The sequence below is a fragment of the Diadema antillarum genome, unplaced genomic scaffold, assembly GCF_040938485.1.
Source record: "Diadema antillarum isolate AM-2024a unplaced genomic scaffold, OU_Dant_1.0 seq00000368_RagTag, whole genome shotgun sequence".
Lineage (NCBI taxonomy): Eukaryota > Metazoa > Echinodermata > Echinoidea > Diadematoida > Diadematidae > Diadema > Diadema antillarum.
The window spans coordinates 3544626-3605573 of record NW_027271369.1 but is presented as its reverse complement, the minus strand read 5'-3'; the positions used below and the strand labels follow the sequence as shown (position 1 = coordinate 3605573).

The 60948-nt window shown below is 37.2% G+C and overlaps 2 protein-coding genes across 3 annotated transcripts; both read left to right on the top strand.

The window, feature by feature from the left end:
• The first annotated feature begins 407 nt into the window (after positions 1-407).
• Positions 408-13611, top strand: LOC139731306 (uncharacterized). Of its 2 annotated transcripts, none has more exons than XM_071642195.1 (3): positions 408-430; positions 11506-11803; positions 12908-13611. In XM_071642195.1, the coding sequence occupies exons 2-3, from the start codon at positions 11530-11532 to the stop codon at positions 13609-13611; spliced, it is 978 nt and encodes a 325-aa protein (XP_071498296.1). In that variant the 5' UTR covers positions 408-430; positions 11506-11529. The 2 variants fall into 2 exon arrangements, with proteins under 2 accessions (XP_071498296.1, XP_071498295.1); XM_071642194.1 differs by lacking the exon at positions 408-430 and adding an exon at positions 909-1027.
• Positions 13612-21219: 7608 nt separating this feature from the next.
• On the top strand, positions 21220-34229 carry LOC139731335 (core histone macro-H2A.1-like). The gene is made up of 7 exons (XM_071642228.1): positions 21220-21470; positions 22745-23127; positions 23791-23844; positions 25596-25686; positions 27038-27124; positions 30718-30892; positions 32001-34229. Exons 1-7 carry the CDS (start codon positions 21269-21271, stop codon positions 32167-32169), a joined length of 1161 nt encoding a protein of 386 aa, XP_071498329.1. The 5' UTR covers positions 21220-21268; the 3' UTR covers positions 32170-34229.
• The last annotated feature ends 26719 nt before the right edge of the window (positions 34230-60948 follow it).

Sequence of the window (60948 nt, the reverse complement as noted above, 5' to 3'; positions counted from 1 at the left end):
CTCTAAAATACTATTTGTAGTTTAGATACTGCAAAACTTGTCAAATTTTATCAAAATAAACTGAAAACTTGGTGAACATATTTTGTTGTTGGTGTTTTTTTTTTTTTTTTTTTTTTTTTTTTGGGGGGGGGGGGGGGGGGTTTACCCAGTGCCGTATATTAATATACGGCACTGGGTTTACCACTAGGGTCCTACTACCACTCTGGCGCATTGCGAATGGATCACGAAGTTTCGATCCAACCGCACTCCAGCTCCTTCGATAGCGTGGCTGGCAGCCACGTTGTTGGCAGGCAAGAGGCAAGGCCCGACGTGACGGACGGGGGCGGCGGGTCGCGTCGGTGTCTCTAGCTATTCTACTGCTAGCTAGCTCTGCGTGAAAGTGGCAACCACCCAGCGGCGGCGAAAGCTAAGCAACAGTTGGTTCTTGCTGGTAAGACGCAGTGTTGTTGTTTTTTTTTTCTAGTTACATAGGCCTAGCCCTCGTGCAGGACTTGTTACCCTTCGTCGCGTCGAAAAGTGTAAAGGTTTTCGAAATTTTTCGTCAATAGTAATACGCTGTTCAGACACTTGAGCTTGTGTCTCTTTGCAAGTTCCATTATAGACATTACGTGATTACTTACACCACTTTGCACGAGTGGGACTTAACTCGGATGTAGTAAGCCCCGAGTCTTCTTCTTCTTCCAGGTAGAGTTTAGCTTCAAGTTTTGAAGATTATCGCACTGTGAAATGTGTGTGAGTGTGTGGACCCTCACACACATCTAAGACAGGATATTGTAGCTTTTGTGCAAGTGCGTAACGTGTAAGTAAAAATTTGTGTCCTCTGGAGACAAAACTATTTCTTCTTCCCACTCAAGACAAGCCGGAAGGCGTCGAGAGAAGAAGAAGAAGCTGGGTCCTCTGGAGGCTGTTCCAGTCCTCAATACAGGTCCTTGGGAAGAAGGAAGAAGCAAGCATATGCCTGATTGCTACATTGGATCGTCTGCAGTCGAGAGCCGTGTCCTCTAGTGGCTGATGTCCGTTCGCTGAGGTAGGACTGCCAAGTGATGTCAACAAGGTTAAAGCGGATGTGATACATCATAGCCAGGCGGCTGTGAAGGCTTCCGTCCCGTAAGGAATGCCACTGCAGATTGAACGGGCCTTGAAAATCCCTTTCAGCAGCTCCTCGGAACTATCACCATGCCACGTACATCTCACTGACGCACGACACTTCAACTACTGTGTAGTAAAACTAGTCTATCTATCGATGGCAGTTGAAGTGTCAGTGAGATGTGGCATGGTATTATTGTGTTCAATAAAAGGAATCTACTAGGGGTAGTATGGTTGGGTGTTCATCACACTGACCACCTAACGTTTTTCTATCAATAGAAACGTGAAAAATCTAACAATTTGCCTGAAATTTTACTCATGTGTGGAGAAAATACTCCGGATTCACAAGCGCGCACTGAAAATGCGATCTGAGGTACGCGCTCTAGATGGCGGCTTCGAACGCGTGGGGTGTCATTTTTTCCGCACTCAGTTGCCCTGTACATTTCAACCGACCACCCTGACAATACTATATTATACATATTGTCAGGGTGGTGGACGGTTGAAATATTCAAATATTGGAGAAAAATGGCGTCTATAAAAAAATTTAAGTGCGCTAAGCGCACTTAAATGCTTTTTTTTGACAAGCTGCTGTTTTTTTATAGCTGTCATTTTTCTCCAATAATATTTGAATATATTTTTAATCCTTCGATATTACTTTTGAAGGACTGTTTGATGAATTTGAACTGATTTTCATTAGGAATCTTTTCATCGTTGCACATTGAAATAAATTAGATGAGTCGGTTTGTTTTTTCACATTCATTTCTCGTTTCTGCTTCAACTCGTACGGTCGTAGCGGACGACAAAATAAATATATGTCATGTACATGTGTACATGTGTAACGTGTGCATGATCGTACAAGCGGCAGAGTTTGAGAGAGCGGCATAATGACAATTTTGCGGTCAAAATCGTCAAATTTATTATGGAAGGATACTCTACATCTAACAACGAGTCAGCAAAGGTATAGGCCTAGTTATATGTAGAACTTTACAAGATAAATCTTATTCGATTTTGCTAAATTTCGGTAATTTAGAGGGGGGTCAATCCATGTCAAATCATCCAGTGCTTGTCACCCGACCCCCTCCGATTTTCTTTAAAAGATTTTCTTTAAAATCGCACCAAATATTCCCCAAAGTGTCTGACGGAAAAGCCCAAAATATTTTGCCCCAAGGTCAATTGGTTGCTAAGATACAGCCTCACATAGCAACCAATGCGCATTCCAAAATATTAGTTAAAAGAAAATTATGCATTTTTGATCAATTGCAGTAGCATGGATATTTATGCAAAAGTGTTCATTATCTGGAAATTGAGAGAACCTTATAGTCTTTGCAAGAAAAAGTGACTGTGACGCAAAATTGACTTTTCGTTAACGTGCACGAGGTCACCGAAAATGGTGTTAAATGTTAATTTTGAAAATTTTAATGCATATTTAGAGGCTAATATCTTCCACATTTCATTCATTCATTCATTCATTCAATAGAACATTTATTTCCAGATCAATTCGTGTATAAACAGCAGTAACAATTCAGTAATGACAAACTGGAGGTGACAACTCAGTAAGCACAGCTTGAAGTGAGTGCACCTTTAACATTTGAAAATGTAGTTGAATCTGATTGAAACATAGCTAAAAAGACATTTTTGTTTAAAATACACATATTTACAAGACGAAGTACAGATACACAAGAGACTAAAGCTAGGGATGCAGGAGGGAAAACAGATAGGAAGAAGGAAAAAAAGAAAGAAAAGAAAAGAGAAGAAAGAAAAAAATACATTAAGGAGAGGTAAAGAGAACCTAAAACACACACTTGTAATACTATAACAAACAAGGCAACATTGTACATACATGTACATGTATTTCATTTTAGTATAATCAAGAGAAATTTAGCAGCCCTCACTATAGACTACCTTATATGGATGAATACAACTTTCTCTTGAGTCTTATCTTAAAACAATTTTGAGATACCTCCGGTTCTAAAATATTATGCTGTTGGAGGCTTTGACTTGCTAAGTAATTTTGGAAAAAATCAGCGGATTCGTGCCCACCGTTTTTACGGAGAGCGCCCTCAAAGTTTACAAAAATGAAAAATGTGTCAAATTCAAGGTCACAGATCACCCTTCGTCCCACCTAGGAATGGCATCAATTTTTGTGTATTGATAGACATTAACCTATATTATCTTGGGTTACCAAAGAAATTTTGCTACCGAAATGTTAAATGGTAAATTTACCCCACTGAAAATGGTCGTAAACGGCCAAATTTCCATGTAGTATCGCATATTGGGTTTAGAGGACATTCCAAATGTCCATGCTTTCAAGATGAAAAGCCCTAGCCCTGTGATATTTGCTGTAGGGGTAGTCTGTAAAACATATTTTAGTAATATATACCACAAAACACTTTTATTACATAATGATGACCTTGAAATTTAATCCAAAATTTGATAAAAACAATAAGTCGCTCTAGTTTCCTCATTGAACTGCATGTACTATGTGTTTTGAAAGACTTTTCACGGAGCAATATTTCAAGAATTATGAAAGCTGACAGCCTACCATATTAAAGTTCTAAACTATTTGTGCTATTCTTTCAGATTTAGCATCAATTTGATCATGAATGTTATACCCTTGACCTTGAAGTGCTTCTAAAAATAGCTGTAAATATGTTAACTACAAATTACACACACGACAGGTGTTCTATGGCATGATATCCTTGTGATTCTTTCACAAACACAAAAGCTTTTTATAGTGTAAATGTTATATACTGGAATTAATCTATACGTGCTTGCAAGATATGTTACAATTAATTACTTTGTTCTGACAATGACCCTCAATTTCAATCACAAAAGGGGACAGTAATATTTAGTGATTTCATGTGCATTTCCTATGGAAAAGAGTGCTTTGTAGTAAAAACTCATAAAAACTTGACCATTTTTACTATCTATCACTTTGATTGATTAATTCTATTCAAATTATGGTAGAAAAAGTGGGCTGTGACAATATCCAATAAAAAAAAAAACCAAATGCTGTAGAAAATAAAAAACAAAGAAATACATGACAAATTTACCAAAAACAAGAAAATATATAGGAATGGAAATGATTTTGGAATTGTCATAAGTTACAGAACAAATCCCCCCAAAAAGAAGACTCGGTGCTTTTGATTTGCTTTTCACAGGCTAGAATAAGAATCCTATGTGTTGGGTGCAATGTCCATAATATCAACTATTATTATGTACAAGTTTAATACAGGTCTTTATGGGCATGAATAGACATTTCTCCTGATTTTGAAGGTCATAAATTTAGGGTCATTGTCAGAACAAAGTAATTAATCGTAACATATCTTGCAAGAACCTATAGATTTATTCCAGTATATAACATTTACACCATAAAAACTTCTGTGTTTGTGAAAGAATCACTAGTATGTTATGCCATAATACCTGTTGTGTGTGTATTAACAAATTTACAGCTATTTTTAGAAGCACTTCAAGGTCAAGGGTATAACATTCATGAGCAAAGTGACACTAAATCTGAAAGAAGAGCACAAATAGTTTAGAACTTTAATATGGTAGGCTGTCAGCTTTCATAATTCTTGAAATATTGCTCTGCGAAAAGTCTTTCAAAACACATTACATGCAGTTCAATGAGGAAACTAGAGCGACTTATTGTTTTTATCAAATTTTGGATTAAATTTCAAGGTCATCATTATGTAATAAAAGTGTTTTGTGGTATATATTACTAAAATATGTATTACAGACTACCCCTACAGCATATATCACAGGGCTAGGGCTTTTCATCTTGAAAGCCTGGACATTTGAAATGTCCTCTAAACCAAATATACGATATTACATGGAAATTTGGCCGTTTACAACCATTTTCAGTGGGGTACCAGGTAAATTTACCATTTGACATTTCGGTAGCAAAATTTCTTTGGTAACCCAAGATAATATAGGTAAATGTCTATCAATACACAAAAATTGATGCCATTCCGAGGTGGGACGAAGGGTGATCCGTGACCTTGAATTTGGCACATTTTTCATTTTTGTCAACTTTGAGGGTGCTCTCCGTAAAAACGGTGGGCATGAATCCGCTGATTTTTTTCAAAATTACTTAGCAAGTCAAAGCCTTCAACAGCATAATATTTTAGAACCTAAGGTGATGAAATATGGAAGATATTAGCCTCTAAATATGCATTAAATTTTCAAAATTAACATTTAACACCATTTTTGGTGACCTCGTGCACGTCAACGTAAAGTCAATTTCGCGTCACAGTCAGTTTTTCTTGCAAAGACTATAAGGTTCTCTCAATTTCCAGATAATGAACACTTTTGAATAAATATCTATGCTACCACAATCGATCAAAAATGCATAATTTTCTTTTCACTAATATTTTGGAATGCGCATTGGTTGCTATGTGAGGCTGTATCTTAGCAACCAATTGACCTTGGGGCAAAATATTTTGGGATTTTCCGTCAGACACTTTGGGGAACATTTGGTGCGATTTTAAAGAAAATCGGAGGGGGTCGGGTGACAACTTTTCTGAAAATTGGATGATTTGACGTGGATTGACCCAGGGAATACTTATTTGTTTTCGCCTCATTTTACTCGGTAGCGTAGCCCAGTGAAGAATCGAACACCGTTGCGCGTAGTCCCATGCGTACATTTTCTTTCTGTCCGCGCAATGCCATTATACAGCGCGGTCAGTTGATATGGACCCGGTCGGTGTGTTGAACACCTACCATACTATGTGTTTCTTTGTTTGCTTTGCTCACCTCTCACCGTAGTTCCCTGTTTCTAATTAACGTTAGAAATCTAGCAGAATTGTGTGATACTGAATTCGGTGATACTATAGACTGGCAGTGTAGGTTCGCCTCTACTACTCTAAAGTAAACGTTAGCTCTCTGAATGTTGTTGATGGGTGCGGCTTGGTAATCTCGACTACAGGTCCTGGCAAAAAGGAAAATTTGTACACTATGTAGTGATGTGTGCAGTTGGGTAACCCCTAATCAGTTAGGGCCCTAGCCTGACCAGACCGCTGTGGCCTGTGCGAAGCACATTCGCGACAGCGTCTGCGTGTAGTTAGGTATCCCCAGGGTGCTCCTTGTAGATTTCTACACGCGTAGCGTTGGGGCTGGTCGCAGTTAGCAATTTGGATAACATACTTGAGCTTATAATGCTTATTGAAATGGTCATGCCTTCCCTTGGCCTTCCTATGTGTAGGTAGCTGGGAAGTGTAGTGGTAACATTCTACAAATTACATGTAGTTGTAGACAAACTCTATGAGGCAGGATGCTCGACAGTCAAGCCGTACTGAAGTGAAAGCGAGTAGTAGAGTACTGACTAGTGTAGTTTACTTCTTCTGGTTCAGAGCCTGCCTCCTTGAGTTCAATCTTGAAGATTCTTTGTGTGTTTGTGTGTGTATGTGTGTATGTGTGTGTCTTCATGATTTCAGTACAGTCCACCGTTGGGTGTAGATCTATAGAACTTTAATAGTGGGCAATTCCATAAATACGGACGTACATTTCACAGCCTTTAATGACATTTGACAAAAAACAAATATTATTAAGACAAGTTTTTTCCTACCAAAAGATGTACCTCTATGAAAAGAAAACATTCACATAAAATTTTGGGGCAACACCCTTCCTGTGACCTTCAAAAAGTGGAAAAACACCCTCTGGTTGGACGTACAAAAATGGACGCTGTTTTCCAATCTCTTGATTTCAAATAAAAATTTCTGTGATTTATTCAGATTTTTTCTTCAAACTCTGGTATGACTGTAAGAAGGAGATGTCAAATGATAGTAAGGTACCAAAATCTAGCTTTGTTTATTCATTCATATGGAGATATTCTACGTTTTATTATCGTGACGGACGTACACGGTTGGACGTACAATTTGTCCGTGATGGACGTACATGTACTATACATATGGAAATTGAGCATTTTTATCATATTTGTAACCACAATTAAATATCACTCTCTTTAATATGAGCTGGCATTTATCAAAAAGAAATATACAAGCCAAGTTTATTTTTTCTTTGTATTGCCTTGTTTTTTCATCTTATCATACATTTTTTTGTATTGCTATAGATTTTGGGAGCCATCGCTCAATATGTCCTTAACATACCAAAGTAAACTAAGCCAGAGTAAAAGTTTTAACAATACTCCTCATATAGTAACTCATTTAAGGCAATATCTATATTAAAATGGGGGGGGGGGGGGGGGGGGGGTTAAGACAAACAAGTTATCATGATATATGGATATATACATTTGTATATTTTCGGCCACATCATGTACGTACTACATGAGAGTTGACATGACATCAAACACTGAACAAGTGGTTGCAAAAGAAAATGAAAAAGAATAGGTAAATGTACATTTATACAATAGTTTTAATTCTAAACAAAGAGCAAACTAAGTCATGATGTGTACATGTATGTAATCATACACATGAAAAACTATATTAGGATTGATGTATACAGTAAGTAAGCACAATATACGAGGTAACACGAGTATAATATCAGGCTTAAACCTGGAAACTACAGAAAGTTGAAATACTACTAAAAAGTCTTAAACTACAGTTAGAACTAGTATATAAGTATCCAGTGGCGGGTTATTATACAAAAGTAAAGTTCATGCACATTATCACATGTATAACAAACAAAAAGAGCATTTCATATGACAACAATTAAAACAATGTTTCAGAAAAAAAAACACAGTTTATTAAAGCAAAACATGTACCTTGTTTCTTAAATTTTGGAATTACAGCCATGCATGATTGTAGTACTCTCCTTAAGAGCAGTTTTCTTTTACATGAATGGAACTGTATATTGACTTTGTATGATTAATAATTAATGGATAATCACGACTGAATGAATGCATAAAACAGTCTGTTGATTTACCAACAATTGAAATGTCTGTGAAGAACTTTGCAAAGTCTGGGGAGGAAACACCAAACCATAAGAAGTTGAATGGATTCATACATGGTCCAATGTTGGAACATTTGAGGAGTTGAGATAATTTGCCTTTTACTTACATGTATATAAATGTTATTTTCCCCTTGCAAAATCAAAATAAATAATGTGGTTGAATTAGCCATCATCAAGCAAAGTGTTACAGTATATATTTGACTTCCTCCTGTAATTGGAAACAATATGCCTAGAATGTGAAACTGAATTGACCCCTATTTCAAGCAACTACAGGTGCTGCTATTTTTTGGACATCTTTTTTGAGGTAGAATATCTGATCTGGTGGCTCTAGCCATCTCCAGAATCCCCCTGCTGGGTGCATGACATTGACCTTTACATCAGCATTGTTTGCCCCAAATTCCATGACTTCTCAAGAGAAGGATTCGCCTTGGTAATCTACCAACACCCAGTCTCCAGTGTTTATTTATTACCGGAAAAAAAAAAACTCTTCCTTTTTTCACTAAAGCCCAAACTTTTATGAATGAAGAAAGTTTAGACAGCTAAATTCCAGTTCCATTGTAATTAGTGACTAATGAACTAATTAATCTGCCCTGTAGCAATTTTGACCATCTCTCCAGTCATTGTCAACAAAGGAGAACAATTATACAAGGTGCTTAGGCAAATTGAAATGGGGAAATGAGAGCTATATGACACCGTGATGGACGTACAAATTAGGTGCGGTTGGACGTACAAAAAAAGTGTACGTCCAACCGCTCATTAATTACTTAATTAGCAGGAGTGAAAACAAAATTTTGTGACAAGTATGTAGATACCCTAAAGCTTATTTAGGATTGACATTATAACATCAGTTGAATACTTTGTTTTTCTGAAATCTTAAAAAAACTAGTTTTTTTGTGACGGACGTACACGACCATACGTGTAATGCAATTAAGTGGCAATTAGTCATTAAAAGAAAAATTAAATCAAAAATAAAATATTGCATTTATAAGAGCTGGATATAAACTACTTTTACCATAAAGAAAGAAACAATTCCATGAAGTCAGTTCTGGAAATACAGACAAAATGTCAGGTATACCTTGTGTTTAAAAAAATACAATTATCTGAAATATCTCAATAAACTGAGGCATGATGACCTTGACCATTCATTGTCTCAGCTTTCAAGTGAGATGCAATTTAGGTTTAGCCTATGAGTTTTGAAATTTCACCCCGAGGTTGTCACATTTACGGAATTGCCCTAGTCGTTAAAATATTTGGCAGGTCTGACATGTCTGATGTGACGGTGAACTGCATGCCACTGCCCTGGTGTATAATACAGACTACAGTGACTTTTTAACATCGTAGATCTACATAATCATGTGCAGCTACTGTATTAAAAAACAATGCTCCTTTATTAACGAAGCAGAATGCTGCACCTCCTGTTTGAAGAGGTTTGCAGAGGTGGCGGTGACTGGTTCTTCTGACAGGGTGTTCCATAACCAAATGATAGAGCTGCAGTGCGCGTGCAGCGACCCCAGCATGTTCTAGGTGTTCCTAACCGCAGCAGCGACCCCAACACGTGGTTACAGCTACAGCGCCCTGCGCCGGGGTTAAGGTGTTCCATAATCGATAGCATGTGTGTGTATGTGTGTGTGTGTGTGTGAACCACTGTGGTTGAAGTGCATGGTGCAAACTACAGTGGACTCCCGTTATAACACAGTTCTTGGGACCGGCGGTTTTCTTACGTTATATCAAAATCTCGATATTACCAAACAAATAAACAATGGAAAAACAGAGCGGATAATGTCGCAGCCGAAATTTTTACTTCATTGTAACAGGAATTTCGTTTGAAACAGCGTTTGTTATAAGTGTGAGTGCACTGAATAAATTTACACATTGCTAGTAAAAGCAGTCCAAGTGGCTAGTGGGGTGTTTTGCAAAGGCCCAAATTCACAAAGGTGATTTAACCATGATTTACATGTAAATTTCTTCTGATTAAATACAATTCAGAGAACGTGTATGCCAACGAGACGTCCAGTATGATATCGTGTAGGCCCTACATATATTATAAATTTCTAGTACATTTTTTTTCTTTTCATCAATGGTATTTCACTCTTATTTACTATAGTTGTTCTGTATATTTCTAAAGTTATTTGCAATTCTGTTTGTATTATTGAATTATCAATGTGAAATATGTTTTTCGATTGGACTCAATACCCAGAATATGGGTTGTTAAGTAAAAAATATGAACTTTCAAACTTTTAAACATTGTGAGAAACCACGCAAAAGAAACATGTTTTGATATGCACATGTCAAAGGTACTCCTTCACACTTATTTAAACCTTGGTCTAAATTTGTACCACGATAGTCTCAGTTTAAACCACCTTTTTAAATTTGGTTCAAAGAATTCAAAAGTTGACCTTAACCCGTTCCATACTGAATTATGAAATGCCCATAGACATAATGCATAGGCCACCAGGTTCCCGTATGGAAGGGGTTGAATTTTAAGATCAACTTAAAATTACGGTTCATTGTGTGTGACTTCAATGATATTTTAACTTTCATGTAAGAATAAACATTTCAGAGATTTTTTGCATATACAGGCATTCATTAACAAAATCAAATATGGGATAAAAGATTTTTCCTGTAAATTTTAATAACAATTGTTAAAACTGAAAAGAGATAATTTTAAGTGGATCTTAACTTTTTTTCAGTTTTGACTGAAATCCTTTGTGAAACACCCCCAGGGACTCTAACATTTAAACACATGTAGATCTGTAATATAGACCTAGAGATAATTTGGTACGGTATCGGGTGTGAGGCCTAACATAAAAAGCCTTATTTAGAAGTTAGAAAGGTGAAATGAGTCTTTATGTTCTACCCACAACATACACTTATGACAGTTCATATATATGTACACACCTCTACCCAAACTTTTGATGTGTTCACTAAGCACTTACTGTACCGTACTTAGTGTAAGCACCTTGAGACTTGACTAACCTGTTACATTTCAGTGTTGACACATGACCGGGTTCACAATCGTCATTCATACTTTGTTTTGAGTTGGTTTTAGTGCCATGTATGATGATGGACATGGGTTTCTAAAATGTTTAACTTGATTATACGTGCATTGAAGGAGTGGCAATCTTGGTCTACAGATGCGTTTAATCATATGATATTCATGCCATCTTATGGTAGAAATGTTGTGTGCAATGGAAGCACACCAGGATAGAGATCTACAAATTATATGTTCATGTATAACTCATTATTTTCCCAACTTGATAGAAGCAGGAAAGATTTACCTATGCCTCTCTACTATAATTTTTGCATTTCCTACTTAATCGCAGGAGGGTCGCTGATATAATTTCAGTTTTCAACATCAGCATAATGTGCATCACCTGGCCAGATGTACGCGGTATATACATGGACTTGTAGTAGGCCTACTAATGGTAGATCTACAAGCAGTGATACAGTTCATCTGCAACTGACTTCTACATTCCCTTATCTGTACCTGCATCTTTTGCATTATGATAGATGTAACCATGGCAACAGCCAGCTATGTCACTTCAGTGTACACAGATTGATCTTGGCGGTGGCTCCCAGCCTCCACCACGAACAAATCATGCCTCCTGCTGGACTGATGGAAAGTTCTACGTGTACGGAGGAAATGGGCTGAGCAAGAACCAGAACTGCCTCGACGATGCATGGATGTTGGATACCCAGTCTATGACCTGGACTGAGGTCAAAGGTGGTGGGTCATTGCCTGGTCCTCGCTGCCACCACACCATGGAGGCAATTGGCACAAAGATTTGGACATTTGGAGGATGGACAGGTAATTGTGTCGATCATCCTGCATGCACTTGTAATTTGATGTTGAGGTTTTTTTATATGAAATTCCTTCAGTAAAAGAAACAAATGCGATAGATCATTGAGATAATAAAGAAGCTTCACAATGTAAGTGAGCATTGTCCTAGTGACCTACTGGTACCCATGCATGTTTTAACAATAAATAAAAAAAAAATGCATCTTAAACAGGAAACACCTAGTTACAAGAGTGGGAGATTAAGAGAAATGGTCTCAAAGGGAAAGATCTGCTACTAAAAGTGAGAGAATTGGAGTCTCTGCAAGAATTGAGGGTACTGTAAAATGAGGAATGTTTGCGTGCATTTTAATTTTGCGAATTTCACAAGAGCCAAGATTCTTGAAATTAAAATGCATGCGAAGGCTCTTGTCTACACTATATGCATTGGATGCCAGAGGCACTTTGCAAAAATTTCATGCTGCTAAAATATCATGTTTTACAGTATCTCCAACGTACTCATTAATTTGATTACTTGATGGCAAGACATTTGTGAAACATTAAAAATCACATTGTATTTATTGTGTAAAGATGGAAATGGTTTGAGCACCAGTGGCAATGTTGACCAGTATATATACTGTAGTATGGCAAGAGACCCTGTTACAAATGTAAACTCTTTTTAGGGGTTACTTTGTTTATATCAGATGAGCCCAGCCTATTACAAAGAAATTGTATTCAGCTCAGTCACACAATGAATGCAGATATGTTGGTAGGAAACATATCAACACAGGTTACACTGAATCAATGTGTCATTTGTTTGGTTTCCAACAAACATGATTCTTGAATAGTTGTTCTTCCCTTGTACTGAATGACACATTTTATTTGATAATGTTGGGAAAGAATGATAAAAGAAGAGAGATGAGCAGACCATCCGATTCATTATATTTTGTTTTTCTTTTACTTCTGATTGTCAAAACAGGACAAAGAAATCCCAAGCTACTCTACAAAATTTGAATAGACTGTGCTAATCCAACCCCTCTCATTAAAAAAAAAAGTAATTAGTGTGTGTGGGCAGAAGTTTTTGAAAAATATATTGCCAGTTCAGTGTGTTTTGCATTGTTTTTGTTTGTCAAACAGGAAAGAGGCGTTGCAACTTTCTTCACTGCCTTGACCTTGAAACGAATATGTGGACAGATCTCACCTCCATGATGACGCACATAGACACACACTCCAGTCACGCATCAGCAGTTCTTGATGATCACACCATGCTAGTCTTAGGAAGAGGGGAAACAGGAACGCATGCCAAGTATGGCTGCAACATAGACTTCCTTGACACAAGAACTCTGAAATGGAATTCTTTTCCAGGAAGTACCATCTCCCGGGCCGGACACACCCTCAATTTCATGCCAACTGTGTCAACCCGCTATGCTGTGGCATTTGGAGGCAGGCAGCGCCATCCAGTAGAACATATTATTTGCAAAGTGAAAACACCAATTAAAACTGAGTTTCATTCCAGCCTTCCTGGTAATGTGCTTGAATCGGCAAAGAGAGTGGAAGTGCCTCCGGGGCGAAGCTACCACAGCGCTACTTGTGTTGGTGAATCCCTGCTCGTCTACGGGGGCTTCATTCAAGGAAAGTCAGTGAGGGGCCTTGTCGACGGAGTCTCTGAGATGTTCATCTTTGATTCTAAAAAGTCTGCTTGGTTGTCTCCCAACCTTAAGGGGGATTGGCCGAAGAGAGCAGGACACACTGCTGCACGCATCGCTGAAGATAAAATGTTGCTATTTGGGGGTGAACACTCAAGAAAGCAGTACAATGATTGCCATGTTGTGTCCTGGTAACCAAATAGCCTATTGAAGACATTTACCTATTTATCTTTCAGTTTACTGAATGGACAGAGACATTTCCCTGCCAATTTTCTGATGCTTGTTTGAAATACAGCTATACAACACAATGCTTGCCTGCCTTACTTCTGCAGTCTTGTTGGTGTCTTGATGGGTAGATCAGACATCTTCCATGACTTTGAATTTGTATCCATTGTATATTGTATAATACCTTGATAGAGTCTTGCTATTTGATTGCTTGTTTAATATTGATTATTGTTCCATCATTCAAGCAATTCTGGCTCCATTTACCATGCAATCTTGGAGCCATGTGATTTGCTCCAATTGCATGCACGCCAAGAGCTGGGAACACTACGGGCGTAAAACGCCTGCGTTTGCAGTGTTTATGCGATCGAGCATATTGATGGATAGCGTACTAACATACAATGTATAGTGCTCAGTACTCTTTCAATCTCAGATCTCGCACATTCTCTGATAATTCTAAATTCACAAAGCATCAAATGACAAGGATCTATTTAAGGATCTATTTTTAGGTGTAATACAAAACAAATAATATATATATATTTTTTTTCATTAGTGGAATGGACAAAATATTTCATTCGGTGAAATATGACATTATTGATCCATTCAGTTCAGCTCACCTTAGCCAGGTTGAATGGATCACTTCATCTTTTACCTCATGAAATATTCTGTCCATTGCACTCATGAATATTCATTATTTGTGTGCCATAACAGGGCACATTTGTTGTGATTTGTCATGATATTGCTACAGGTGGTAATAACAGATATTATATAAATTATGCCATATATTTGCAAGTGCGTGTTTATATTATATTTTATGAATTATGACTTATGAGACAGCATTACGAGTGGATGACTTATCGATCAAGAACCACAGTGAAGAAATGAGAAAGAAGTGTTATTCATTACAGGAGATAAGTTAGTGATTTCTCACTGTGGCGGAGACAATATTGTACAGTGAATTTAAATTATGAGAGGGAACAGTTTTTAGAGTTTTCAGGTTTTGCAAATATCTGTTGACTTTCAAAACTTGCTGAAATGGACACACCTAAAAACATACCACATTGACAGTACTGTTTGGTTAGTTAAGAGCTCTCTTTATGTGATTCATCTTAATTAAACAAATGGATGGGTAGAGAAATCTTGCACACATTAATGTGTCTCTTTACTTGTTGGTTATCTCAGCATAGTACATGTGTGAATTGGTTTCACATTAGTTTCGCTTTGTTAGCGATTTTTTTTATCCATGGATGAAGCAGTGTCATTCATTGTTTTTCAGTACTTGAATCCATCACAACAAGTAGGGAAGTGTGTTGATATTTCAAAACAAGTATCTATGCATCCAAAGTGAAAGGTATACATTGTATTGATATGTTCAGTCTTGAAAGATACTGTATTTCAAAGACTGGTATTGAATGAGATAAGAAGATTACAGGTATGTTGTATACATGTAAACAATTTAACTTTGAATTCTTCCATTAAATCTTGTACACGCTCAAATTCTTGTGCTGCATCCTCAAAAGCTACCAACATGTTATACAACATCCTCAAGATTTGTAGACATGCTCAAAATAGAATGTAATAAATCATGTGAAAACATGTGCAAAACTTGAGAATACATCAAACTACTTAGAAAATTGGTATGCAAAATATGAAACAGAATATCAGATGTAAGTAGCACAATGGGATATAAGTAGTGAAATATTGCATGCACTCATAATGTGCGCTCTATGTACACACAATTTCTGCAATATTCTCGCACTAAGAGCTTGCAACATGCTCAAATCTGTAGTTGTGGACCACCCTGCAGTTTGAACCTGCAAGAATGTTACCAGCTATCATCTCGTGCCGGTTTTGTCACTCCATGGTCGAGTGCTAATGGAAATTTGTGTGTACACTAGTTTTACATTTTCTGAAAAGATAATCTGTATTTAGTAATCTCCCAATAGTGCATTATTATACAATTATTTTGTGGCGTTAGTGGAGATGCAGCTCACTCTCGGGTATTTACAATGTAGTGCAACATGCACTCGGCTTCGCCTCTTGCATGTTTCACAATTGTAAATACCCTCGAGTGCGCTATATCTCCACTAACGCACTCTATCCTGTGCATCATTTGTTTTATAAAATGGGTCGAAAACTAACAGCATTTTTCACGTACCTTTGTGGGTCAATACCAGTCAGCTACATGTAGCACTTGCTCAAGAATCGATGTCGAAGATGTTCGTCCCAAACATTTACGCACGTCGCACTCGGAAATCCCGCACATATAAGTACTGTATGTATAAGAGTATACGTACGCCACACATGTTATGCACACAAGAAAGGCCGGCCGGCAGCCCAAACTAGAAGTTGTTTACAGGATTGACAGCGCGTATAGTAGCGCGCGACGCACTTGTAACACCTGATTGAGTGCGCACTGCTAGTGTAAACATTGTGACGTCAGGCCGTGCATGTTAGTGAGAAATTAATACACGCACACGTGACTCATTTCAGCGCTTCCAATTGGCTACATTCTCGAACCCCTTTTGTAATTTATGTTATCACACAATCTAGAAGACCAAGGAAGTTGATCACAGCAAAATTGATATTTTAGGCTTGTAGAATATACAGCAGACATGGAGTTCTGTTCAAGGGGCAGCATAGTTCCATAGCAAACACAACTATGATTATAGGTAGGCATAATACTACATAAGATTACCTCAGGACATCTTTGCAAAACATGCTTCTACAGCATATTTTGCCCCAATTTCAATGATTTCATTCACAATCTTCTGTTTAAGTGATGGTCCCTGTGCCAGTTGACCTTATAGATTTTTGAAATTTGTTGTTAACATTGTTTTGGGTTAATTCTATACTGGATACTGTTAAAGATATCACCCAGTTGTTAGTAAGCTTTCTTCAATGGCTTTAATGATTTTTAATTCATTTTATGAAGTATTCATTCAGCTGTCATCGCCATCATCACCATAGTGTATTTATTTTCCTGTAATTGAGCATTGCTGTCATGTTATTCTTTTATTGTTTTATGTATGTTTGATGTATTGGCAGTTTTCTGGTACGGGCTGTATATCCAGAGTCATGCAGTGCCTTGCATTTTTAGCTCACCTGAGCCAAAGGCTCAAGTGAGCTATTGCGATCGCCCTTCGTCCGGCGTCCGTCGTCCGTCGTCCGTCGTCCGTCGTCCGTCGTGCGTCGTGCGTAAACTTTTTACATTTTCATCTTCTTCTTGAAAACCCCAAGACCGATTTTCATCAAACTTGGCAGGTAGCATCCCTAGGGGGTTAGGAACTCAATTTGTTAAAATGGGCACCATGCCCCACCCAGGGGGCCCCAGGGGGGCCCAAACCCCCCAAAATTAAGGAATCTGTAAAAATCTTCTTCTCTAGAACCAGAAGTGATAGAGCTAAGTTAATACTATGAGTTAGTACATTGATGACTATAGTTTCAAGTTTGTTCATGGCAGAATCAGGGGTGCCCCCCTTGGGACCCAGGGGAGGGGGGTGGGGAAGGGTTCTAATGGGGCCTAAATTGTACATTTTCATCTTCTTCTTGAGAACCCCATGACCCATTTTCACCAAACTTGGCAGGTAGCATCCCTAGGGGGTTAGGAACTCAATTTGTTAAAATGGGCACCATGCCCCACCCAGGGGGCCCCCAGGGGGCCCAAACCCCCCAAAATTAAGGAATCCGCAAAAATCTTCTTCTCTAGAACCAGAAGTGATAGAGCTAAGTTAATACTATGAGTTAGTACATTGATGACTGTAGTTTCAAGTTTGTTCATGGCAGAATCAGGGGTGCCCCCCTTGGGACCCAGGGGAGGGGGTGAGGAGGGGTCCTTATGGGGCCTAAATTGTACATTTTTATCTTCTTCTTGAGAACCCCATGACCCATTTTCACCAAACTTGGCAGGTAGCATCCCGAGGGGGTTAGGATCTCAATTTGTTAAAATGGGCACCATGGCCCACCCAGGGGGCCCCCAGGGGTCCCAAACCCCCCAAATGAAGGAATCTTTATAAATCTTCTCTAGAATCAGAAGTTATAGAGCTGAGATAATACTATGAGTGAGTGCATTAATGACTGTAGTTTCAAGTTTGTTCATAGGAGATTCAGGGGTGCCCCTCTTGGGTAGGGGGGGGGGGGGTGGTTGGAAGGGTCCAAATGGGGGCCTGAATTGTACATTTTCATCTTCCTCCTGAAAACCTCATGATGGATTTTTGTCAAACTTGGCAGGTAGCATCCCTAGGGGGTCAGGATCTCAATTTATCAAAATGGGCACCATGCCCCACCCAGAGGGCCCCGGGGGCCCCAATCCCCCCAAATTAAGGAATCTTAAAAAAATTGGGCCCTTATTGTACATTTTCATCTTCTACTTGAGAATGCCTGGTCAAATTTTGGTAGAGCTGTGAATAAGATTAGTGACTGCGTGAAAGGTGAACTTGCGATACTCAGATGAGCGCTAGACCCGCGGGTCTCTTGTTAAGAACCCAGTCAAATTAAATAAATGTATTAATGTATGTTCATGTATTACTTTTGATGTACATGTACAGTAAACTCTGTACAATTGAAAGTCTGCCTAGGCCAAGGAAATTCTCAGACACGCTCAATTCAAAATTGTATTATTTCTTTTCTTTTATGTTCAACTACTCCCTGATGTGCTTTCTTAAGTTGGTTGGAGAGGCCCAAGGGTCATAGTGATTTTGATTGCTATTTTCCAACCCGGCTCCTTAGGGAAGCTCAACAGGGAAAGCCTGACACTTTGTTTTCTTGTGTTTTGTTTGTTTGTTTTATTTCTCTGTTATCACTTGTATTGTTTTGCAAATGCCGAATAAATAATAATAATAATAATAATAGACCAAAATACACATTTATACAAGACAAAACTTGTATGTCAGTCAATTTATGTTTATTGAATATTGCCGAAGCTAAAGTGTACTTGACAATACCAGGAGATTTGACCGAGGCAGAGTTGCTTGATTGTCAGATTTTTTAATCATTTCTGCCAGGTATTCAGTAGTTTTAGAATCATCAGCCAAGTTCCAAATGTTTACTCAAGTATTTTATGTTTTTGTGAAATTTTGACACTGTCATCACCTTGACTACTACATGAGAAATACATTCTCCTGAATATCTATCTACTGCACTGTGATCATATCTTTTCTTTAATGTGTACATCTGTACCAATTTTGTGCTGAAATTTCACTCTGTTTTTGAATGAGAAGAGTGGTACACATAGGGATATTATAGGATTAATTGGTGGAGATGAGGATTGGGCTTTGAACTTTTTGCGAGATACCAAGAAACCGCATATGAAATAATACAGAGCATACTATTCTAAGAGGAATTCAAAGTTTATTTGATGAAAATCGGTTTTGGAATGGCTGAGATATCCAAAAACAAAGTAAAACACAGTGATCATAATAAAAGGTGGATCCCACCCTTTACTAGAATTGCCCCGTTTTGGATATCTTGGCCATTTCGAAACCAATTGTCATCAAATAAACGTTGAATTCCTTGTGGAATTACATACCGTACTTTTTAATATTATATAAGAGGTTTCTCATTATCTCACCAGTTCAATTTAAACCAAAACTATGATCCCTTTAATCAGTATACAAATGATGCACAGGATAGAGTGGATCGGTGAGAATTGGATGCGCGAGTTTAACTTTGTAACTGCTTAAAACCCACAAGCGCAGTGAGTGGGTTTTAGACTGTTCCAAAGTTAAACAAGAGCATCCAATTCTCACTGATCCACGAAATAGGCCTGTGCATCATTTGTTTTATAAAATGTTCCTGTAAATTCATGAAATAAAATGGATTCTTTGCTGGCAGAGCAGAAAGTTTGGGACCTTCCGTTTCTCCATTTTTTAAAACTTAATGTAGTACTACATTAAGTTTTAAAAAATGGACTCTTTGCTGGCAGAGCAGAAAGTTTGGGACCTTCCGTTTCTCCATTTTTTAAAACTTAATGTAGTACTACATTAAGTTTTAAAAAATGGATTCTTTGCTGGCAGAGCAGAAAGTTTGGGACCTTCCATTTCTGTTTCCCAATTTTGGTCTTCTAAAACTGCAAGTAAAACTGTAAAGTCAGCTGCCACTAATTGAATACCAATCATAAATTTATACCACAGTACTGCTACTTATACTACCATGGTATTGCTACAACTAAGATTATTATTATTATTGTCATTATTATTATTATTACTATTATTATTATCATTATCATTTTTATTATCATCATCACAATTGGGCTTTTTTAAGACATGTACACTGACTCCTCTGTTAATGGATATCCCTTTGCTCCGACCATTGTATCTTAAATGTATCATCCTCTAGCTTCCTTCCACTAATTAAGCACTATACTTGAACCACTCTAACTACTCAGTATGTATACTTTCCCGCTCCCTAGATAAATAAGACATCTATGATCTAGTGATGAATTTCAAAATGTTACCGGTACATGATTTGTCAAGACAGTGATAATTGATTGATGTATCCGACAATAACAAGGAGAGACGAAGTGATGTCATCTCCTCTCGGTCTCCTAATGATTTGCATTTATCATTTTGAAATTTAAAAAAACATGTATATAAGAGCGTATATAAGCCATAGAGATGTATACTAATATACAGTATCTCTATGATATAAGCTATGTAGTACTCTATTTGTCTTTGCATCAAATTAGTAATGCAGTTGTGGATGAATTTACAATGGCACCTGTGGGGAGGTATGTGGCTGCTATAATTTCTTGGACAAGTAAAGTTTACATATTTTCGGTTTGCAGGCATAAACCATGATGTCAGGTGAGTGGGGAAGTCCAAATTTTCATGAAAGCCAAGAAAAATTCGGATACGGGTTGCATGTACATTATGAGCGAATAGACACGTCCAGACACCTCCCCTCCCATGTCATGACGTCGTAGGCAAGTTGCTGCATGTAGCGCGGTGATTGGATCATCGCTGAACCAGGCAGGTAGGTATATCGTAGACATGTCCATTTGCCATAAATACCCCAACCACATTAGGAAGTTAGATGATTAAACATGAGGTTGTATGTCGTTGTAGGGGCATGTCAACTTCGCAGCACTCATGTAATTTCTTTCATCGTGTGCTTAGTGAGTTGCTGACGATACAGTGCAACTCACAATACGACAAAAGGTCAATGAAAACTGTTAATTTGTGAGGGAGTAAGTGTAGTCTTTCAAACGGAAATAAACTACTAGTACACTAAAAATACAACCTTTGACCCAATATGAAATTGATGATCGATCAGAGAGCTTTGAGGGATTCCTGAATGCTGCGCGCGTTGTATTCCGCATTGCATATTCCGTGAACGCGAAAGCTCGATCGACTCGAAGTGGTGCAGGTGCAGCTGGGAGCCCTCGCTCGATCGACGATCTCTTGCCTGCATATGGATGGGATGCCCAGTTAGCTAGCCTTTGCTGCAACTGTATGACTGGTTACCCGCGTACCGGCCGTGTGCGTTCGTAGCTAGCTGAGCCAGCCTGGTGGTGGTAGCAAACCTTGATATGAGCTTGTGTGGGGATAAAAGAATCCTGTGCTAGCCGAGCTTAGAACGTAAGCTGCCGTACTTTTCTTATTCATTTCGGCCAACGCTAACAACAACAGAAATGTCTTCAAAAGGATCAGCAAGAGGTGTGTCTGCAGGAAGGGGAGGTAAAACTCGTGGGAAATCGAGTTCTCGCTCTTCACGAGCAGGCGTTCTATTTCCCGTTGGCCGTATGGACCGCTATCTACGGATGAGCACGCATCGCTATCGGATAGGTTCGGGCGCGCCCGTGTATCTTGCTGCCGTCATCGAGTATCTCACAGGCAAGTAGGCCTACTTCTTGTACTTTAACGTTTAATAGTACTAACGTTAGTATTTACCTTGAATTTACCTTGAAGTGCCACACCTCCATCTTCACGTAGATAGATTGCAAGTGTGGCAGGGTTTAGGGAGCTTTTTAGCCCATTAATAACCCAATTTAGACAATTTCATTTTGAAGGTGAGCGTGAGGAGTGTTTGTGACTGGATGACATCTTCTCTGGGAGTTTATTCCAGCTGTCTACCACTCGTTGGCTGTAGAAGTGTTTTCTTACGTCCAGTCTAGGACGTGTCTTTGCAAGTTTCTGGGAATGCCCTTGGGTACCTTGATATATTGTTTTCTGGAAGATGGAATTTGGGTCGATGTTGTCTAACTGTGTTATGATGCGGTAGGAACTAGTAGGCTGTAAATCATCCATTACTTATATTACATTGTACTAGATCCCATTGAATATTTGTTTTGAATACAGTGATGGGTTGAATATTAAGGCAATTGCCAATAAGACCAAAAGTCAGTTTTGATAAAACAATAATGTATTATGTAAGAAGTTAGACCCTAATTATAGGCCTACCCTTGTCCTGTCTCGGTACTACTAAATTTACTCATCCATTTATTGTTAATTTACACGTGTAAACAATAGTAAGATCTCTGATCTACTATAAATTGTAACCGGGTGTTAGAAACTAGGTCCTACTTAAAATTTACTTGTGTCGTGTAGTTGCACGGTTCCCTGAAAAGGGAGGATCGAGGACAACCAAACTTTTGCTGGTTTCCCTGCTGGCATCGATCTCTAATTCATGAATTGAGTCTAACGTTAGTCTAGATGTTCTAGTAAAAATCATGGTTGAATAATTATTGTGCCATTTACTTAGCTTTTGCTGAAGATACTGGGAGATTGCTGATTTCTGTGGAGCGGCAATCACGCTTCTACTAGGTCTAACGTTAGATCCTATCCTCTCTAATCTGTTGCTTTCATCATCCCACGTTAATTACCAATATTTGTAATCAAGTGGTAACTGTCCGCAGGTCCAGTTCAATGAAAACAGGACCTTTACAAAAAAGTGTAGATATTATAAACGGAGAAGAGAAGATCTTAACTCAGAATATTTTTGTGACACGAGTCTCACACAAAGTTGCAGTCTGTCACACATTTGTACACAAGATGTGAAATTTAATCTCAAATATCTCCTGTGAAGTGCAGCAAAGGAAAAGTAATGATACATTAGGTTAAGACAGGAAATAACAGATTTATAAATGAAATAATTTTTTCTTTTGTAGCTGAAATCCTTGAGCTTGCTGGAAATGCTGCCCGTGACAATCGCAAGGCCCGTGTTACACCGCGCCACATCCTCTTGGCAGTGGCAAATGATGAAGAGCTCCATCACCTGCTCAAGAATGTCACCATCGCAAGTGGAGGTGTTCTTCCGCAAATCCACCCAGAACTCCTGACGAAGAAGCGGGGCACAAAGTCAAAGACTATCTTTGATTTCGGCCAGGCCAGTTCCCAGGCCACAGCACAGTCCTCGAAACCAAAGACTCCAGCAGAGAAGAAGCAACTCCCCGTTCTCAAGAAATCCAAGCCCGTCACTGCAGGGAAAGTCATGAAGAAAAATGCACAAACTGCAGTGAAGGATGGCGCTACAGTTAAAGGAAAAGCAAAGGTCAGGGTGCGATGCTTTGCTGTCAATGTACATTGTATATTGACAGTGACCAGACCACATACATTCTGCAAGTGGATAATCAAGTTAATTAATAAATGGTTTCATTTCTGATTTAAAAAATAGGGGGTGAGACTGGGGAAAATGAGGCATATTTTTCCTTCCTAAGAAGACAAATTTTTCCATACTAAAAAAACCCCAAAACAACAACAATCAGATATACTCCAGTAGCATGAAGAGACTATGATTTCGAGGCCCGGTTCTGGCTATAAAACCAGAAATTTTTGTGTGTCAGAAATTATGTGTGACCAAATACATAACACATGTGAGACTTAACATATCTGCAATATGATTGTGAAGCCACTTCAAATGTAGTGTGTACATTGTATGCTCTCATGCTCCTTTTGCTGGCTTATACCTCGGTTTTATCATATAGACAGTGGATGTTGTTTTGTAGGAGATTTTGGTGTTCAGCGGACAGGTATTGATCATATTACCAATTCATGATTTTTTTCTCTTCGGGTCTGTAACTGGATATCACAAAGCAGGGCATTAGGCTTGATTTTTATACCTTTGTTTCTGAGAAACCTGGCTTCAGAAGATTTGATGTACATAACATCTACATACTTTAATGATCATCTGTATTGATTTATTTCTTTTTTGCAGAACTTGTCAGCAAAGTCTGTTCTGGGTGAGAAGAGATTGTTTCTCGGACAAAAGGTACTTAAACACACTGCAATACATTTACTGTTTGTACATTGGGATGGGATACATGAAATATGTCATATTGAATATACAAAAATATTAGTTGTCTTTGTGATCATCCCTCTTGCCTTTCAAAAGTATGCTTGTGCCATAGTATGAAAATGTACATGCTGTACAGCCTTACCAAGATTTTATTGGTTTTCCTATATTCTACAAAGTCCTTATGGAAATGAAATGAAATCAAATCTAAATATGTAACTTTACAGCCACAAGACTGCTATTGTTAGTAAAGTTTGTCATTAATGATGTCATACACTATTAAATGATTTCACAGTCTTTCAAAGATTTGTAAGTCATCTGTGAATGTATTAATATGCTCGAAAGTTTTCATTTTGCCTCATACAGAGCTGCCAAGTCTTCCTGATTCTACAGAAGACTTCCTGAAAGCTTATAAATATGGAATCCCTTCATGTCCTGACAAGAGAAAATTCATGTCTCCCTGATTTGTTCATTGTCTTTGCCCTCCGAGAGGCATATGAAAAGCACAGGGGCCATAGTGAATGCTCTTTGACACCTCCCTCATTTTGATGTGGGAATAATGGCAGCCCAGCTAAAAACATCCTCTGGGGTAACCACCCCTATAAAGATGAAACATTCTCTAAGTTCTCTCATTAATAATGCTCTGATAGGAGGGTGGTGTTTTTGAAATGATAAACCAAAACTTACGTAAGATGTGGTTTACCTGGATTTGAGTCATAGAGAAGCTAGGTACTTAAAGGAGATGGCTAGTAACTGATCAGTGGGAATCAGTGGGAATACTGGGGGATGATTGTTCCAATCCTTGTGGGATTCATTTAAGAGTGTACAGTATATATCTATTGTTGTGTGAAAATTATTTGCTTTAGAATGGTCTCATATTCAAGAAATGGGCAGTTTAATGTTTACAGGTTAGCATACCTATACAGTGACAGGGCATTAAACTGCACATTACTTGAATATAAAACCATTCTGAAGCAGATAATTTTCACACAAGAATAGATATATAATGTACTCTTAAATGAATCCCACAAGGATTGGAACAATCATTCCCAGCATTCCCACTTATTCCCCCTGATCAGTTACTAGCCATCCTCTTTAAAGGGAAGGTAAACCCAAAGAGCAATGTGGATTGAGGGAAAGCAACAGCATTAGCAGAACACATCAGTGAAAGTTTGAGGAAAATCGGACAATCGATGCAAAAGTTATGAATTTTTAAAGTTTTGGTGTTGGAACCGCTGGATGAGGAGACTACTAGAGGTTATGACGTATGAGTGGACAGCAATATAAAGAAAATATAAAGGAAAATCAACAAAAATTCACTTTTCTAGCATTATGAAAGAGCACTTGACTAACCGCTTTCGGAAAGCAGGGGGAATAATTGCTCCCCTTAACATATGTCAGTATCAAGTTGATGGAATTTGTGGTTTTCATGAAAAATGAATTTTGTGAAAATTTTCTTTATAGTTCCTTTATATTGTTGTCCTCTCATACGCCATAACCTCTAGTTGTCTCCTATTCCAGCAGTTCCAACACCAAAACTTTAAAAATTCATAACTTTTGCATCGATTGTCCGATTTTCTTCAAACTTTCACTGATGTGTTCTACTAATGTTGTTGCTTTCACTCAATCCACATTGCTCTTTGGGTTTACCTTCCCTTTAAGTGAGATTGATATTTCCATAATCGTATTTGTTTTGCTTGGTTCCCTTCCCCCTTCATCTTTCATAGCTAACAGTAATCCAAGGTGATATAACAGAAATCACTGCAGATGCCTTGGTGCATCCTACAAGCTCAACATATGCCATGGCTGGGGAAGTAGGTACGTACACTGGTCATTATGAACAGCCTCCATAACAGTGATGAAGATACATAACAGTTGCAAACCTGATTTTGTTTCAGTTGTTGGTGTCATTAGACTTCATTCCCTCCCCCCCCCCCCCACTCCCAGGACCAGAAGAATAAAAAGTACAGTCATGTGGTCATAATGTTGATAGCAGGACATTCTCCCAGGGCAGAAATTACCACATAAACTTATGTTTCTATTGCAAATGTTTGATAGCTGTGCATGGATGGAAATAAGCACTAAATTAATCACAGAGCTACCAAGTCTCACGCAGAATGCGTGAGACTCAAGCATTTAGGGTCTGTCTCACCATCTCACGCATGGCACCCATTTCTCTCACACGTCGGGTGAAGTCTGCAACTTGGGCCAAAAATAAGGAGCATAGCTCAAAGGATTTAAGTGATAGTTGCAATTGGAGGTATATTTCCCTTTTGTCTTTCAAAATAAGTAGAAAATAGTTACTTAATGCACCAGATCGCATCATTAAGAGCTAATAATAATTTAAAAAAAAGCTCCCTACCATGGGAGGGGGACACCTCCTAATTCGCGCGAGCGCCGAGACGCCGAGTCATGAAAATCTCACTCATAAAAATGTTTTGAACTTGGCATCACTGTTAACAGTGTTTAGTAGTAGTCCTGATAAAAGAAATTGTGGACATACATACTGGGAGAGGATTTGAACCTATAACTTCCTGATCACTGGACAGGTGTCTTATCCTCTGGACCACCAAACTTTCACCCAACAGCCAGTGCTGGTTCTAGTCTGTATGGCATGCAGGAAGTACTGTGTTATTATTCAAACTGATGAATTTCTTCTGTTGAATTGTTTAATTGCAACTGACCTACACAATTATGTATTTGAAAAATGACTGCCCAAAGAGTATGCATGCCCATGATTACTTTTATCTTGGCTACTACTAAAAACTGATCAAATTGGTGCTTATTTTCGCAGTTTTAGGACATTTTGTCGATAAGTTGCAATAAAAACAACCCAACAGAAGAATTTCGTCAGTTGAGTAAAATTATGTTGTAATTTACAATACTATGTCTGAATATTTTTTTGTTTTGTTACCAGGACAGAGAATACAAATTGGACTTGCTGAGAAGACTGCAATTTTCCACTACATTTTATGAGTAATATGTTATTTGTCTTTTTATGAAATTCATTATCATAGCTTCTCCTCTATAAATTGTACATTTTGCTACCCTTATAACATGTTTCCCCACACAAATACACATTTCCCTAAAGTCAGCATAGCCTGTATCTGCTGTTGTGAGGTAGAGAATTCATTTTCACATTATCTTTGCTCTGTGTCTTGCTTTACAGGTAGTGCTCTAGCAAAAGTAGGTGGGAAGGAATTTATTGATGAGGTCACCAAGTTGCGCAATGCTCAAACACTTGACACTGCAGGAGGTGAGCTTTTTTTTTGGCATCTGTGACTTTCTCAAGAGCAACAGTCTCAGATTCACTCTACTCTTATTATGACATCTGGCTATTCAGATGGCTAATTTTTTTTTTTCTTAAACACAGTTTTGAACAAAGTGGCGTGACATACCATGTCATATTGATTTCTTTACTTGTACTAAATCTTGTGCAAGTGAGTTTAAAGGGTGTGTACAGTTCTGGTCGAGGTGAAGATTTAGCTTTTAACGTTTTGTGTGATATTCAGAAACCACTCTATGAGATGTCACAGAGCATGCGGTTCTAAGGGGTTTTAAAAGTTTATTCGATGAAAATCGGTTTTGAAATGGCTGAGATATCCAAAAACAAGGTGAAACAAAGAGATACTAATAAAGTTGGGGCATGTCGCCTTTTATTATTAGCACTTTTTTGGATATCTCAGCCATTTGAAAACCAATTTTTATCAAATAAACGTTGAATCCTTCTTAAAATTACATGCTCTTTCATATTTCATAAGAGGCTTTTCATTATCTCACTTAGGAATGTTCAAAACATGAATCCCTACCTCAACCAGTCTTGTACAGTCCCTTTAATGATACATACAACGGAACAGATTTTGTAGCTCACAGGTTCCAATGATGATGATATTTTGCAGAAACAACATCTATATCCCTCTATTCTGTGTCTCTGTTAGATCATGGCAGTTACTATGTGTCACCACTTACAGTTTCATGATAGTATTCAACTTAGATTAGGACTTGTGTTGATATGAATTCAGTTTTATAGATCACCATGTAAAGTTACACCCTTTCTCATTGTTTTATTGTTTCCCCTGGAGTGTCGACAGTCTCCTGTCGATACTTTAGATTCAGCAGCATTAAGTTGCCATGTCACCATTTTTATGCCTCCGCCACGAAGTGGTGCCGGAGGCATTATGTTTTCGGGTTGTCCGTCCGTCCGTCCGTCCGTCCGTCCTTCAGTCCGTCCGTCCGTCCGTCCGTCCTTCCGTCCGTCCTTCCGTCCGTCCGTAATGAATTTTGTGGACAGGGTAACTATCAAAACCTTTTGAGGTATCCTAATGAAACTTGGCATGTATGTGTATCAGGGGGTGAAGTTGTGCCTATCAACTTTTGGGTGCACATGCTCAAGGTCAAAGGTCAAAAGGTCAAGGTCAAATGCTTAAAATTTAACTATTTCCCCCATATCTATGCAATATCTGAAGATATTTTCTTGAAACTTAGTGTATACATGTATTACCCAATTAAGATTCTCTGGTGAAAGTTTGGGGTCATGAGGTCAAAAGGTCAAAGGTCAAAAGGTCAAGTAAAATGTTAAAATTTCACTTTTTTCTCTGTATCTTGGAAATTGTTCAAGGTATCTTTATGGAACAAAGTATATATGCATGTACTGACTGGCAGTGGTTATCTAGGGAATTTGGGGTTCATGTGGTCAAAGGTCAGGGGTCAAAGGTCAAAGGCAATACTTCAAAATTTTACTATTTTCCTTGTATTTATGCAATGCCAGCAGGATTATTTTTTTTAAAACTTGATGTATGCATGTATAACCCACTAGAGATTGTCTGGGATTTTTTTTTTTGCCAAGAAGGTCAAAGGTCAAAAGGTCAAAGATCAAGTGAAAGTGCTGAACTTACTTCTTTCTCCATATCTCGGAAGTGGCTCAAGTTATCTTTAAACTTAGTACATATTTATGTATGTTTTACATGACATTGATTCTCTTATGAATCAAAGGCCAGATGAAAATGATAACAATTTACTGTTCAATACAGAAATTGCACTTTTTCTCCATACCTTGACAATTACTCAAGTGCGTAAACTTATGAAAGGGTCAAAGTCGAAGTTAAAGTTCTTAAATCCCCAAATACATGCTCTCCTATTCATCCAATTAAACATAGGTCAAAGAAGGTGAAAATTCGATACATTTGCGACAAACATGTCATTTTAATATTTTGCCAATTTTGTGAAAATGTAATCACACATTGTCCACATGTACTATAGACCTATTAGGAGAATCATGCATTATGGCGGAGGCATACCAGTCGCCATAGCGACATTTCTAGTTCTTTTCTTGAATAATGATGACCTAAAATTTGCTACATTTCTTGGTGAAATCATAAAATTTGTAATGGAAGTGTATCATGGGTAACATTTGGTGACAGTACCCTAGTGTTCTGACTATCATGGGCAAAAAGTCTACATGTGTGTGCTTTATAAATTCTACGGGTGAGACACCTGTTGATTGGTTTTGATGGCACAGCCCAAAGGGTCAAAGGTCACATAAAGATGAACATTTTCAAAATGCATGGTATGAATTCAATTAATTGGTTGTCACTCAATCATTGTATTTCATTGTTTTTATTGTCATTGTTTTACTCAAACTTGGTACATGTATTGACATGTATGGTTGGTCATTCTGACGGTCGAGTTCCTATAGTTTTTGTAATGCTGCCCCTGTGTCCAGCTGTTGTGTCAATTTTGTATTATTATGATTATTGTTATTATTATTTAAATATGTGCTGTAGTGGCCACATTTCTTGGCAGATCTTATTACCTCCGCCAAGGGAGGAGGTTATGTTTTCGTTACCGTTGGTTTGTTAGTTAGTTAGTTTGTTTGTCCGTGTGCAAAATAACTCAAAAAGTAGTTGACGGATTGGGATGAAACTTGCAGGAAAGGTTGAGAATGGCACAAGTACCAAACGATTAACTTTTGGTCGTGATCCGAGAATTTTTGGGGAATTTATGAAGGATTTTTGACATTTTGGCAGGTAGGGTCAATGAACTTGGGAGTTCACGCTACGCGTATTTGAGGTTTGCCTGCGCGCACTAAAGTGCGTGCTCTAGTTTCTGCTGGGGTGAGGTGCGCCGTGCAGCTGAGTGTTTATGACGTGACAAAGGCTTCTATATTGGGAAATCTGGCAACTTTCAGCACACAATGCTATAAGTACATATGGGTGGAAATCACTGATATCTCTACGGAAGAACAAGATCAGTTGTGAAAATGATTTGCATGCTTGGCGGAGGTCTGCGCTCTCAGAGTGCTTTTCTAGTTTAGATTTGCTTTGGAGGTACCACAAGAAACTCCAGCTGCCTAAGTGTTCCTGTGGTATAACAAACATTTAATACTACTGTAAAAGTGGATATTTTCGGGCGACTAATTTTTCGCGCTCGGCGGGGTTAGAACAGTTTCGCGTGTTTTTAGTTCCGCGGAATCAAGACATCAACTACTGGAACATATGGCAAGCAAAAATATTCACGTGCTTTTATTTTCGCGCTAGTTTCTGGTTGCGCAAAATGCGCGAAAATTTCAACACCGCAAAAATTTCCACTTTTACAGTATTGGTCTCTTGTAAGGAGCTTTGCAGCTATAAGCTTGAATGATGTGAAAGTGTATCATGCTTTCATTAATGCTATTGCAACATAGCATACATTCCATAGTTCAAGAAAAGCATGTATTTCCATCATTATCCGAAACAGAACTACAAATTAATCTAAGCCAAGAGCTAAACATGTCATGACCATACTGGAACTATTTTGTGATAATGAGGAGAGTGAAATTTGATTACTGTCATATTATCCATTTCCTTGTAGCTGCCATCTGCCCAGCTGGCAATCTGCCTGCTAAGTATGTGATCCATGTGAACAGTCCTAGCTGGGGCGGGAACAATGCCATTACCAACCTGGAGAAAGTCATCAAGAACTGCCTGGCGCTTGCAGATGAGAAGAACATTACATCCATTGCCATTCCTTCTGTCAGTAGTGGGAGGTAAGCTAATAATGTGATTGATATGAATGCTGCTTTTGTCCTTTAGCTGTATGTCATTCATTACAGGGGAACCCAGTTATAATGAACTGCTTTGGACCACTGAAATTTCCTTGTTAAATCGGGTATCTTGTGAAATCAGGCATAAAGAATAAGAATCTGAAAGTAATGGGAATTGTAAAATTTTCATTGTTATGTAGGATATTTCATTATATCGAGGATAAAAGGTTAAAGGATAAAAAAGGAATGGGAACTGCGAAATTGCCTTTCACCAGGTACAGTGTATATCAGCTATCTCGCTGTATCTGACCTTGTTGAAACAAGGTTCCACTGTACCTCCATGTAATATATTACAGTGCAAAGATATTACCGGTATGTAAAATTGGCTTTGGCTTGCATAACTCAGTGTATGGCATGATACCACAACATTAAATGTCTTCCAGTTGAACAGTGTTTTATTCTGGGGATAAGTTTCTCAATGGTAAATCTGTAGGAGGACGAATAACTCGTGGATGTACTTGTATTGAGACAACTTATATTAGGAGCTGAGGTATCAGTGCAATCTCCACACTCACAAGTCACATGTCATTGAAATAATTAGTAATGTTGGCTTTTTATATTGCACAGGTAGTGTGCCAATATATTTTCCTACATATCCAAAATAGCAGTGATTACAAAATATATTAAAGCATTATGAATCTTTCAGAATGAGATGTACAATGTATTTGAGTTGTTTATTCATTATTTTTGTATTTTTTAGTTTGTCAATGGATAGGTTTGTCTACATGTGATGGGATGTTATTCCAAGGTTTAGGACACCATTGGATGTGATGAGAACTTTGCAGTATTCTTTGTGTATACAAATTGAATACCATTATCAACTGATTTAATATGCCTAGGTATGGATCATGTGTTCCATATAAGTTTTGTAGTGTCAAACACATGTCAAACCCATTCACTGGAACCAAGTCCGGATTATAGAATGTCAGGAAGAAGTAATTCATTTAATGTTGGAGTTTCATATTGTATGTGGATGTATTTGTGTATATACCCTAAATATGCTGACTTTCTCTCAAGACTACTTATTCTTTGTCTCTGTATCTCTCTGTAGGGCGGGATTCCCCAAGCAAACTGCAGCTGAGACCATCTTGAGAACAATCAGTCACTATTTTGTTTCTGTCATGGCATCCTCCCTCAAGCAGATTTACTTTGTCCTCTTTGACCAGGAGAGTGTTGAAGTTTACGTCACAGAACTGAACAGGCTGGAAACTGACCAGTAGTAGAGGGATGTCTTGATGGACAATCAGAGTGGAAAATTATTGATACATCTGCAGGAAGTAGTTTACTTTTCACCCTCCTTTCTCGTATGTATGATCATAGAACTCCTCATGGAGTGTGGTAGAACAAACTTGTTTCCTTTCAAGCAGGCAGTGGAGTCGTTACAAGTGGAAGTGACATTGTATTGTGGACCTGTTTCTCTTACATGGGTTTGAATAGTGACTGGTTATATATTTCAGCAGGAGCACCTTATGAGTGAGTAGATGTGTGATATGTACAAGTATGCAAAACAAGAGTGAAATAAATGCTATATTATATAGAGTAGCAAGTTTCTATTTCAATATAAGCGCTGATTAGCTTTAAAAGAAAAAAACAATCATTTTAAGATTCTAATATCATGGAGTACTCCTGTTCTACGAGAGTGGCATTTGTAGTTCATGATGATACTTCTGAAATATGATTTATTGTTGTGTCTTGTTTTCTTTGCTGATGTTCTTTGTTTGTGAAGTGGGGATATCATATCTGTCAGAGCCTTAGTTACTTTCATCATTTGAAAAACAGTCACAGTGACACAGTGTGTAGCGATGGACAGGTAAGCTTTAAAAAGGTTTCCTGAAGATAAGCTGATGAGCAGGTGGTTAAGATTCAAATATTCACTGCAGCCTTTAATAGCCTTGATCATTTGTGAAAAACTTTGTGACTCATGTGTGCACCAGCCAGCACACTCCTTTAAAAAGATACTTCAGCAGCTCAAAATGTATGATGCCTGAAATACCACCTGTCTGGATGAGACAAATTATGTCCTCAATTTTTGTAGGTATGAAAATACAATTTGTTTGACTGTTGGATGGGACGCAGAAAGATGTTGCAGCAGTGATGTTTAACTCGAAATGCAAATAGGAAATGCATACAACCAAACAGATTTTTTTTTTTTGATAAGATAAATTAAGATTCGATTAATACTAAATGGGAAACAGCCACTTACTTGTGCTAACACTATCATGGGTAAGCCTTTACTTGTTAACAAGATAACTTTACAGAAGAACCTTGCTACAACGAGCTGCTTGGGACCAGTGAAATTTTCTTGTTATATCTGGTATCTGGTCATGTCAGGGATAAAAACAAAAGATTATAAAAGGAATGGCACATGTCATATTACTTTCATATATCAGACCTCTTGCTACACCAGACCTCCTTATAACAAGGCTCCTCTGTATATGTGTGAATCAACTTGGTGACTTCTTACAGAAGCATGCCATTTTGGAAGTAAAGTTTTTAAATGCAAGTCAGCAGGTTTGCAGCATAGCATAAAATGCATTACGTTGATTCCTTGCTTCTCTTAAATTGAACAGGTCTATATTATTACAAATGTGTTTAAGTCTTGGATTGCATATACACTGTACTGTAAAGCAAGATATTTTCACAGCATGAGATCATTGCAAATTGGAGCCGATGACCTTTTTCGTGGCATGAAATTTTTACAAAGTGTCAGTGGCATTTAACGTATAGAATGTAGACAAGAACTTTCACGTGCATTTTAATTTTGCAAATCTTGGCTCTTGCGAAATTTGCAAAATTAAAATGCACGCAAACATTCCTCGTTTTACAGTACAGCTGCATGTACATATTCTCTCTCTCTCTCTCTTTTAATATCTGCATGAAATGAACTTACAAAGAGAAGTGTGTGGAAGAGTAAAATGTGTGTTGCAGCATATTTCCTCCGCTTAATCTATTTAGTCATCCATAAGCGCATGGAGACAAAAACTCTTGTGTTCTTGCAGTGAGAATATATTCACTTATACTCAGTTTGTTGGCATAAAGTGAATGTTATGAATGGATATTGATAAAGACTGTAACAGGACTTGTTAGCACAATTTCCAAAATTTTGTTTGTCCAAAATTTTGCCAAAATTTCATTCTGGCCTCTGCCTCCGAATGTGCTTGTAGATGATTTTTATTCTTTTTGTTATTACCATGGTCAGATCTGTCTCGAAATTAATGATTCAAGATGGTAGCCACAACTTGTGATCAAAGTAATCAACTGTTATCCATCTCAGCTGCTAAGTGACATCTCCTAATTGGATGGAATCACAACCTGTCATGTGCAAATGCAGGAAGAACTGGTCCATGAATCTGATTTATTGAATATAAAAGAGTCTTTTGTGGTTGTAAGCCTAATATGTCTTATATAATTGTTTTAAAATTTATTGCCAGAGAAACCTGTTCTGCTGTAATTTCATGGAATGATGTACAGGTCATCACTAGAATACATCTACATTTAAAGGGAAGGCATGGGAAATCTGCAAACATTTCTCACGTAAAAAGTAGACTGTGAAAGGATGAAATGAATAAATACAAATGAATAAACTTTGCTTGACCTTCTGAAGGTATGGATATGCATGTGTGTATATTCAAAGTTAATTGTGGGATTATGTGATTTGGTCAGTTTTGTTCTTTTAATGGTGTAATATTGCTTGCAATTGTGGTAATCCTTCCATTTTAAGACTTTACTATTTTAGTTTTGCTAACTTTTACATATGTTGTTATCAGTCATTATCTTTATTTGCATTCCAGGAGGGACTTGATTTAGGCATGCAGTCATTCAAAATTGATTGAAAGAAATTAGAGAGTCTATAAAGTGATGGAGATTAACATTTGATTTTTTTTTTTTTTTTTTGGAATTAGTGTGTAATGACACATGATATTGCATTCAAAGGTACTTCAGACTTATTCAAAATTTTGGTATGAATGTACCATTACACAGTTACTTTTAAAGTAGAAAGGGAATCCTGGAAAACTGTCAATCACATACTCGCAACAGCAATGCACAACACTTTCTCAAACTTCCATTTCATCACAAAATTTGCAGGATGCAAACTTCTGAAGATGGTTTCGTGTAGCACACTAGAGCAGTTCAGAATGTTGTTCTGTTGCAGAAAGAACTTCGTGAAGTTTACCCCCAAAATGCACTCATTGTATGAAGGCTTAGTTCAGTTGTCAAGTCTGTTTTTAGGTAGACCAAATATTATACGATGTACATGTGTATTGAATGAAAACTGAGAGTTTGCTGGATTTGATGCTATCGTACAACCTTGTTTGCTGCTAGTGTTTATAGTATGTAAGTGTTACGTATATGAGTAAAGACAGCTCAGCGAAAAGCGGTTCTGGCTGAACAAGAACGTTAATCTGATCAACTGGATGAAGATGTATATTTTGTGTTTCATGAGTTCCCTGTAGCTGTATCACAGAGAGCTTCTGTCATGGACATACATTTATGAGATCTATAGATATATTTTTATATATCGGGGAAATTCATTGTATGAAATCATGCAGTTGCACTTGTCTGAATCTGTGTGACTTTTTATATTCTTTTGACAAGGTGTGAGTTGTATTCACACATTTTAGGATGGAAAGTGTTCATCCATCTTCTGAGGCATAATATGCTTAGTCTAAAGAGACTAGAACAGAATTTTTTAGCAGAGAAAATATGATATAGATAATTGTTGCTGTATTTGCCATTAGAAATTATATTTTCATTGAAATATATTTTGCAATTCTTAGTTCGTTACTCCACAGATGTTTAAAAAGAAATTAGAAATTTAGTATAATTATGTTTTTGCAATATAAATTTGTTTACATTTTTCATGCTTCTGAACAGTTTTTCATGTACTTTGTGTGATTTTGTTTTCTCTTGTCTTTAGTGTTCAAAGACATGGTTTTCTAAATAGTAAAAGTGTAATTCTACATTAAACTTGGCATAAGTAAATTGCGATTGTGAGTGCATTCTCAGATACAAGTTGCATCTCTTGTACTCAAGGTATTTGATGTTCCATCTTAGAAATTGTATTCTGAGGAAAATTTGAAGACATCATGGTTCAAGACAGAAAGTGCGAACGATCATGTTCCTCAATTCATTTTCATTTTAAATGTTTCAATAAAGATATGTAATCACCCAAATATGAGTCAGTTGTCATACCTGAATTGTCCTAGTGTTTTTATACAGGGGAACCTTGACATAACAAGAACCTAAAAATCATAATTACCTTGTTATACACATGCAGGCGACTCTCTTCAGAAGGAAATCCTTTGGACTGGCATTTTTCTATCTAATATCGAAACTTTGCTATAGCTGAACAGTAATGTATGTGAAGATACTGTAATAGATTATGATTTTGGGGGCCTGAATTTTTACTTTGTGGTACATATATTGAAAATTCTGTTATAATCATGTTCATTATTCAGTGTCAGTAATGATAGATACGGTGCATTATAAATGTACTTTATTATTATTATCATTATAATGAGAGTGCACTTATCAGGTTGGGACCTGCAAATCACATTATGTACAATGTATTACACTGTATTAGAGGGTTTTGCTATATCTAACCTCTTCATAACAAGGTTCCACCGCGTACAGTGGACTCCTATTATAACGAAGTCCTTGGGACCGGCAGGTTTCTTTCGTCATATCAAAATTTTGTTATGACCGAACAAATTAAAAATAAAAATACATAGAGCTGATAATTTTGCAGGCTTAATTTTTACTTCCCTGTAACCGGATTTTAGTCATAACCGTGTTCGTTATAACGGGAGTGCACTGTACTGTATGAATGTCATTTGAAATACATGTACTTCCAATTGGTTCCAAATTAGTCTTGACACTAAGTTTCCATTACTATACAGTTGACCGTGCTTAAGTCATCCTCGCACAAGTTGAAAACTTTGCTCAGTGGAAGAAAAATTCTCCCTGGGTTGATATAAACCTGTTTAAATTCTATTGTGTTAGTCGAAATTCATTTATGGATTTTCTCTGGCTGCTTTGGTTTGACTTGGGCTAGGGTGACTGTACATGTGTTACGATTAACACTAGTAGATAGATATTTTTTGCATTTCATTGGCAACTCAATTTCAACGTGCTCATATAGCATTCTGTACAAAAAGATATATTGCCATGAAAACGGTCAAGTGTGGATGACAAAGATGGAGAAGAAATTGTTGGGAATTGTCATATGTCAGGACGAGAGGTATAGCTGATGTTAGAACTAAAAAAAAAAGTCAGGCTTTATACAATACATCTTCTTGTCCTTCAAACCTCAACTTGGCTCATCTTTATAATGTAACCTATAATCTTTCTCTTTCTGAACAAGTTTACCAACAAAGTTTAATCCTACTCATTTTCTCGTCCGTTCCTCTTCTGCGGAGGACCCATGGCTGTAGAAGGTGAGATAATGAGTATGCACTGATGGGGCAGTTATAGTGAGTGATGTGTTGTTTGAAAGTTTGCATGGTGATGTAAATGAGAAAGAGAGGTTTGCAGTGTAACACCATGTGTATGTAGTCCTTGAAAGGACTTTTGTTTGGTGGAAGAAGACCCTAGAAAGAGGAGAGTAAAGGGGTCAAGGGACAGTTAAGGGACAGTGGTGAGTGAATCTAAAGAATAATCTCTTCCTTAGTCAGGTTGACGTAAATGAAAACAAGGAAAGTTAACATTATGCACAGTGAAATAAGTTTCAAAAGAATAAGTGGTCTGTCTAATGATAAATGACTACACCTATATGATAACAAAAGTAATAATGATAGTACCATTGATATAATAAAGAGTCGCCAGCCATGTGTATCAGAAAACGTAAAAATATGAAGTATTATGTAAAATTAGGCCTGCCGGTATACATGCTCTTTGAACTAAAAAAAGTACATGTATATTGATAGACCGTTATACAACATGAAAGAAAGATGAATATGTATTTCTTATATACTGACACCATTTTGGAAACTTTATATTACCAGCAGAGATACAAGATTAGTGGAGGGAATCGTTTTATGTTTATGAGAAGATTTGTTCTAAAATTACTAGAAAAGGAGAAATAACAGTGGTTATGTTGAGAGAGATGATTCCAGTCCGCCGAGATGTTTAGCTCTGACGGTAAAGCGAGTGAAGAAGCTAGGGAAAGAGCGCCACCTTTCGTTGCATTTTGCTCGCAAGTTCACTGCGGAGTCTCGACCACGACAGCCGTATGTGATTCATGATCAGGCTCATGGGCGCGGGCATAATATCTGATGGTTTGGAAAAAACCAAGCGAACAAGCAAGCAAACAAGCAAGCAAACAAGCAAAAAAGCAGGCAAACAAACAAACAAACAAAAATCTCCTCCTCGGTGGTGCGATGGCGGCGTTATGAAGCTAGCAAAATTATTTCTCTTGCAGACGTAAAGGCAAAAGAAATTTAATCAGGTTCTCTCTTTGTCCTGACCACTCACAGAATGTCGAGACGTCTTAATTTTGATTTTGATAGCAAACGGGATCTTTAGCCCCACTCAGTGAACCCCGCTTTCCTTTTTTTTTTTTTGGTTAAAAAAGTGAGTATGATACTCATTTTTACATGAATGAGCCACTTAGCAGTCTTTAGTCATCTGATGTTGCCTGATTTAAATCGCGCGATGAAAATTTTCAGGATCGAGAAGGAATGATGCAATGACAAGATCAATTTGAAAATGATTAGATTCAGTTTGTGGGTAGGGGAGAGTATTCACCAATGGAACATATTAATAGAACATAGAATAACAGTGGGTATGATTATGTACGTATATAGGGGAACCGAACAAAGCTAACAATAGTATCAACACTTTGCTGGATCTGACAAGGTGGGCGTACGGTGTTTTGTCACCGTTCACAGTTACAACTGGTGCCTGGTTTAATATTCTCGAGTGAGGGATTTTAGTAATGATATTGTTTGTTTATTTGTTTTTCTATTTTTTGTTTATTTGTTTTTCTATTTGTGTGTGTGTGTGTGGGGGGGGGGAGGGTGTTGTGCGCTCGCGCGCTGCGATGGCACTTGTTTGTGGTATTTCCATCATCATACATTCTAGGCGTGAGATTATTTTTCCGTGATTTTTTTTTTCTGAAGTTTTCTTTTCCAGCCTACGATCCCCAAATCTTTCCTTATCTATATTTTTCTTTTTTTTCCCCCTGCAAACTTTCTTTGGCAAATCGTCATCCAGATTTAGCATACTGCAATACTATAAAGACTCCATTGCAAAACTTGTAAGAAAGTCCAAATGTAATTAGTGAACTGATTGTCCTAAAAGTATTGCCCAGATGTAGGCTTCTGCATGGAAGATGCAAGTCGGACTCACCGCAAGCTTCTATGTTACAGTGGAAAAGGAAATAAAAGGAATTAATATGGAACACAAAGTGAATTTAAACTATGTTACGTACCGTATTCTTGCACTCACATTGCCTCAACCATAGATACTGTCTGTGTATCAATGCGACAGTGTGATTTGCTGTCAGTTCAATTAATTGAATTAACAACGCTTACACAAAGCGCACAAGAGTCCAATCCAAACTTCATCACCAAAACATCGCATCGTATTTGTCGTGGAGACTACCACATGAACCTTGTTCTCTGTTATCGCCACTGGCCTCAGCAGCTACCACAACCGATACCATGCCCGCAACCACAGCTACCAACATCTCACAACCACCAACATTTCACAACCACAAACTTTTAGCACTTCTGCCTAGATGCCAAATCGATGCCCTGAGCATCGCTTCTTCTCACCCCTTCAACCCACCCGGGCCTCCCACCCCCATCCAACTTCCCTTTCGTTATATTCACAACAGGTGTGTTCGCTTGGTGTCATCACTTACAAACCTATAACTGGTACATTATACAGAGTAGCACAACCGCCCGTGAAGAAAATTAAATTACTTAGGTATTTCAGGTGCAGGTAACACCAACTAACGCCAACCCGTTCCCCATTTTGGTATCTCATCCTATCGTGTGGTAGAATCGGGACCAAGGTACGAAAAATACGTTTCAGGATCCGGGGAAACAACTCCCGTCCCGTCGCACACTCGTGATAAGCGATGTATCTACACAGATCCGCGAGTGCGATACACACCCCTACTGCGAGAGATGAGGATCGAGATCTACCAGTCAAGTGCGTTGAAAAAGTCGTCAGTCAATAAGAATTCGAGGAGTTCGCTATGTGAGACCAGTGTCTGCTAATACCAAACTTTTAATGAGTAAAACGTTCTCTTTACACGATCATCCTACATATGGCACGGTAAGTTTTCCCCTTACTAAGAGGTATATTATATTATCTCCGAAAACTGTAATTTGTAGTTTGTGTCCAGAACAAGCAGCAATACCAATGACTGTGCTGCGATGTGCTTGGTAGTTAACTAGCTGTGCTATCGTTCACATGTTTATCTCGCATGTTGCAGGGCCAGTTCGTTTCGATCAGCGCTTCACTGCGTTCTTCGTGAGGATCAGATCATTGGCTGTCGACTTTCCATGATGAATATCGTGTACGTTTTCCTTGGTAATCACGTCATGGAAAGTGTCAGTGATGTTATTCCCATGTCCTAAACTTTGTGTGATTGGTTTAAAAAAAGTGTTTTGGAGCTATATTAATGTTGATGGTTGCTGAAGTCCCCAGTCTGAAATCATGTACCCTGTTGCAAATCTTCTTTTGATGTCAAATCTGTTGGGGTGACTCCATACGTGGACTCCCGTTTTCAATACAACGAATGTGTACTTTCGTTATATCGAAATTTCGTTTAACTGAACAAGTAAACAATAAAAATACAAAGAGTGGATAATGTTGTGCCCTGGATTTTCACTTCTTTGTCGCCGGAATTTTAGTTTTTTATAACAGTGTTCCTTACTGGGGGAGTGCACTGTACTATTGTCATTATTCATCAGATAAGCTTACATTATTTGTCTTGGACAGTATTTGTCAAATTCATAATAAAAAGTTTTTTGAAGTTATGTTTTGTTGTATGTTGGATATTAACTATGGGGAATAAATCTTAAAGTAACACCTGATGTAAGATAAGTGGCAACACCATTGATCCAAATGCAGAGACAAACTTTATTTTGATGAATTATATATTTACACATTGATAAACTAGTTTTCATGACAAAGGAAATCATGATAGCAAACATATTTGCTTTTGATGACATATTTAAATGTTTGTGCTAGTAAAAATGTCAGAGCAGAAAACATACCATCATCATAATTATGATGAAACTATAGTATATTATTATCTGTTTTACTGGTTTGTTGTTCCACCATTGTATTTGTAAAGACTACCTGAAGAAGTTTTGTAACAAGAAAAATTTGATTGTTCTTCGTTGATTTGAAATCACGATTTCATATTTCCCAGAAAAAAATCATAAGAATATAGAATATAAACAATTTTTGTAGAATAGATTACAGCATGTGAATTTCCCTAAATTTTCATAAACTCTATAGGCCCATGGTACTTCTTGGCTTTTGGAATGAGAAATACCAAAAAAAAAAATCATTTGCTATAATTATTTGGAATTGAATATGTATCTCTAAATCACATAATTCAGAATTGTTAGATTTCTAGAATTGATTCTTCTTTTTAACTTCATTTTGTCATTTCATTAATAAATGAAATGAAATGAGATTTTATTGTTTTCTTAACCCTGGCATACAACATGTTTGTTTGTCTTTGATTTGCTGGGCAAGGGATTGTCAAAATGGAGATATATTTTGCCTCATAATAAAGTGCCCTGTACAGATGTGATATTTAGAAATATACTCATAGACATCCCGTAGCATTGTACTTTCTACCTCATATTTTTACATTATTAAAAAAAAAAACTCAATGTAAAACTCCCTATGACCTTAAAATGCCAGGTGGCAGCTGACCCTCTTTATTACCAGGTCTAGACACCACGTCCCAGCAGACGGACATGAATGAGCAGTGTATTTCATTCACCAACTTGACCCTTTATCTGGCCAAGGAGGCATCTGGCTAAATATTGTGTTTGTCCACATTTCCTCTGTGTCCAGTTTCTAGACCTCTCCTGGAATTTGCTGCAATGGACAGTAATGATACCTTTTCGGTTGGAGGCCAAATGTCTGATACTGTGACCCATTTACCATTGTACTACATTGACAAGTGGTCAGAGAAAAAAGTTTGTCCTCATGATGAAATTGCAAAACTTGCTAACTTTTTTTATTTGTAAGATATCATTGGGATACTCAATTCCTAAGACAGATTTTCTGCACATCTCAAGTATATCAGAGATGTTGTATTTTATTGAATTTTCAAAGAGAGGTTAATACATTCATACAGATTCAAGGAAAATGATAAGTTGATTTATGAATGTTGTGGGAAATGCTGACCCAGACATTGTCTGCCAGCAATGTTACAGCAGTATTATAAAGATTGACCAAGGAGGTACTAGGCCTCCTTGGATTGACACGCTCCAGGTCACAGCAAGATATATCCTTGTCCAACCTACTGGCATTTAGAACTGAGATTACACTTTTCTCAGAAAAGCTTGTTCGATTTTACTCAAGATCATCCTTAAGATCTATTACTTGGAATTCACTAGAGTCCATCAAGAATGCTGTCTCCTTGAGATTGATTTTCCTTGAACACAAGGCAGGCATAGTTGTGTGCTTATAGTAGCAGTTCATATGATTTTTGGTTTTATTTAGTCCGAAGCATATGGATGTAAACATTAACTTTTGAGCCGCTTTCGTGATTTGTTTCTTCATTTTTCGTAGGTTGTTTTTATGGCCAGGATTGTAATGCAAACATAGACATTTGTTGTTATTCATATCAAAATCACAATTGGATGATACTTTCTTGTTCAAGGAGAGAAGAAGGTAATCTCTCAAATGTTGTCGTGGTCTTCACAAATCTTCCATGTTGGTTCTTTGTGAACCCATTATAATTTGAGTCAGAGAAACAATGCTATACAGTGATGATATCTTTTTTTCTTTATGGCAATCCATTACATTATTCAAAGCAAATAAACCCTGAGAAAGTTATTTAGCTGAAAGTCGTACCTGTTTGCTTTACAGAATAAAATGAATCTGACTCAAGATGTCATGTAGAATCAAAGAAAAATTATGATTTATATATCTAATATCATAATGAATAGATCTGCTGTACAGTTGATCTGTGCTTTACTTAATGCAGTTATAAATCCAAAAAAGCCGAGCATGTGTTGATATATGAAATAAAACATCAGAAATCAAGGACAGGGTCTGTTATCAACTAATGTAAAAGATATGTTTCATGATGGAACAAACTTTTTACATTAGTTGACAATGCGATGCAAAATAGTTATTGTTGAATTTTGAGACACTTGTATAGAAAAATTGTGTGGTGATACTGAGTGTAGACTGCACACTGTACTAATATCCCATGATACCTCTGTTTTTAGATAGCAAGATTGTACATGTGCCAGCATATATACAATTGCAATGTTATGCACTTTTCTGAAATGTGCTGTGCTTTTAGTAGCTCTTTCACCTGCTTATCTTTACTCATTCATTTATTTTCCAAGAGCTAGTACCAGCATTTTGTTCAAACATGAATTTTGTCATCAGTAGTCTGAATGGATACAGTAGCTGATCTCTCATGATCTGTAAGTTTGAGAATGTGAATGTTTAGATGTATTTTATGGTGGCTTCTACAGGAAGCACTTAATGCTTATGAGCAAGTTGCCACATGACTGATGGCTTTACATTCCCTTTGAAGAACCAGGATGATATTAAAGAATATAGAGTGTGTCTTACCCTATAGGTCCTAGGGCAATGGTTGCTGCCAGTGGACTCAGACCAGGGAGGTGGGAAGATCCCACCTCCCTGCTCAGACCAATGAAATCAACTTCAAGAGCCTGTTGACTTTATATCCACAATGTTTCAATGGCTTCTTCAGTGTTGGTTGATCTAATCTCTCTTTCCAGAACAAATCGTATAAGACCTGCCTTATTATGCTTAAAGGACAAGTTCACCTTCATGACATGTGGATTGAGAAATTGCAGCAATATAAGTAGAACACATCCGTGAAAGTTTGAGGAAAATTGGACAATCCGTTCAAAAGGTATGAATTTTTAAAGTTTCGATGAAGTCACTGCTGGATGAGGAGACTACTGCAATTGATGAAGTCACATGCGTAGAACGATATAAGGAAAGTATAAAAAGAATTCCACAATTTTTTTTTTGGGGGGGAAAAAAGTATGCATTCCCTAAACTTGTAAATGGCATATGTTAAGGGTAATATACACCCCCTGCCTTCTGAAAGAGGCAAGTCATGTGCTCTTCTATTATGTGAGAAAAGTGAAAATATGTTGAATTTTCTTTATAGTTTCTTTATATTGTTGTATACATATGACACCACAAGCTGTAGTAGTCTTCACATCCAGCGATCACGGAACTGAAACTTCCAAAATACATAACTTTTGAACGGGTTGTCCAATTTACCTCAAACTTTCACCTTTGTGTTCTACAATTGCTGCTCTCCCAATCCACATGTTTATGAAGGTGCGGTAGGTGTTCCGGAAAATGGATTGTGTTTCACTTGCTATACCTGCCACAAGTATTTTGAAGAGGCTGTTCAGGAATCATCGAATGAAATCAGAGACTGCCTTCAGCTTTAGAGCCCTTAAGAAACTGACAAGTTCATAAGTGAGGGTTACAATGCATGCACAGCTCTTATACCATCCATATAGAGCAGTGAAGGTATATGGGTCAGAATTTTCAACGATGTACAATTGCGCCAAAACAACGCAAAATTTAAAAAGTAGGAAATTCTCCAAATCATTTATCTTACCTGAAAGAGTATAACTCAAGCTTTAATATGAACCCAATCATACTAGGATTTTCCCAGAGGAACAAGTTTTTATTCACCGCGGAAGTTTCCATGTCCAGAGCAGCGAACGTCTGTGAGGAATAGTACTGCACATACATTTGAATACCATTTAACATTTAGTTTGCAACTGTCTGATTCAGTTCAAAATCGTAACGAAATATCTTTAGGGACATGTGTATGTGTTGGCAAAATATTAAGCTTGTACGCTTAACCTGTACGTAATTATAGACAACTGATGACTTAACCAAATTCGTCATTTCTGTTGAAATATTGCTCTTCCGCTAAACACTTTCTCCACTTTACGCCCATTTTACAGAAACTCAATATTTTGGCCTCTTATTTCACTATCCAATACTTTAATCCTTACTCCCAAATAATAACATACCTTTTTAAGATGTATCTGATCTAGGCAGTCTCTATAACCCAACAAACATAGCATAGTTTTCATCACGGAGGTTCGCATATAACTCACGGGCGTTCGGAACAAACAAGATATTGAACAATGCAGCTCTCTTGAGTTGGAAACGCGTTCTATTCACAACAAACAGCGATTTCATGTTAAGAACGAACTCCTTTGCAAAATCCTGAATAGATATTACCAATTCTCAATTATAAAAGCGTGTTTATCTTCTCATGCCCAATAATCAAAGAAAACAATTTTTCCATCTTTAGTAAATGAACGTACAAACGTACGTGTAATCTCGGTGACGTAGTCCATCCTTGAGAATGAATATATTTATCAAATTTCGTTATCACGAAGTAAAGATTCAGGTCCTAAACTTGTTATCTAAAGTCTACAATGCAAAATTTGCTTATATAACGAACAAGGTCATAGCTAAATATGACAATGAATTGACTCAGAAAAACAAAAGAAATGTGCTCCGTTATAGAAATACGAAGTTTAGCTGGGTAGGGCAAACGAATACGTTGAATAGGAAGAAATCCCTTTGCGTTTGCTCCTTGTGTTACACACTCTTACCGAGGAGAATTTGTGTTATTACATTAGTCAGAAATGATATTAGGTTCGATACTGTGAAGTTTCGTCATAACAAGACACAGTAAGTCCATAACTTGGATGGATGTTTGTGACTTCGATATTATACAATATGGTTTGTTATAACAAACATTTTGTAGCGCGTCATTTCGGAGGTTCGTTATTCATACAGTTTGTCAATCTGAAAATTGATAGAGTTCGTATGATCATGAAGCTTTTTTATTCGGTAAATGATAGGATTCTCCGAAGGTTAATCGAAAGGTTTTTTGATTGGAACATGAAAAATCAGGTTCGTTTATCCAAATGTGGAGAAACAAATTAACAACCAAATCCTCCAGATTTCAAAACCTCATGATAATTGTTTTCACTTAAACGAATAACAGGCCCATTCCACTTTTAGAAGAACGGACCTAAAAATAGTGAACTTTAATATTTAATTTTCGGATTAACAAACTTTCGGAATAAGAACATTTTTAATAAGAAACCTCCTGAATTAACTACAAACATTTTTTTTTTCCATTTTCGGATTAACAAACCTTTGGACATTCGGAGTAACGATTCTTTGGAAGAGCGAACGTATCAAAGTGCAATCTTAAGCCTATTCTAAAATCATTACTTGTTTTAACATGTGTTTTCAAAGTAAGCATAAAAGCACAAACAGCTTGACGATCTGTCTGTCTCTTAAATGTAAAATGAAAAAAGAAACATCTGGGACAGAATTACAAATTAACATTGCTTTGCGGAGGACTTGCGTGTTTTCATCAGACAATGATTGTATACTGCATTTTTTTTGTTCGCTTGTGACTACATTTCGATGAATAAAGAAAAAAAAACTTCTCCAGATGAATTCGGTATAACGGGAGTGCACTGGCAATTCTTTACTCTGTGTGTTGGAGCTCGATCCCTTCTCCGTTTCCTCTCATTTTCATTCAACTGCTTCAACGTCCTTTTGAAACTTTTTCGTTTCTTCTTCAACACATGCCCATTACAGACTTCTTCCGTCATTTCATCCATTTTGTTTCAATGTATCCTGAATGTGACTGCGTAGCACTTTTCGGATTTGTTTTTTTTTTTTCTGTTTGGTCGCAGCATGTTCAGGCTACTTAGGGAATGAGAGAAAAATCGTCGTGAAGAGAAAAATAAGAATGTATTAAGGCATTAAATATCATGACAATTACAGCGAACGTCCGTGATGGAGACCAAAACTGGTTGTGTTCTGTTTGAGATGGCAGCTGCCATACTCAAAAGGTAAACACTTGGAGCATCTGTCACTAAAAAGTGGCACTGTTCCTCTCTCTCCTACTATGTAATCCATGGACTTATTCTACCAACGAACATCCGTGACCAAAACGTTTTCCTTTTGTTATTACGGGTAAATTGAGTGCTGAACGTTATTCACTTTTGGGTATGAGCGACTCAGTGATTTGGTAATATTTTCAAGTAACATAAACTTAATGTACAGTGATACATTTGTAATTATCAGAAATTTCCTTTCTCGGACCGAACGTCCGTGAGCGAAACTTTCAGAACCTGTAACAGTGCAAATTGTCTCCCAAACCCTATTGGAAAGAAATTTAAATGCACAGAAATTACAGATTACACAAAATTCAATTTTCCTATAACTTGGTTTTCAGTGTTAAGCTGTTTTTGTATAATTAGAGGGAAAACAAGCTTAAAATTGTGAGTAAATTTTCAACTGTTTGTTCATCATGATCACATACCGCCTTAAAAATTCTGAAACTACTGCCCTAAACTCATTGTTTACTTTGTAAAACTTTATTTGTCGCTATTCAAGCTAAAAGTTTTAAGGGATACAGGACACTTTCGGGACAAGCTATCCCAATCGGTCGGATTGCATACGTCACGGACGTTCGCTGGAATTGTCACGGACGTTCGTTCTGCTACTAGGGTCATGTTCCAGGACGGGTAACTAATCGGCAGAGAGTACCTAGCCTTCCCAACTCTTTCAAAAATTTGAAAAGGTATTGTCAATGCAAATTATAAGAAATTTGACATCCTTACATCATATATATTGCTCAGAGGGGGATTAGGAGGTGAATTTTAAGAGAAAATATTAATTATTTGCTTGGTTTTCGGTGAATTGCGTGGTCCAAAAACTGCTGACAAGCCTCAGTCCGCTCCAAACATGACATGCAGCTCCTCGGCTAAAGAGCGAAAGGTAAAATGTACCTTCGCCATCAAATCAAGATGGTGTCCCACTCGAAAACGTTTTAATCATCACGGACGTTCTTTTTTTCTCGGAGGTTCGTCTAAAAATGTAATTTCGGTTCCCATTTGACAAGGGATGGACAGAAACTCAAAACAAACATATTATCGTGTGGCTAGATCTTAGCTGATTTGGACTCAGGACAACATCGCCAATAACGTTTAATGGGCTACGATCTTTATTAGTAAACAGCGGAAGCACGTCCGTGACGAAAACTGAGTATAATTTTGCATAAAAGAATGTTACGTCCCATGTACAGCCAGCAGACGTACAATTTTTGCAGGATATGTTCATTAGGTGGAACACCAAATTTTCGTATACATTACAGTTGGGACAACAAAGCAGAATTTGCAGCAGCGATAGAAATAACAGCGTCACGGACATTCGTCTGTTTAGGGCTTTGATAACGGTAATTGTTCTCTGTAATTTTATACGTGCTCATAAAGTTCTTTTGATTTTGTGGTACATACCCATGATATGTCAGATCCAGTACATGGTCAGATATTAGATGTCACGTACCGAAAAAAGGCACATCATTAGTTTGTAAAACAAAAATTATTGTGAAAATAGCGTTTTTACCGTATTTCTACTCTTTAAGTCCTTGTCAAATGAAAAATGTCAGTCAAAAGTCAACCAAACCATACATTTCCTGAAAGGAAATTTACCAGGCTTTGAGATTACATGAAAGAATCTGGTTTCTTAGATCAACCTGGCGTGTTCTAAGGGAAAGAATGTCATAAGGTGCGAAAATTGGCAATTGTACATCGTTCAAAATTCTCACCCATATACAGACAGCACACACAGAAATCTTCATAGTAATTCTACAGCTGACAAAGAGCGTACATTGTCTGCATTGCTTTAAGCTGGAAATGAACTGAGAAATTTATCAAGAGACCTTTAAGAATCTAATGATACATAGCAAATTATCAGTTTAACATTATGATTGGAAATGTTGGTCCAAAGAATGAACATACATTGACAAATCCCAAACCAAATCTAAATCATTAATATTAACTTACAATGAAATTCAATTGAAGTAAAGGGTGTTGCCATGTGGCACATTCCATGCTTAATAAAGACTCATAAACCAGAGTAGAATAGTTAAACCTTATGTTATGTAACTGTCAGAGATAAGAATTTTTCATACAGTTTGCAGACATTGTTTCGTTGCAGTATTCCATCTTTATGTAAAAAGTATCTGCAAGTTTTGTCAATGCTTTCCACTAATAACTTCTGTAATATTGCACTGTCCTTTTCTATCATTTCAAAGATAGAGTGTGAGGGACTTTAGTAGTCTTCATAACATTAGGTAGGCCTAATGGTGGTATTACATCATGTATATGGAAATGTGTTTGATATGTAAAATATTTTTATTTCTTGCAAGTTGTAATCAAATTTTGTAAAAAGTTGTACAACAGATGCATGTATAGCTGATCATTGAGCATTACCACCAGTGATATCCATAATGGTTTTGTATCATTTGATGTTTTACTGATTAAACTTCTTTTTTTTTTTTCATTCTCATCTGGCAAAAGTGGAGGCCTATATCTATTTGTATTCATTCCAACATTGAACTGTATCACATAACATTGTAGAATATAACCAAATGACCGACATTGATGCAGCTTTGATGACAGAGCTCACTCATAGCGTTGCTAGTTGAATAACAGTAATTACACATTTCTCCACTAATAAATGCCACCAACTTCAGCAGTGCTTCATAGTGTAAGCAATTGCCCCATGTTGGGGTAACAGAGTTACGTGATGGCTAGGGTTAGCATTTCTTGCATTCCAGTGAAATTAACCAGAGCTTTTTATGAGTTGCATTAGCTCTACTAATGTGTTCTCTGTTGGGGCTGTGTATATATGCATAATGAAATAAAAGAGTAAAGTAAAGAAGAAAATAGGAATTAACAAGCAACTTTACATTTCTGTTGCTGGTGAAAAGGGAGGAAGGAAAAAAAAAGGTTGCGAGCATCCAATAGCCCCTTGTCAAAACCAGGATTCCGGATTACCCAGAGTTCAATCTGGCATTCCTACAGTGATGTGGAATTTGAACTCAGTAATTGAATTTGTTGGTTGTGTTGTAGCTGATTTGTAAGTGTTCTGGGGCAAGGTCTTTCATTTTGTGCATTACAATGCATACACAGTGATTGTCCTCTGTGTTTCATTCTTATATATTATGTACCAGCATCATCATGTTCTCTGAAGTTTACAAACCTACAGGGTTTTAGAGCAAGCTGTCACACAGTGATACTGGAGGGCATACTCATGTGCAGATTTTCTTTTTACTATGTAGCTTGTGCAAAATGAAACCAACATTGAATATTTCAGTCATCACTTGTGTTAGGACTTCATTGCTTGCTATGAGCTATATTTGTAATTACTCCTGTAAAAGTGGATATTTCGTGCGACTAATTTTTCACGCTCAGCCAAATAAGAAGAGTTTCGCATGTTTTTAATTCCGTGGTATCAAGACATCAAATTACAGGAACATGTGGCAGCTAAAATATTCGCGTGCTTTTATTTTCGCGCTAGTTTCTGATTGCGTGAAATGCGCGAAAATTTCAACACCATGAAAATTTCCACTTTTACAGTAATCAGTGAGTCTATTGCATTATGTGTACCACATAAACGTATGAAAAATATTTTAGGTGATGATTTTGTTTCCTCACAAACTTTTCCATTTGCTTGCATGCATGCTCCCTTTTTAGTACACACAATTTGTAGCAAAATAATCTAGTTGTAATGATTTAGCAGTGATGAATAAATTTCAAGATATAATCACTAAATAAAAGACATATTTTTTTTTTCTCACCAGAACAAATATTATATTTGTACTTGATTCTGTTAGAGAGTTGCGAGATGATGACATTCTAGCGTCTCATTTGCATGTAGGACCTGTGATAGTAGTGGACATCAACATGCTGTGAGCTTATGAAAACTGAATACCAGTTCATACTGTCCTATATATATATTATGCGTTATGTCATTTGGCTTTACATCGCTGCTTGATCATGAGGCATCATATACATTGTGGTTTGGTAAATCCATTATTTGAACTCAGTTAGCAAAGTTTCAATAGAGGGCAAGTTCTATTAATTGGTGTCCATTTATTGTCTTCCAGGAAAAGGATATTATGGATGCGTGTTTACCTCTTATGATTTTGTAATATGATATGGTGCTCTGTAATTTCATGATTTATAGATTTTTTTATTGATGATTGTGATATAATTGCCAAAGGCTGGTCATTGTTTTCAATGCAGATAATGTTCCAAAATTATTTGATATTGTGATGATAACCAATATGGGGTTGTTTCAAGTTGCTGGTGAAATTGAATGGGAATTCTTCCATTAGGCTCATATGTATGAAAAGTTTGTGTCTATACTACAAAAATGGTCAGTGATATTCAAGAGTCCCTTCAGCCTAGATGCAGTGGTCAATCCATAAGCTGGAGCTGTGGACACATGTTCCTTTTATGGACATAAAACTGTGATGAAATGGGTATCTGTACATATTCCATAGCATTAGTTTCTTCAGTGAGTCCAACCTTACGGACAGCCTGATTCACCATAATGAGGTAAAAGATCACAGTAGATCTTGTTAGATGGAATGGAACTGTCATCATCTGAACTTCACGAGATCAGTTTTTCCCTTTAAGTCAGTGTTTTTTCGTTAAACTATGATTTCTTTTTTGTTCATCTTCAGCCATTTATGAGGTGGTATCACAGGAAGGGTCTTTCAAAGTTCTTTGAGCCCAGCCTGTATGATTAGAACCTTGATGGCAAAGACATTAAATTATGTCAAATATATCTTTGGAAAAGCCATTGATACTTTTTGAACATGTGTTAGAAGTTTGTTAGGATACAATTATAAATTCCAGCCTTTGAATTGGATCGTGAATGTGATAGAGATCACGTTTCTTTTTTAACTTTTACTGTCTGATTTGATATTCATATCAATAACTCTTTCCCCTCGGTAGTAACCTAACATTTTATTTGATATCATGGGATGGAACATGGGAAATTGAGAACACTATGAAATTTAGGGAGCAGTTTATAGGTGTATAAATGTCAGCAAATGATTGATGAATTTGATATTTGCATTGGGGGAATTTCAAAGTATAGGATTTATGGCACATTGGGGATATAGTGTAGTGTTTGTTTGTTTGTATCTACTAACAGGGCTTTTCCTTCAGACTGTTGACTGTATTTTCCTGTCAATAGGGTCTCCAGGGAGTTTTAGATCGTTTTTGTTTGTAAGTTCTTTGTAGATTTGGTACCATTCCAAAATTGCCAGTACTGATGATGACTCATTTTCTGCTCGTTTGTTTATTTTCCTGCATTTTTTCATAAAATCTTTGATGCTGAAGAGGAAAGCCTAAACATGCAACTTTTTGAATAGAATTGTGGGAGAAACCTGCTTATATTTTGCTACAAGGGACACTGGTACCACAACCATGGCTGGTGTGAAAATGGAACACGCCATTGAGCTCTGAGTTAGTATGTGTGGGTGTTCAGTGCATTGTGTGTCCTAATGGTTCCCATTTCACAGAGTATGATTATATTGTAAGAGGTGCAGAAAAGATTTTAGTATTTCGATGGCTGCTATCAACATACATGTTAGTATATTCTTCCAACCATTGCCATCTCTAGGTAAGTGATTTGTGAGTTTGAACCTTTATCAAGAAAGCTAATCATGAGATTTTTCCCCTTTCAGTTTGATTTTATGTTATGAGGAACATTCCTGGCAAAAGGCACACTTACATTGTACCACCCTATCCCCACTCCAGTAAACAGCATTCATCCCCCTCCAAGTAAGGAAAATTAATTAACCCTCCGCTCCCCCCCCCCCCCCATATCTAATCTTATGGGATGACACATGTGAAGAGAATGGTCAATAAAGAATTGATATTTTCCTAGCAATTTTGTAGCTATGGTGTGTTACTTTTTTGATGTCTCCATCCATGTCTTGCACAAGTCTAGAAAAATAGACATTATATTTTTCATGTTGGAAGCATTCAAATTGAATGTGACATACTTTCACACTTACAAAACAGTGACATACCATCTCAGTGTAATTGCATCCTTTGTATTTTCATAGGCCTACCCCTTTTGAGTTTCATGATTTTAACCAATTTCATGAACTTTCTGGATATTTACCACTGATCATTTTATTTGTTCTATAGGCCTATTTCTCTAAATCAAAAACAACCTAGATGGGAGCTACTAAAGCTATTCTCATTATTTACATCACTATGAAGAAGTAAAAGGGGTTGAGTATTTAATATTTATTTCTTAAATTGGAAATTCATTCTTCTGCTGCTCTTCTGCCATCAGCACAAAACCGCAAGAATGATAGCTGCAATGTGTTATATAACAGGGTAGATTACAGTATCAATACTATCATGGAAAGCTGCGTGAGCAGAGATGTACTTGAAATAGATAACTAAGCTTGATAACAGCTCTCACATTGTATCAAAATGTAAACATGAATTTGATCTCAAGTAGCCTCATTTGTTTTGTTTTGCCATATTATGCTTGCTTGGCACGAAGAATTTGATGATGACAATTAAGAGAAATATGACAAACAGTGCAACTGAAAACTAATCAAATTCAAGAAAAGTCGAGGGATCACATGATATGTAACAATGACTGTTTTAACTGTGTACTAGTGTCAGTGTATGAAATGATCAATGGATGAGTTTTGATATTGCAGTGAACCTGTAGACAGGGGGATAATTTCCACAGTAAAATCAATTCTTTACTTGATAGGTTAGAAGTCACCCGAGAGATTTATTATGCTGAGTGCAATTGGCATTGGCTGATAATCCATAGATTTGTTCTTGTGCTTAACTCTGATATATATGCTTGAATATTTTAATCTACATTACTTTCCTGTAGTAATAAGTCATAATCTCAGCAAAGATTTTTGTCAACAAACATGACATTAAAACATTCAAATTTCATATTCACAACATTCCCAGAATACTACTACAATTAGGCATAACCACTAATTCATGGGTCTACATAATGAAAAGAGAGAGAAATAGGCAAAATGAAGAAATAAGTTGGTGTATAGGTCCTACCAGTGTGGATCACAATGTAAAGAAATCTGATATCTTCCCACCATTTGTTGTACCAGAAGATGTACAAAAATTGTTTGAACTGTAATGCCATCGCACTCCAGATCTTTATCAATTGAGAACATTGAGGTTATGTAAACTGTCATGGTATTATCAAGAGCAAAGAACTTTTCAACTTCTGATACAATCACTGTGTGAAAGATCTCAATAGTCTCTAAAAGCCATGAACCTCTCGTAGCAATATGGCAGTGTACTCTGTGAATGTGGCATAAAAAGGGGGCTTCAAAAATGTTTTGGTTTTAGTCATTTCCATTTTGTTTCCTTTGTCACCTTGGTGTTTATCATGAAATTAAATGGAACAAGGCCAGCCTAGATTTACAATATTTGATTGAGAGAGTTTTGGATGAGCATGGACCATGGATGAGTAATACATCTGTTTGTGCAATGACGTTTTCACTGGGAACAAAAGCCACTGTCTAACACAAAGGAGTGAACTATTGTATAGGGCAGTGGTTGTTCACTTTATAGTGAGGATTATACTGTCTGAATTTAGCTTCAATGGCATGGCAATTCCACTATAGATGGCCATGAAGGTACAAAAACCACTGGCAGTATTACTGTTCTGTTCTGGAATGTCTGGCACAGAAATTTGAATTCAGTTATATCAATCATCCCAGTCACAAAAGTTTGGTTTTTTTTTTTTGGCCCAGGTATCATCATTCTCCAACCATCATTCATATTCCATCTTTTCATGTGAAATCCTGCTGCATTCTGTATGTGCTCTTTCTTTCCAAATTGGACAATTTTGTGAAAATATGTGAGTTTGTCAAAATGGAGAACTGCTATGAAAAATTCCAGTCATTTTGAAATAATTGCATGCGGGGGAGGGGGGGGGGATTTTATTTTGACATGAATTTTATTGTCTGACCTCATTGAAAACTACATCTAGTGTAAAATATTACATCTCCAACTTCTGTTATCAGAGAAGGAAATGTATAAGATCTATTCTTGTAAATGACTGTACTGTAACACAAAATATTTTTGCAGCATGAAATTTTCACAAATTGCCTCTGGCTTTCAATGTATATAGTGTAGACGAGAACTTTCATGTCCATTATAATTTCACAAATCTTGGCTCTCACAAAATTCACAAAATTAGAATGCACATGTGAACATTCCTCGTTTTACAGTAGTCAACACCATATTTGATAGTTGTAGGGGTGCAAGATAGTTATCATACAAAAATTGTGAAAATCATGCATCACGTTTTGTGGTATGTTTTTGCTGGAAGTTTACTGACTGCATATCGTCTTTGCAAACTCTGTAGACAGGCTATTATCGCTCCAAGTGAGGAGTCCTTTGTGTTGAACGAGATTGTTGTCCCTCCCCCCTTAGCCACCTTTTGTGTGCAGAAAATTACAACTGCCCTCGAATGGATGCTGTTTCCAAAAAGCCTGGTCCCTCAACAATGAGAGAGGTGTAATCAGGCTCACTAAAGTGGGATCAGGTATGTTCAAAGGAAAATACTCTTGGTTCGGTGTCTGGAAATAGACAGGTGATGTGGAACAGGTTTTGGTTGATTCAAGCCTTGCAACGCTAAAGCTTAAACATGCATGATCCACAAAAGGAACAACCTGTGATCTTGCTGCTTGTGCTTGAGTTTTAGTTTTATGAAATGTTTTCCTTAGTTTCAGCAAGTTTAGGATTAGTTGTCAATTAAGACATTGTTCACCAAATTACCAAATCCCATGACCATTTTGCTGATTTGGGTCTGTTTTATGTTTCTTAAAAAAACAACAACCTGTATTTGCAATTTTCAGAATGGCCACTGGGCTAGCCACAACAAAGTATAAGGGTATGTCTGCAGTCTATGTCCAGTTCTTAGCTCTTCAAATGGGGTGTGACAATTGTTCTGCCGTTGATTTCGGTGGAATGGAGACTGACAAATAGAGGCATATTTATCTTCCTTTTCCAATTCATTGGATAATCATGTTTTGACACCCAGTCATTCTCGGGGCTGTTATTCTCATCTTTTAGTCGGCGCCTTTTCGTTTCCCTTTTGATGCAGTACCATGCAGTGACGGCAAACAAACGCTTGAATTCAATTGTTCACTCCACACAGGAAGAAGTAAATCAGATTTTCTCTAGATAAGATCTGTTCTTTTCGGCTTGATATTATTATAACTTTTTTCAATGAAGAATATGATGGGTAATTAGTGTATTGTTACATCAGTTTGTGTTAGTTTGATGCTTCTATTAAATCTTTTGTTGTGGATGATTGCATTTGTTTGTAAGACAGAAATGGTTTGTAAATCGATGGCTTTTCTCACAAACCTCACAATCAATCAGAAGTCTGTACATTAAATGGTCATGACATATTAAAATGCCTAGTGGTATGTTTCTGTTTATTCGTCTACGCCTATACAGGAATTGAGGATCAGTACCCTGACACACATGCAAAATGATGTTTTACGTTTAGTATTTTTCTAGTTTTTTATATAAATGCCATAATATGTTTATGCCACCCTAGATTGATTTTGAAAATTCTACTTTCCCACTCTTTTCACATACCATACTGTATCACCTCAACTCTGTGTCAGGCAAGGAACTTACTTAATCTATAATTAAACTGTAAGAAGTACAATCAAATATCATTTCATTGTGTATGAAAATTGATATCTATCTCTCATTTGGACAATGTAGAAGGGGTTGGAACTTGTCATTTCATATGAAGTTGAAAAGGCATAACTATAAACAGAGTACATGGCTTTGAATTCAGCATTTTTCTCTTAAAAAGACCCACACAACAGAGAATGGTATGGTAGGTGGGTATCTTCCCAGTATACAAACCATTTTCAGTTAAAAGGTATTTACTATAATTCTCAGTATAGCTGTTTACATTGTAGTCAAAACTGTTGTACTTTTGTGTTTGAATGCTGCAAACAAGACTCCTGTAGAAACAGAATGGTTGTGGGGATCTGAGGGCTCATGATAGCTCTGTGCCAACTAGTAGTATATTAAATGACCTGAGATTAAAGGGATGGAGTGTGGTTTCTGTGGTAAACAGAAACAGTGTTGACTTTATACCTAATTGTTTTAAAGTGTGGCATTGCTTAGACCAACCTCATAGTGTGGTTTGATAGAGTACAGAGAAAGGTAACATTTATACACTTTGATACATATGATGACCTAGTCACTAGCTTCCTTGTGAAGGACATTCATCTTATTATAGTAGGCTGAGGTGTGACCATTGGAGTGGACTGGTGTGGTTTGTTTACCAAGAGCAAGAGGTGTGTTTGTCCACACGTCTTTCGATTAGCACACAATGACCATTTGCTGCTATCAAGAGGAGAGTGTAATGACCTAGACGTTTTGAAGGTCTCTCAGCCCAAGGTGGCAGAGAAGAGAGTAGTGATGACCCATATCGCTGTTTTGGTGATGAAACATCGTATCTCAAATACATCAAATGTTGAGGAGATGAAAAAAAAAAACAAAAAAAAAAACAAAACAAACATGGCAGCTGAAGCATTTACAAATGGGATTACCTCCTTTGATGTGATGTGGTGCCTTCATTCTTCTTGTAACAGGGTGTTCAGAGGCAAAAAATTATACTAAAATGGTAGGCCTATAGCTATACCAAAACGGTATAGCTATACGATGAATTTATACGTCTGAACGCTGACTAACGAAATGATGTATAATGAAACAACAGAGCATCGTTTCGAACTAGAACTTGATAACAAATCAGCATTCCATGTACATCTGAATGTATGGCGACCATAGAACGGTATAACTGGGCGGGGCTTATGTGAGGTGATCCTATTCCTCTCACTAGCAGTGATGTCATGACCATAACAACCCGCGCAGTGGAAAATTGCGCATATGTACCGTACAACGTTTTCCAGATCCTTCGAGATTAGCATCTGAATGGTCTGTCGGCTATACAATGTTTCTTTATACGTCGTTTCTTTATCGAGTTTTGGTATACTGTAAAACATGATATATTCGCGGCATGAATTTTTCACGAATTGGAACCGACAGCCTTTTTCGTGGCATGAAATTTTTGTCAAGTGCCACTGGCATTCAATGTATATAGTGTAAACAAAGACTTTCGCGTGCATTTTAATTTCGCGAATCTTGGCGCTCGCGAAATTCGCGAAATTAAAGCGCACGCGAAAATTCCTCATTTTACAGTAAACTGGCTTGCATCTGAACAAGGGGTTAGACAGCTAGGATTTGGACAGGACATCACTTGACTGATTATATGAAGATTAATCCACTAGAGTGATTCCACCAGAATTTGAGATATACTCTTTTGTCACCCCATTGACGATATGCATTTGCCATGAACCATACGGGGAAGAGAAGAGAAAACTGGTTGGCTGAGGAGGAATGGATTGATAATCACAAGAAAAATAGCAGACAAGTAGATTATCATGTTTCAGAGTTAATGTTTAAATAAAAAAAAAAGAATATGTTGAACTGAGTCATCCACTAGAGTGATTCCACCAGAATTTGAGATATACTCTTTTGTCACCCCATTGACGATATGCATTTGCCATGAACCATACGGGGAAGAGAAGAGAAAACTGGTTGGCTGAGGAGGAATGGATTGATAATCACAAGAAAAATAGCAGACAAGTAGATTATCATGTTTCAGAGTTAATGTTTAAATAAAAAAAAAAGAATATGTTGAACTGAGTCATCTTGCTGACTCCACAGAGCATGTGATATTTCCTACATTAGCAATGTCATGAGGTCCATAGCCTGTTTATTAAACATACAGCCTGTGGTAATGCTTACGTGCCAGAATACATGATATGGTGTACACATACAATAACATTCCATACACCATGGTGGAAGTGAATCCCACCTTCAAACTATGCTCATCCTCAATCATGTGCTACAAGGGTCAAAATGTTCAGCTGGCAAGTGGGCAACCATTAAAGGACAAGTTCACCTTCTTATACATGTTGCTTGTGTGAAGGCAACAATGTTAGTAGAGTACATCAGTGAAAGTTTGGGGAAAATCCGACAATCCGTTCAAAAGTTATGAATTTTTAAAATATCTGTGCAGTCACTGCTGGGGGAGAAGACTACTACAGTGTATGATGTCACATGAGTACAACGATATAAGGAAAATAAAAAGAGAATTTCACAAAACTTGACTTTTTGAATAAAGTGCACATTTCCTCGACTTGTTACTGACTTATGTTAGGGGTAATATTATTCCCCATGACTTCTGAAAGAGAAAAGTCGAGTGTTCTTTTATTATGTGAGAAAAGTGAGAATATCTTGAATTTTCTTTATACTTTCTTTATATAGTTGTACTCATATGACATCACAAGCTATAGTAGTCTTCTCATCCAGCTGTGACTGAGCAGAAACTTCAAAAATTCATAACTTTTGAACGGATTGTCTGATTTTCCTCAAACTCTCATTGATGTGCTCCACTAATATTGCTGCATTCACTCAACACACATGTCTATGAAGGTGAACTTGTCCTTTAAAGTAAAGCTGATAATGTTAGAGACTTCTGGACCCTGATTTGCCTCAAATTTTGTTGAGAAATGTGTCTAGGAAGAATGTGGATTATTAAAGTTTGCCATCAGGCATGTATTTACCACAAAAACTCAAATAGCTGAAAAATGAGTTTCTTTTATAAGTCATTTGTTTGTGAGTTTCTTTTATACATTTTAAGAATAAGTTATTTTGCCAATCTGCGAGGATGAGCTGTGAAGCCAGCTACAGAAAAAAAAAAAAAAAGATGGGGGGAGGTGGTAACGAGAAGCATGACTGTCCGTGGAGGCGATTGATAAGACATGATGATGAATATCATTGTTGTAGTCAAAACTGATCTTGTTTTATTGTCTTACTTTTAATGTGGGTTACATGGCACCAATCTCTTTTTATTTATCAATACTGCTCCATTTGAAGCCCAGGGTGTCCTATTGTCTCTTGCCTGGATATCACAGACAGCACTGAGGCCTAGTGGCATCACATCCCATGCTACCCTGGATAGGCACTTTCATATCCCGTGTCAGAATGGTTTGCGATTTTACTACAATGATGACTCAGTCCTTAGTATCATACACAAGATCTGAAATGATATGAAAATGAAATTGAAATTAGATTTGACATCAAGAGAAAGTCCTTTTGCAGAGAAGCAGTTTTATGAAAATAAGGGAATTTAAAGGAAACCAAAACCCAAAGAGAAATGTGGATTGAGTGAAAGCAGCAACACTAGTAGAACACATCAGTGAAAGTTTGATGAAAAATCGGACAATTGATGCAAAAGTTATGAATTTTTAGAGTTTTGGTGTTGGAACCGCTGGATGAGGAGACTACCAGAGATTATGACATATGTGTGGACAACAGTATAAAGAAAATATAAAGGGAATTCCACAAAATTCATTTATCATGAAACTTACACATTCCATCAACTTGATACTGGCATATGTTGAGGGCAATAATTATTCCCCCTTCTTTCTGAAAGCGGTTAATTAAGTGCTCTTTTATTATGCTAGAAAAGTGAAATCATGTTTAATTTTCTTTACATTTTCTTTACATTTTCTTTATATCGTTGTCCATACATGATGCCATAAACTCAAGTAGTCTCCTCATCCAGCGGTTCCAACACCAAAACTTTAAAAATTCATAACTTTTGCATTGATCGTCTGATTTTCCTCAAACTTTCACTAATGTGTGAACTACTAATGTGACTGCTTTCATTCAATCCACATTTCTCTTTGGGTTTTGGTTTCCTTTAATAGTGAAACTACAGCCCCGTGAGACAACTGGTTGAAAAACTCTGTAATGTAGGAA

What these genes read in the sequence shown, in the direction of transcription:
- LOC139731306 (XM_071642195.1), top strand. Translation starts at nt 11,530, where the DNA reads ATGTCACTTCAGTGTACACAGATTGATCTTGGCGGTGGCTCCCAGCCT. An exon ending in GACATTTGGAGGATGGACAG is followed by an intron (nt 11,804 to 12,907) that starts GTAATTGTGTCG and finishes TTTGTCAAACAG; the next exon opens with GAAAGAGGCGTTGCAACTTT.
- LOC139731335 (XM_071642228.1), top strand. Translation starts at nt 21,269, where the DNA reads ATGTCTTCAAAAGGATCAGCAAGAGGTGTGTCTGCAGGAAGGGGAGGT. An exon ending in CAGTTAAAGGAAAAGCAAAG is followed by an intron (nt 23,128 to 23,790) that starts GTCAGGGTGCGA and finishes TCTTTTTTGCAG; the next exon opens with AACTTGTCAGCAAAGTCTGT. An exon ending in AACACTTGACACTGCAGGAG is followed by an intron (nt 27,125 to 30,717) that starts GTGAGCTTTTTT and finishes ATTTCCTTGTAG; the next exon opens with CTGCCATCTGCCCAGCTGGC.